This window comes from Capricornis sumatraensis, chromosome 5, assembly GCF_032405125.1.
Source record: "Capricornis sumatraensis isolate serow.1 chromosome 5, serow.2, whole genome shotgun sequence".
Classification (NCBI taxonomy): domain Eukaryota; kingdom Metazoa; phylum Chordata; class Mammalia; order Artiodactyla; family Bovidae; genus Capricornis; species Capricornis sumatraensis.
The window spans coordinates 62,816,984-62,889,072 of record NC_091073.1 but is presented as its reverse complement, the minus strand read 5'-3'; positions in this window follow the sequence as shown (position 1 = coordinate 62,889,072).

The window sequence follows — 72,089 nt, the reverse complement described above, 5'->3', positions numbered from 1 at the left end:
AATGAGAAATTTAATTCTTTTGAATGTCAAGTTGATTTGATGATGAGGAACCATGGATTTACATTTTTTTCACATGGGTTATCTGTGAGAGGGATTTCTCTTTTTAATGAGTTATCTCATGTTTCAGGTCCTTTACTCTGTGAGACTGGGTTTGGATATAACAAAAAGTAGATCCAAGATGGAAAGCAATAAGAGTTAGGCATGTATGGGTATAAATATTTAGAATTAAGGAGGAGTTTTTAAAAATATGATATCATTAAAAAGAATATCATTCTTAATTACAGAATATTCACAAATCTCATTTTATCTTGCATGGATACAGAGAGTACTAACAAGTGGTGTATTACATTTATGTTCTCCATACTCAAAATTGTCATTCAAATATACAAAATGTCTCAAAAAAATTAAGGAGGAAGTAGAGGGGAGAGTGGAAAAATTGGCTTAAAACTCAACATTCAAAGAATGAAGATCATGGCATCCGGTTCCATCACTTCATGGGAAATAGATGGGGAAACAGTGTCAGACTTTATTTTCTTGGGCTCCAAAATCACTGCAGATGGTGACTGCAGCCATGAACTTAAAAGACACTGGCTCCTTGGAGGAAAAGTTTTGACCAACCTAGACAGCATGTTCAAAAGCAAAGACATTACTTTGCTGGCAAAGGTCCATCTAGTCAAAGCTATAGTTTTTCCAGTAGTCATGTACGGATGTGAGAGTTGGACCATAAAGAAAGCTGAGCACTGAATAATTGATGCTTTTGAGCTGTGGTGTTAGAGAAGACTCTTGAGAGTCCCTTGGACTGCAAGGAGATCCAACCAGTCCATCTTAAAGGAAATCAGTCCTGAATATTCATTGGAAGGACTGATATTGAAGCTGAAACTCCAGTCCTTTGGCCACCTGATGCAAAGAACTGACTCATTTGAAAAGACCCTGATGCTGGGAAAGATTGATACAGGAGGAGAAGGGAAGGTCAGAGGACGAGATGGTTGGATGGCATCACCCACACAGTGGAAATGAATTTGAGCAAGCTCCAGGGGTTGGTGATGAACAGGGAGGCCTAGCATGTTGCAGTCCATGGGGTTGCAAAGAGTCGGACATGACTGAGCAGCTGAACTGAACAGAGAAGACTGTTTCTAATTCGAATTCTGAATTGAAAGTGAAAGTGTTAGTTACTCAGTTGTGTCTGACTCTGTGACTCCATGGACGGTAGCCCTCCAGGCTCCTCTGTCCATAGGTTTCTCCAGGTCAGGATAATGGAGTGGCTAACCATTCCCTTCTCCAGGGGATCTCCCCCACCCAGTGATCAAGTCCAGGTCTTCTACATTGCAGGCAGATTCTTTGCCAACTGGGCCACCAGGGAAGCCCGCCACTTGTTATCTTCATGAATTATTATGCCCCAGTGTTCTTTTTTGCAGCACGAGGATAATATGGATAGATGTGGTTTAAGATGTTCACAATTCATTCCACCTTCTATCTAGCGTACCTTTCTCTCTGCAGTGTAGAAAACTAAAAACTGCTGTTTGTGAGATTATTCATTGCTTGCTGTAAAGGATGAATTTTTATAGGAATTGTTCTTGTGCAGTAAGCAATTAGAAAGATGGAGGAAAATTATAAAAACAATTTTTTTTTAAATGGAAGACAAGCACTGTGATCCCAGACAGAAAGGGAACAGATGAAGTGAGTTCTAGTATGTACTGTTTAAAAACATTTCCCAGGCCACAGCCTGGGGAAGGGACACCCAAGGAAATCTGGTAGCCTTGCTAAATAGAAGAGGTAGAGAGTAGAGTCCAAGGAAGCCAAGATTGCTCTAATTTGCAAGATCAAATCTTAGAGAGGAAAAAGTTGTAAAGAGAGAGAGTACCAAGATTTTTTAGGGTGTCTTGTTTATTCATGGAGTACCAATTTGTGTAAATATGAGGTGAAATACCATGAAGCTGGGCGAAATTAAAAGCATTGAAAGTGGCCAAATGATTCCAGAAGCATGCAAGATTTGAAATGCATCACATGTCTTCCAGCCAGAGTGGTTAAGCTTAATAATACCCAAACCACTGGATAGCATACTCAGAAAAGGCAAGCTATAGTAGTGAAGAGAGATTATTCCAGAGGAAAGACAGGAAAAAAGTGTATGCCAGGAAAAAAGTTAAAATCCCAAAAGGATCAGACTGAACTAAAAGTCATTTTATTGCAGGTCGGAACAAAGTTGAGCATTTTAAAGAGAATACAATAAAATCTAGCATTTGTTACCTTTAAATGTACAATATCTGGCATCAATGAAACACTTCCTTGGCATGCAAGGAGATAAGAAAACATTGTCCTTGACCAAGAGAAAAATCAATAGAAACAGATATAAGCTGATAGATGACATAACTGACAGAGACTCTAGATAGTGATTATGAATCTTATAAATTTGTTTAAGAATGTAAAAGAAAGAAAGTAAATGTTAAGGTGAGAAAAATGAAAAAGACTCAGGTAGAATTTAAAGCAATGAAAGCTCAATATATGAAATGAAAAATGCTCCAGAGAGGGTTAATGATAAATTAGGGCCAAAGAAATGATCAGTGAACTTGAAAACATTGCACCAAAGATGTAAAAATGAAGCATGGGGATAAAACTAGGTTGAAAAAAATTTGAAAGAGCATCAGCTACCTGTGGGACAATATCAGTATGACTCAGAGACCTTTGAGCCCTCAAAAGTGAAAGTGAAAGTCACTCAGTCATGTCCAACTCTTTGTGACCCCATGGACTATACAATCCATGGAATTCTCCAGGCCAGAATAGTAGAGTGGGTAGCCTTCCCCTTCTCTAGAGGATCTTCCCGACCTAGGAATCAAACTGGTGTCTCCTGCATTGGAGGCAGATTCTTTACCAACTGAGCTATCTGGGAAGCCCTTTCAGTCTTAGAAGGAAAGAAAGATGATTGCCTAGGGAGAGTAGTATTTGAAGAAAATGTTGGCCAAAAACTCGAAATGGATGAACATGTAAGGCCTTGGATCTAAGAAGCTCTAAGAACCCCAAGCCAAATGAAAGTGCAGAAAGCTTCATCAGGACACAATATTATCCAACTGTTTCCCAAAATGTGATAAAAGAAAAATCCTAAAAGTTGCCAAAGAGAAGACAAAAAATTTCATTCAAACATGAAGACAAAAGGAAAACATTTTTCAAACAGTCAGAAATGAAGATAATTCTTTTTTAGGAAACCCACCCTACAGTGAATGTTGAGGTTTTTTGTCAAGCAGAAGAAAATTAGTACCAGAAAAAATACTATAAAAATAAGCAAAAATTGCGAGAAATAGTAAATATATGAGTAGGTACAAAATACATTTTTATCTCAATTAAAATCTCTTAAAAGATAAAAAGATAATTGTTAAAAGCAAAATAATGTGAGGCTTATAACATATAAAAGTGAACTGTATGAAAGCAACAGCTCAGAGGATGAGAGAAGAAATGGATGTACACTGCTGTAATGGTATATACAGCATGGAAATTGTTATGAAAGGCAGGTTGCAGGATCATAGAAGTCTGTTTTAGAGCAATCCCCCAAAAAACAAACGTTAATGTATATAGAAAATAAGCCATTAGTGGAGATAAATAGAATCATAACCAAATACTCAATTCAAAAGAAGTGGGGAAAGAAGAAAAAGGAATGGTTAAAAATTGAGGCAATTAATTAGGAGGACAAGTAGTGAAATAATTCATTGAAAATACTCATTTAAAATCACAGCAGTGTTTTTGTCTGTGTGTGTTAGTTGCTCAGTCGTGTCTGACTCTTTGCAACCCACCAGGCTCCTCTGTCCATGGAATTCTCCAGGCAAAAATACTGGAGTGAGTTGTCATTTCCTTCTCCAGGGAATCTTTCCAACCCAAGGATTGATGTGACCCAATCTGCACTGCAGGTGGATGCTTTTACCATCTGAGCTACTAGGAAGCCCATGGTGTTGTCTAAGAATTCTGAAAGTAGACAAAGGCTGCTTAAGTTTTTCAACCTTAGTGAAAAAGCAAGGCACAACCATATTGTGTTTAAAGGAACCTATTGGAAATTTAAACAGAAAGATAGGTAAAAACAAAAGGATAGAGAAAGATATACTATGTAAACCATAATAAATGGAATAATATTGGTATGAGGATAATCTACAGATCAGTGATTCTCACCTCTTGGTGTGAGGACACCATTCCACTCTTAAAAAGCATTGAGAATCTGGAAGGGCTTTTTTCTTATATGAGTTATATGAATTATACCTATGGATATCTACCATATATTCTAATTAACACAAAAATTAAAATGAAAATTTTAGAATATATATTTGAACAATTTTAAATATTCTCTTTATAATTGCATTATCAGAAAACATGCTTTTGATGAAAAATGGTATAAGTTCATAAGCTCTTCAAAAATTGAATGAGTGGCATTTTAAAAATATCTTTTTAGTGTCCAGCTTATTAAGAAACAACTAGATTCATTTCTGTTTCTGCATTCAGTTGGTTGAAATATCATACAGTGTAGCCGCTAGGAAATTCAGTTGAAAATTTGTTAGAGAACAAAAGTGAAAAGGTAAATGACTTAGTATTATTATGAAAACAATTTTGACTTCAGATATCTCTGAAAAGATCTCTAAGACCTAGACTGTACTTTGAGAACCAGATATAGATCAATGAAATAGAATAAAATACCTAGAAATTGACTTTTAATATATATTCAATTGATTTTGAGCAGAAGTATAAAGGGAATCCAGTGGAAAAAAAATAATCTTTTCAACAAATGGTAGGAAATTGGGAGGCATATTTAGAAAAATGAACCCCAGCCCTTCCCTCATACCACATACCAAAAGCTAACACAAAATGGATCACAGACTTAAACACAGGAGTTAAAATTCTAAGCCTTCTGGATAAAAATAAAAATCAGTTTCTTTTTGATCTTGAGTTAATCGAAGATCTTTTAGAAAAAAAAGCATAAACCAAAAAACAAAGATATGTAAGACATCATGAAAACGTGCGTTCTTTGAGAGAAAATAACAAGACACAAAAAACTATTTGTCAAAAAAGACTTTTATCTAAAATATGTACTCAACTCTTTAAATGTTAAGACAAAAAGACATGACTAAAAAATAAAACTTGAATAGATACTAAACATAAAGTGATAAGTGAATGAAATATAGAAAATATCACAAAAATATTCATTATTAGTTATTAAGGCAAAGCAAGTAAAACAACAGCATAGCATAATACACACCACTAGAATGCATAGGAAAAGAATTATACTATCAAATGCTGATGAAGGTGTAGAATATTTGTACCCCTCAAGTCATAATTGGTGGGAATGCAAAACACTCTGAGCACTTAGGAAAATGGCTTGGAAATCTTATAAAGTTAAGCATGCATATAAATATATACCATGCTGTTGTTCAGTCGATCAGTCATCATGTCCTACTCTGTGACCCCATGGAACGCAGCACAACAGGCTTCCCTGTCCTTCACTATCTCCCGGAGTTTGCTCAAACTCGTGTCCATTGAGTCAATGATGCCTTCTAACCACCGCATCTTCTGTTGCCCCCTTCTCCTCGTGCCTTCAATCTTTCTCAGCTGGGAAAGACTCACTGGGTCTTTTCCAGTGAGTCAGCTCTTCGGATCAGGTGGCCAAACTATTGGAGCTTCAGCTTCAGCATCAATAATTCCAATGAATAGGACTGATTTCCTTTAGGATTGACTGATTTGAGCTCTCTGTTGTCCAAGAGAATCTCAAGAGTCTTCTCCAGCACCACAATTCAAAAACATCAATTCTTCAGTGCTCAGCCTTCTTTATGGTTCAACTCTCACATCGTAAATGACTACTGGAAAAACCATAGCTTTGGCTAGACAGACCTTTTTCAGCAAAGTAATGTCTCTGCCTTTTAATATGCTGTCTAGATTTGCAATAAATTTTCTTTCAAGGAACAAGCATTTTTTAAATTTCATGTTTGCAGTCACCATCTGCAAAGATTTTGGAGTCCAAGAAAAGTCTGTCACTGTTTCCATTGTTTCCTCACCTATTTGCCATGAAGTAATGGAACTGGATGCTATGATCTTCATTTTATGAATGTTGAGTTTTAAGCCAAGTTTTTCACTCTTCTCTTTCACTTTCAAGAGGCTCTTATAGTTCCTCTTTGTTTTCTACTATTAGGATGGGGTCTTATGCCTATCTGAGGTTATTGATATTTCTCCCTGCAATCTTGATTCCAGCTTGAGCTTCAACTAGCCTGGCATTTTGCGTGATATACTCTGTTTATAAGTTAAATTAAAAAAAAAAAAGTTAAATAAGCAGGGTGACAATATACAGCCTTCACGTACTCCTTTCCCAGTTTTGAACCAGTTTGTTGTTCAATGTCTGGCGCTAACTGTTGCTTCTTAACTTGTTTACCAATTTCTTAGGAGGCAGGTAAGATGGCCTGGTATCATCTCTTTAAGAATTTTCCACAGTTTGTTGTGATCCACACAGTCAACGGGTTTAGCATAGTCAGTGAAGGAGAAATAGATGTTTTCTGGAATTCCCTTGCTTTTCCTATGATCCAGTAGATGTTGGGAAGTTAATCTCTTTTTCCTCTGCCTTTTCTAAATCCAGCTTGTATATCTGGAAGTTCTTGGTTCACATACAGTTGAAGTCTAGCTTGAGGGATTTTGAGCATTACATTGCTAGCATGTGAAATGAGTGCACTTGTGCAGTAGTTTGAACATTCTTTGGCGTTGCCTTTTTTGGGGATTGGAATAAAAACTAACCTTTTCCAGTCCTGTGGCCACTGCTCAGTTTTCCAAATTCACTGGCATATTGAGTGAAACACTAACACCATCATCTTCTAGAATTCAAAATAGCTCCTGTTTGATCATGTCCAATTTACCTTGATTCATGTGCCTAACATTCCAAGTTCCTATACAATATTGTTCTTTACAGCATTGGACTTTGCTTTCACCACCAGACTCATCCACAACTGGGTGTTGTTTCTGCTTTGGCTCAGCCTGTTTGTTCCTTCTGAAGCATTTTCTCTGCTTTTCTCCAGTAGCATTTGGACACGTACCAACCTAGGTGGTTCATCTTTCAGTGTCATATCTTTCAGTGTCAGATATGATATGACCCAACAGTTCATCTTTCAATATCATATATCATATAACTCAACAATCTCATTTCTAGGAATTTACTCATGAGAAATGAAAACACATATTCACAAAGGCTTGTAAGTGAATTTTTGTAGCACTTTACTCCTAGTAGCTTATGCAATAACAGGCAAATGCAAAAGCTTTATACTAAGTGAAGAAATCAGTAGAAGACAATGTAATATATGATTTCATCTATATGAAATTCTCTAAGGCAAAACTACAAAGATGGAAAACAGATTCATGTTTCCCTGGGGCAGTGGTGGTAGGTGACGACTGACTGGGGAGGAACACCAGGAAACATTTTAGGGTGGCGGGAAGTTGTATATCTTGGTTGTGGTGGTAGTTAAATAACCATATACTTTCTCAAAAGTCATTGAACTCTATACTTTCAGTGGGAGAATTTTATTTTATATAAACTGTGACCCAATAAAGCCACATCAAAAGTGGCTTATTCCAGTCTCATATCTCATAAAGCTGCATATTCCAGTCTCACTTGCAGCTAGGGCTCTGGGTATGATAGTAGATACATTTCTTGAAATTTAAAAGGCTGAAGTGAAGCAGATGATGTACTTCTGTTTTTTCCTGCTGGCAAAGAGTAATCGGAGGCATTTCATTTGTTCTGTGGCAGCATTAAGCAGAGATCATCACATCCAGTCATTTGCTTTGTAGGCGCCAAGAGGCAGGCATGGGACATCCATTCTGCTAGTGCAGATTGTTGCTAGCATGGAATGATTCCTAGGCTGGCAGCTAGAGAGGCTTCTGATTCATGGCAGTTCTTTGATTGTGGCAGCCACCTGGCTGTTGTGGCTTCCTGACCAGCGTCAGTTTGGGGACCAAGGATTTTCTGATCTTAGAAGAGGAGCGTTGATTTTGTGGTGTGGCTTTTGGAACTGTTCTCTTCTGCTTCTTTAAGCTATGTAATACCTTATGTTAAAAAGTCATGTAATGTAGCTAGAATGGAGGTTGTTCTTTAGCTAAATGCTAATATAGTGCCTTGTAGGCATATTGTGAGAAATAAATGAAATGAGGAATGTAAAAAGAGCTTAATAGTGTCTGTTACTTAGTAAAGAACTCAAAGACTTCTGTTATTGTTACCTGATACTAGGTAAACACATGGTGGGCAAACCAGCTTGGGAGTATAGTTGACTTTTTGCTCATTGTCTTAGTTCCAGCTGCTATAAAAATTTACCATAGACCAATTGACTTAAATAACAGATATCTCTGACAGTTTTGAAAGCTACAAATCCAAGATCAAGTTGCCAGTAGACCCAGTGTTTGATGAGGACCCCTTTCCTAGCTTATAAGCTGTTACCTTTTTTCATAGTATCCTCCAGTCACACAGAACAGCAAGTTTCTCCAAACTCTTGCAAGGACACTAATCCCATTCAGGTGTGTTCTGACCTCCTGGTCTCATCTAAATCTAATAACTTCCCAAAGGTTATTAATATACCTCTTAATACAATCAATTTGAGGGTTAGGTTTCAACATATGAACCTTGGGATGATGCAAACATTGTCCTTAAGACTCATCTATTCAGAAAGTACTGAAATCATGTTATGATACTATGGTTAACCAAGATATGCCTGATTTTCCAGTCTATGCTAATTTGCCTTCTATGATATGACCCTTTCCTACCCCATTAATCCCATCATCTACTGCTCTCCAGCTTGTTTATTGCACTCCAAACAAATGGGTCTAATGTTCTGTCTCAAATTTATATCTGCCTGAGAGAATGAATGCAGAATACTAAGTTAATAGTCCTAGCTGTCTTTTTTCTTTTTCATCTTGAGTTCAAGATGCAGATGATTTATATCCAGTAGTCAAAAAAAAAAAAAAAACATGGAAATATGATGGTTGGTGTTTGATTACAAACCATAGAAAATAAGAGATGTTCCAGAATATGGAAGGTTGGTAAATGCTGTTCTGATTTCTTTCAAAAATCAGGGGAAATTAGATTTGAAAAACTATGGAGTGACAGTTCCAATGTAAATATCTAGCAAAACTATTTAATGGACATTTTAAATGGGTTTGAGTGGTTGGGAAAAAATGTATTAGCCAGATATTAGTTTATAGAGAACAAAGTCAGCCAAGTGAAATGTACTATTTCTTTTTAAGGAAGGGTTGTATGACTGGCAGGTTAAGGGGATGCTATAGACATACTTCAGCAGGAATTTAAGCAAGTTATAGTATCCTTAGCAAAGGCATGGAGAAATGTAAGAGGGCTCTTAACACAGTGCAATGACTTATCTGACCCAGTATATCTAATATGGGACCAGTTAGTGAGTACCCACTAGCAGGCTCAACCCCATGTAAAGGCTCTGAGACCATTCTTGGCCCAGCTCAAGACTTAAGTTAAAGATTTAGTGACTTAACATGCAAGTCAGCATGATACCTGGTTCTCCCAAGCATCTTGCTTGAAATCTTGATTTGGAGTCATTTTTGACATCCCTCTCACTTATGTTCATTGTCTGTTAAATACTGATTACTTTTATCTTATCCCAATTATCCCATGGTCATTTTTCTCAGTGGCTATCTCATCTTATATCTATCTTCTAACTATTGCAATGGGCTTCTAACCATGAATCTTTTTGCCACAGGGGCTTTGCTTCTCCCAACTGATACTCCGTCTTGTCTTCTTCCTAAAAGTCAAATCCAATCTTGTTACTCTCCTGATTAAATATCCCAAACAAAATAAGATGAAAATGCCTTCGTAACTGACCCAGACCTGTATTTTTAGATTCCTGTGTTTATCGGTGTACTCAAACTTTCCAGTTGTAAAACTTACTAAAAAAAACTACAGTAATCAAGACAGTATGGTCATGGCATAAGGAGACACATATAGAGAATGGAATATAATTGAAAATCCAGATATGAACCATACTTTTATGGTCAACTGATTCGACACTGTGCCAAGACAGTTCAGTGGGCAAAGGATAGTATTTTCAAGAAAAATTTTCAAACACAGTTACCAATATCCCTGAGTCAATTTTTACCCTTACCATATGTGCAAAATGACTCAAAATGAATCAAAGACCCAAAGGCAAGAGTTAAGGTATAAAAGAATGTGAAGAACACAGAGGTGTCAATTTTTATGAGCTTATGTCAGAAAATGTTTTTTCAGATATGACAACAAAATCACAAATGATAAAAAATTGTTGACCTTACTAAGAGTTAAACCAAAGAGAAGACATTGTCAAAGTGACAATACAACCCATAGTATGGGAGAAAACACTATATATCGTGTATTTGAAAAGAGACTACTATCTATCCAGAATATACAGAAGTTCTTATAACTCAATAATAAAAAGCAAACTGGACCCATTAAAAACTGGCAAAGAATTAAATAGACCTTTATCTGGAAAAGATATTGATATAGCCAATAAGCATGTGAAGAGATGTTCAGATGCACAACATTACTAGCCAGGAGGAAAATCTAAATCATATCCTCTAGAATAGATACACCCAAGAAGGCAGACAATAACAAGTGTTGGTGAAACTGTATAAAAAACAGAACCCTTGTGCATGCATTTCAGTTTGCTGGCAGGAATGTAAGTGTTGCAGCTGTTTTTGGGAAACAGTTTGGCAGCTAAATGCATAGAATTTCCATATGACTCAGTAATTCCACTCCTCGGTACATATCCAAGAAAAATTAAAAGATCTGTCCAAAAATGTTTACAAAATATTCACAGTAGCATTATTCAAAATAGTCAAAAAGTGGAAAAAATTCCAAAATATCCATGAAATGATGAATCAATAAACAAAACATGGTATATCAATGCATGGAATGGAATGTTTTTTGGCAATAAAAAATCAACAACATATTTATTAGTCCTAAAACATGGACCAATCTCAAAAGCATTAGGCTAAGCAAAAGAAGTTGGCTCCAAAATAAAAAACAACCCATATATTGTTTGATTTTGGGCCAAGGAAAGTTTTCAGGATAGGCAACTTTATAGCAAGTAGATTAATATGTACCTAGTCAGGAGGGTGGGCACCGCTAATGGGTCTGGAGTTTCTTACTGGGATTATGAACATGTTCTAAAGTTAGATTGTGGTTATGGTTCCACAGTTCTGCATATGATAAAGTACACTGAAATATAGACTTTAAATAAGTGGTGAATTTTATGCTGTTAGTTATAGCTTAATAAAAATGTAATTAGAATTTTTTTTAACTTAAGTGTTTAAAATTTAGAGAAAGGTGAGAGAAAAAAGAAAAAAAAAACTTAAAATCTTTCTTTACAATGTGTGTGAGAATGAGGAGATGCAATAATGGGCCACAAAAAATATTTTATGTCAGCTTTCTACTAAGGAACTTTCCTGGCATCTCATTGAGGCGGAAAGACGTGAGTTATCTTCAGTAGCAAGAGTAAAAGGGCAAAAAACTTTAGCAAACCATCGAATTTCCTAAAGAGGCAGACTGTGTCCTATGCTGTCACAACAACATAAGAAGTCAAGAGTAGGCCTGTCATATAGGCAATAATCTAGTATTTCGTAAAGTACTTTAATTCCTAGACTTTACAGGATATCTTTAATTTTCACTTAGGTTAGAAATTATCTTAGAGATCCAACCTAAGACCCTCTTACTGTATTCACAAGACTATTCATGAAGCACTATTTGGCCAAGCAGAAATAATGAAAATATCCATCAATGGCACCGGTTGAATAAACCATGCTGCTACATACACACAATTGAGTATTAAGCAACTAGAAAATAGATTAAGGAATATACATACCATTGCATATTCTTAAGCAAAACAACTCAATGGAAAATAGTATGTATAGTGTGTTACCACATATCTAAGAAAAGGGGAATGGTCAGAGGTAGTTTGATGTTTTTAAATACATCTTTACTGGACTTGAATTGTCTAAATATTTTATCTGATGCTAACATAAAATTTAGAGATTAATCTTAGAGATTAAAAGTACAATGAAATTGATGGGAAAATCCTTTAATTGTACTGAATTTATATTTTCTCAATTAAAAACGAAACCCATTTTTACTTCAGAGGATACTAGTCAGGTATTTCTGGCATACGTTGTCTGAATCTTCATGGTATATTCAATGACCTAAAAATATTTAATGCTTTTGTTAGCATATTTTTATCTTATGGAACATTTATTATGTGGCTGCAAAGTACTAAACCTTTTCTTCTCATCTTATTTAATCCTGACAATGACACAGAGAGTTTTTATGAGCTACTTTTTATGGCTGTGAATACTAAGACTTGAGACATGGAATGACCTGGCCAGGATCAGTTTGACTCACCCAAGGTAGATGTCATCTAATGGTCTTAACCAAGACCATACTGCTTGTTATTAAATTGATACTAATCTAAAGGACATATAAGCATCATAATAGGAGTTAATAGTTAGAAAATGCATGGTCCACTTTTATTATCTTTTCCATTAATGAAAATCTTTTGCATTTTACACATCAGTTCAAGTAAGAGTTGATTAGGTCAATTCTTCTACCATAAAACAGGGGCGTGAGAAATTTGAACATGTTTGTAATATTCAAAACCTTTTTCATTTTTATTAGTATGCCACTGCTGCTGCTGCTGCTAAGTCGCTTCAGTAGTGTCTGACTCTGTGAGACCCCATAGACAGCAGCCTCCCAGTCTCCTCTGTCCCTGGGATTCTCCAGGCAAGAACATTGGAGTGGGTTGCCATTTCCTTCTCCAATGCATGAAAGTAAAAAGTGAAAGTGAAGTCGCTCAGTCATGATCAACTCCTAGCGACCTCATGGACTGCAGCCCACCAGGCTCCTCCGTCCATGGGATTTTTCAAGCAAAAGTACTGGAGTGGGGTGCCATTGCCTTCTCTGATCAGTATGCTACCTTTTTGAAAAGGGCTTCCTTGGTACCTCAAACAGTAAAGAATCTGCCTGTACTGCAGGAGATCTGGCTTCTTTCCCTGGGTCAGGAAGATCTCCTTGAGAAGAGAATGACTACCCATTCCAAGATTCTTGCCTGGAGAAGTCCTTGGATAGAGGAGTCTGGCAGGCTATAGTCATGGGGTCACAAAGAGCCAGACAGGACTGAGCAACTAACACACAGCATTACCTTTTTAAAAAAGGAAATACATTATTAAACAAATGATTAGTCAATGAAAGTAGTATAAATAGGACTCCATTGTTTTTAAATTACTATTTACTGCAAAGTTCAAAGGGGATAATTTTGGCCATTTTATAGATACATTTTGATTAAACTTCTTGGAAACAGTGATGCCTAATTATATTCTCATAACACTTAACATAGTGCTTTATATAAGTAACAAATGTTGTTCAATTAAATGTGAAAACTTGCTACAAATAAGAACAGAATCCAGATTCCGTAAGAAACAATAATCAGCTTTTAAATGAGTAAAGTTGACAACCAAACTCATCAATTGTCCTCCATCTTTATTTATCCTTTTTTTTTTTTTTTTTTTTTGCTTCATGTATTGTCTCTTTCACAAACGTTTGTTGAGCAGAGTGCAGCAGGGTTTGTGTATTGGCTGTCTGCCTGTGGAGCCCTCTGAATGCCTCTCCCACCAGGTCAGCATTCTATCTCACCTGGAGTCTTTTAAGGACATATTCAAGAGACTGAGCCCTATAACACGTGGGACTTGCTTTAGCTGACTATTTTTGTGCAGCAATTACCGACTCACATACATACAGAGACCTGTCAGAAAATCAAATAAGTGAAATTGGCCACCATAGTGTGTGGTGGGTTCCCAGCAAACTGGGGATAGCAATATCGAAGATCCCTCTGTTGTCACCGTTATAGATTGTGGAACCCAGGTTATAAAAACTTCCAAAAAAGACAGGAAACTAGAGTTTTATGTGAAAGCTGGTAATCCAGAAATTTTGACTGTGAAAAAAGCAAGTAGAAAAATAGCAAGAAATTTAAAATAACCTGTGACCTCCTATGTAGTTCTGGCTGAATAGAACCTGTTTGCTGATTGAATTTGGCCTGTAGACCAACACCACATGACCTCTGCTTTACAATATGTTCCAAGTTCCATATTCTTGTCTAGCATTCCATCTCTTCCCTTCCCTAGGAGATGGATATTGGGATAGTTGATACTGTTTAGAAAAGCCTTCAGCTTGTAATCAGTATCTTGACCTTGTTCTATGACCTCACCAAGAAAGTGGCTCAAAATATATTAAAATCCAGCATCTGCACAAAATCTCTATATTTTTATAGATTTTCTCTTCAAGACCCAGGGCATAATTTTATGCCTCTTCATGCATATGTGTAAATGTCATTTTTTCCTTTTGTATCCCTCAGTATTTCAGATTTGTTTCAGTGATTTGTACTTTTTGGACTTTGTTCTTGGGAACTCAGCACAATCAAACTAGAATTTGTTGAAAAAGAAATGGTTTGGGAACACACTAACACTTTTAGACCTGTCACTTGATTTCTGTTTCTTACTTGTTTCTAGCCAATCCAACCTCATTGTCTTTTTAAGCTGAGACTTCGTCTTAGTGTTTTTTGTTCAAAAAGACTGTCTTTTTAAACTTAAAACTGTCAGTCTTTAGACATTAGGAATGTTATAGTTGGTCCTTTATGCTAAAAACTCAACTGTAGAGTCAGAGGTAAAGGATGAATTTCCTTCTCGTGCTGCCTTTTTGCATTAAATGAAAACTACCTAGCTGGAGTAAGAAATTTGAAGTTCCTTCTTCCTCATTTTAATTTCAGAGGCATCTTGGCACTCAAGCAATAACCCATTCAGAATGAGGAGTGGTGTCTAATCTCTGACAGCCACTGGTCAAGGAAATAGTATCTCTGGTGGAAGGAACCACCAACCTTATTGCAAGAGTATAGGTAGAACATTGTGGTAGATGTTGGCCCATTCAGTACACAACTTAATCTATTTCTAGTCTGTCCTCTGTACTTCAGAGGGTGGAAAGTAGGAATCCCTTCAAACCTAGGATTCAGGATGTAATGTGGAGTCTCTCAATTAGATATATTTTCATGAGACTTGAATTTGGAACTATGGAGAGGCTGGGAGCATCTAGCAGAAAAAAAAAAGGTTCTGGGGGCAGTTGGTTGTCATAACAGCACTCTAATTCCACAGGCAGCCTCTACCTGAAGCAGGGGCAGAAGTCCCTTCGGTGGTCCTGTTGTGCACTATGGTTTGGGACTCCCTCCTAGAAATTCAAACTCGAGTCTCTTCAACCTTCTTAATAATTCTTGCAATCACTTAAAATTAACTTTATTCTGTTGAAACAGATGTATTGTGTGTGTGCTAACGACCGAAGCAACTTAGCACACTCACACACAAGATACATCCATCCCTAAAGTTAGAGTGAAGTGTTAGTCACCTGCTAAATTATCCTATAGCCAGGCTAAGCACTGAGCCTCAAAGGAAATACCATGGTGACTGTATTTCCGGGTAAGGAACCGGGTAGGAAGAGAAGGTTAATTTGAGAATGAAAGAAAAGCTTCAAAGGCAAGGACTCCTTGACCAGACACCTTACTGCTTCTTTAGCGATATCATCTCTAAACGTCCAGTCATGTCGAAGGGACTTCTAATCTCCCACTTCTTACCCTTGGGGGTGGGGAGAATGGTATAATTTTGATTCACTGGTGACTGGCCAGTCATGAACCACACCACTTCCCCTTGTACTATAAATTTCATGGGCTCCAGAGCTTTAGAACACTCTTGAGATAGCTCTGACAGTCTGAGCAGAGACTCACAAGTACCCATTTGATAAGGACTCAGGTATTACCTGAAGCCTTAGCTTATATCATCTTCCCTGGTGGCTCAGAGGTTAAAGCATCTGCCTCCAATGCGGGAGACCTGGGTTCGATCCCTGGGTCGGGAAGATACCCTGGAGAAGGAAAATGCAACCCACTCCAGTATTCTTGCCTGGGGAATCCCATGGACTGAGGAGCCTGGTGGGCTGCAGTCCACGGGGTCACAAAGAGTCAGACACGACTGAGTGACTTGACTTTACTTAGCTTATATCGCTGCTGAGAAATTGAGTGGGCCAAAACATTTGTTCAGGTTTTTTCTATAAGAGCTTACAGAAAAACCTGAATGAACTTTTTGGCCAACCCAATGTTATGCCCAAATCATGCATCAAAGTTCGAGACCAGGGGATCTCTGTTCTCTGTGCTTGCCAATCTGTCACCACGGCTGCTGATAAGTCGCTTCAGTCATGTCCAACTCTGTGCGAGCCCAGAGACGGCAGCCCACCACTGAGCACTATGCAAAAGGCAGGCCCTGTCTCCGCAGGAACCTGTTTCAACAACTCTGTTCTCTTTCTCTGTATCACCACTCTCTCCCACCCTATGAGCTCTTCCTCCTCAGTTTGTAAATGTGCTTGGTTCTTTCCCAGATTAAAAAGACTCAACCCATCCTCAATCCACACTGTTTGCATACCTTACCTTTCTCCCACTGTCTAAAATTTTCACAAATATTGTGGGGGGTGCCCTGGCTGAAATGCCTGGCTTTAAATATTTCAAAAAACCTAAACAACAGAGACTGGAAACTCAGTCATTTGAAAATAGCAAGTAGATTTCTAAGGGCAGATAAAATGCTTTTTTGTTGTTCTGGAAAAATATTTAATTAATCATCTTTGTTAGACAAATATAAAGAAGCATTCTCCTATTGTTCTTGTGGAGAACAGAACATTATTAACCCAAAGATCATATTTTTCTAGACCTAGCATTCTATCAGCAATATAAACCGTTTTGTTTTTCTGGAGTATATTAACATCTCTGAGATGTTCTTTGTCTTTGTTTATGTAATAGGAGGACATAAGAGAACTCGTTTTGGTCCTGAATAAATTTAGAAGGACCAGTGTTGTAAAATGCTGCTTGCTATTGGGGGAGCTATGGGTATTCTTATTCAGGAGGCTAAGGAAGGAGATAAGTAATCAAGTCAATTGGACGCCTGCAGAAAGAACATAGAATAATTAACAGGGGGATTATCTGCACCTGACATTGAAGAGCAGCTGAAAAAAGAAACCAGACTGGTTCCAATATTCAATGCTATATGTCTAATTGATGCAGAAAGTGCTGCTGCTGCTGCTGCTAAGTCGCTTCAGTCGTGTCCGACTCTGTGCGACCCATAGATGGCAGCCAACCAGGCTTCCCCATCCCTGGGATTCTCCAGGCAAGAGAACTGGAGTGGGGTGCCATTTCCTTCTCCAATGCATGAAAGTGAAAAGTGAAAGGGAAGTGGCTCAGTCGTGTCTGACTCTTCACGACCCCATGGACTGCAGCCTACCAGGCTCCTCTGTCTGTGGGATTTTCCAGGCAAGAGTACTGGAGTGGGGTGCCATTGCCTTCTCTGGCAGAAAGTGCTAATATTGTATAAACTGTCCATATGGAAAGGCTGTGATTCTATGAATGAGAATATTTTCACTAAAGTTGGAACATATTCTTCTATCAATTACTCAACATTCTTGAACGTACTTCATTCAAGTACAACCTGGCACAGGAAATGGGGATTTAAGGTCCTGAGTGGTAACACTCCAATAAAAGTGGTGTCATGATATGGCTTCTATGCACCATTCAGTAAAATGAACCACCCCTTCTTGAAGGGAAAAATTTGCTTCCAGGACCAAGACAGAGAAAGTACAAGATGAGGCTGGGAATTTTATTTTGCTAAAAAGTAAGAATGTGTTAATAGAAGTGTGGGGACATGCCAATGCACATTGAATCTGGCTTCAAGTGGCTCCTGATAGTCAAATATGACATAACTTGAGCATCAAAATTAAACAACAACAACAAAAAACTTTGACAGTATTGATCATAACCAATTGAATAAAGTAGTAATCTATGAGTTCATACTGATATAAATGAGTGCATAAGTCAAACACTGGATCATGAATAGGATATTCACATAACCTCAAAATAATTCCCAATAAAAACCTGACTGATTACAAAGAAATGAAGAATAACTTCACAGCTACTATCCAGGCAGACACTACCTTAATCAAGAGATCAAAGCTAACACCTCCAGTAATGGGAAAACTGGAAATCATGTACCACGTAATAGATGCAGTAAGTACACTGTATTACCTCTGGATATTACTACTCAAGAGGCATAACCTGAGCCTGATCACGAGGAAGTAGCAAATAAACCCGAACTGAGGAATAGTCTACACAATAACCAGCCTATAGTCTCCAAAAGTATAAAGTCCTTAAAACCAAGGAAAGACAATTTCAAATGGAAAGAAACTAAAGAGAAATGACAAATATGTGTGGTCCTGGGCTGGATGTTTTTTGCTGTAAAAGATATTAAAACTTGAGTGGGGTTTGATCATTACATGGGAGAACTTTATCAATGTCTTTCCTTATTTTGATGATTGTCTTGAGGTTATGTAAGAATCAACAAATGAAACAAAAATGGTTGTTGTCATCCCCTTTTATCCTCAGTGGCCAGTAAGGCCTGAATATTGTGTGAGAAAACAGTAATGTGCACTCTTTTTTTCTACTTCTTTACCTCTTATTCATGCTTTAACATACAGTAATTTTCCTTTTCTTTCATCTACTCTACTTTAACTGCTCACCAAGGATTTCAGTATAATCCTGGTTAACCAACCTTGTGCCACTTAGATCTGTGTGATCTTAGAAACTTTATTTCCCCTGTGCCTCAGTTCACTGTAGTCTATCACATGGGAAAATAATTGTGGTTGAGATTTAAATACATATAAAATGCCTAAAATCACTCTTGGCACAGGTTAAGTGTTCAAAAATGTTAGCTACTCATAACTATTTCCATTGCAGAATTCTTGCCTGTAATTCAGACCTATGTATTCAAATGCTCACTGGACATTTTCAGCTGGATGTAGCATAGACACCTGGAACAGAATGCCAACACCTGAACTCTGCACATCAGGACTTGTTCCCATTTTCCTCACGTTCGTATTCCTTATCCTCATGAAAGCCTACACCAGAACCTGACAACCACCCTTTATCCTTTCTTTGAAATTTTTCCCACTCAATGGATGACCGAACAGTGTTAGTTAATTTTCTTAATATCCATTTATTTATCCCCCTCCTCCTTCTTCCTCCTTGTCACTCCATTAGTTCATCATCTCATTATCTCTCCTATGTTTTTGTCAGTTTGTTGAGTATTTGGGGAGGGAGGTGCTGTTTCTTTGTTTTCTGAATGAGATGGAAGAACCCTTAAAGTGGAAGTATTTATGCAAGAGGTCTGGCAGGATAGGAGATTGCCGGTCTGTCCATGTACCAAGAAATATAGATTCTGAAGTAGATTCTGAGATTTAGTTTCAGACCTTTTTCAAAAATAGGCAGTGAGGAGTTCAGCTTTGATCAGTCACCATGGTAATTTCCTAGAGTGAACTGAGTTGAAGGAGGCAGTGTGCCAGGAGCCTTAAGGCCTCAGACTTCAGCCCCCAGGTAGGCAATTATCTGGTATGGTCCTGGTCTCATTCCCACCCCTGACCCGAAAGTTCCCCTGCCCTCTTCTCAGCCTGAGAATTATCTGGAAGGGTGGGCCCAGGACAAGTTTACTGTCATCGACAAACATCTCGCCACTTTGACCACTTTGCCTGAGATGTCAACTCAAGTGTTGGGGCTAGCTAGGTCACCACTCAGGATGAAACCCCCCATTGTCTCTCCTTTTAATGACTGCAGTTTACCTAGATTTCCTGCTTATCCTTGACTCTTTCCCATCACTTTTCTATTCTATCTCAAAAATAATCTTTCTAAAATGAGAATATGGGTAAGTCTACCTTCCTCCCTTTAGTGAATCCATGCTATCTTTAACATAGAATAAAACACTTTAGTATAGCTCCCAGGGCCCTTCTCTCTTGCTTTTTGCTTGCTCCTCTCCTTCTCCCTTCTACTGACTTAATCACAGAGTTCTGAACTAATCAGATACCCATAAAGTGAAAGTAAAAGTGGCTCAGTCGTGTCCGACTCTGACCCCGTGGACTGTAGCCCACTAGGCTCCTCCGTCCATGGGGTTCTCCAGGCAAGAATACTGGAGTGGGTTGCCATTTCCTTCTCCAGAGGATCTTCCCAACCCAGGGATCAAACCAAGGTCTCCCGCATTGCAGGCAGATGCTTTAACCTCTGAGCCACCAGGGAAGCCCACTACTTCACTAATAAGCGCCACTAATTCACTCTGAGAACTCTGTGCAGACGCTATTCTCTCCAGGCTGCTGTTGCACTTATTTCTTGCTTAGCTAACTTTTGCACTTTTTTAAGACTGAGCTCACGCATAATCACCTACAGGAAGCTTTGTGTGCACCCTGCAGTGGGTTACATGCTCTCCCATCTTGTGCTTCTTTCATCACAAGGTTTTATAGCTACCTGAGGTCTTAAATGTCCTCTATTGTCCTAGTCACCCAGGACTAGGTAACTGGGTGTATTCTCTATGTATTCTCTATTGCTGCATTACTCTGAAAACAACCTGAATGCAGGCACTCTGGATGTGTGTGGTTGCGTGAGTCTCTTTAGCTCTTACATTGCATTCCTAGGGCCTAGTACATTGATAGAAATGTAGAAAAGATTTTTAAAAGATTTTTGAGGAAGTAAATAGCGCCAGCTGGATTAGTGACTTTCTTCTTAACTCTACCTCATTTAACAAATTGACAAATCATCATGCACTTAAAATATATTGACAAGTTAGTCAATACTTACTTTCTATTCTCAGTATGGCTTTCAATAAGCACTCAATACACATTTTAAAATATACAAGTTTTTAATTAAGACATTGAACCGGATATTAAAGCCTTCTTTAAATTATTTCTTTAAAAATGTATGCTTTTCTATGCTTATAAGATATGGACTTTCTTGAGCCTTTAAGATAACAGCTACTTTTTAGTAGCTGACTTATTAAAGATAAGAATAATTGTGTTTTTGTGATTTTCCAAGGATTCTTTTTCTACCATGTGAGGCATTGGCATTGGAGCAATTCCCCACTCTCATTAGACCAATGAGTTGTTTTTTGTATTTTTCCTGTAGCTTTATAATCATCCAAACTTCACATGGTACCAAAAAGTAACTAGGACACTTTATACCACAAGAGTTCATAAAACAGAAAACATAAAAACAATCGATAAATCCTAAAAATGGGTCTCTTAAAAGTATTTTATAAAAGCTCGGAGGAATATCTCCAGGAAAATACAGACCTAGCTTTTATAAAGTTCTAGGTTTCTAGCTTGGGTGTAAATTAAGCCTCAGTGGCTTTATTTATGTGACTGAAACAGATATGGCTCAAAAATATTTGTTGTTTGTTTTATATATTTTCAGTGACTCTGGATTGGTATTATATCTAGCTTATAGGCCACACTAAAGTAAAGTACTAAGTGTGGAATCACCAAGGATTTCAACAATGGACCTATATTTGGCATATCTCCTGGGTGATGGACAAACATTTGACAAAAGATTTGGACACGACTGAGCAACTGAACAACCCTTATATCTAGGATTCTGTCATCATGCTTAGGAAGGATCAACTCCATGGGTTAACTCTGTTGCCACTATAACAAAATCAGTCAGTTCTTCGTCCTCAGTTGAATGAATTCCACTAAGAAATGCCTGGGATGTAGCAGTAGAGCCCTAACATTTAGCTAAGGCCCCGGGCGACTAGGACAGTAGAGGACATTGAAGACCTCAGTAGGTTATTGTGAAAGTGGAGCTTACAGAAGAAAAACAATAGATGCTATTTTATCTAATGATCTCTGTCAGTTCTACAAGGTCACCTGAAGGTGAGAATCTGACCATGCTCCAAAAAGGACACGCCCTAGGGAAGGCAGAAGTCCACTGACTCTGGAGGGATTCTACAGGCAGAGGTCACCATGTCAGACCTGTTTACATGGTCACTAGCCTGAAAATAGGCCTATAAGTCATGGATGTTACCTCTAGAGATATTTAATCTATTGGAACCATCAGAAGGTTATAAAAAAGCCCATTATTCTGTCCCACAATTTAGGGGAAAAAATTCCATAAATATCATCAATGGATAAGTTAGCTCATCTCTAAAGCTCCTTCCTAACTTACAGAGTTACTGCAGCCCAAAGTGCTCATGGTACCTTCCTAAGAATTTCCACATTTGGGTAGAAAGCCTTAGATAGATTTAATTCTTGTGACTTTCAGTAATTTACTTTGAGACTCAAAGTAGGATTTATCAGTAAGGTAGAGCTCTTAATATAAATCGCATGGTTTCTGATTATAGAAACACCCAGTGGGTGGTAGCCTTCATTATTACTATATAATTAAATTTGTATTTCTTGAAATACTTTCGTAGTTCTCAAAGCCTCTTGAACAATGGGGAGTACTTATTGTCTACTTATTAAATACATCATCGAGTAATCATTTCCACTAAGTTTCTTAAGAAGTTTTGCCATTTATTTCAGATGTGAACCTGTTGACAAAAAGATAAATGAATAACCAGAGGAACTACAGAAAGGAACACCATATTCCACCAACCCAGAGTAAAACATCCATATCAACCCAGAGTAAAACAGGCATGAAAATATAAAAAGATGCAAATAAAAACCCATGCATTTATTTTTAAACTATTTATTGGAATCTGTCTATATACAAAGTGCTGTCGTTAATGTCCAGAGAGCAGAGACGGTGCTCCTTTAGGAGTATGAAGCCCAGTGAGAAAGGTTACACATTGCTGAGATAAGTGGTCAAATATAAGACCTTATAATACTATTTCTTCATGTTTGTTTTATGTCTCTTCTGCAATATGGATAAAATCAATTATGGAACAAGCTATGGTTTGTGCATTTTGCTGCTTAGAATAATTTCTAGCAGAGGTGAAGACTATATTTTTTAAAGAATTATTGTGGCAAATTTGATTAAAAAGTAACCACAGTAGAAGTCTGAATTGTACTATAATCAGAATGCATGAGTTTTTGATCACAGGGCCTCGGACAACTCACACTTATGAACTTTCAGTTTTCTCTTTTGTAAAATATAAAAGATAGAACTGTGTCACTGTTTATCTTTTTTATGTGCAGATATATGGGACTGAAGAGATATATAAGGTAAAAGAGGAAAAACAGTACCCTGGTGACATAGATATTATTAACATGGGAGGAAGTGAGGATTTAGGAAGATTAAGTATCTTGTGAAAGGTTATACAAGGGAGTGGCTGAGTTGTGCCAAGGTTCATAAACTCTTCTTACCATTTTCATCTTGGAAATATATATGAAAAGATAATTCCTGAGTTTGTCACTTTGCTCTCTTTACAGATTTTGTATAGCAGTTACTGTTTAATCCCTGGCTGTAGTATGTGTACAATGGTTTTGACTTTATGTGCATAAGAATTATCTAGTAAGCTTGTTTAAAATGTGGGTTTTGGAATACCCTTTACCTCCCACACTGATTCACTGTGTCTGGTGTGGAACCCAGGAATCCTTATTTTTAACAACTACTCCCCAGGTGATTCCATCACAGGTGATCCACAGATTACCTTTTGAGAAAAGCCTATCTCCATCACATAGAGGATTTTAGCAGAAAAGCAGGTATCTTTCTGTTTTTTTAGAATCCAGCATATTGGCAGTGTCTAGGTCCTATCAAAATACCTAATTAAATATGTTTCATAAAGCTGAAATGACCTCAGGTTCAGTATGACCCAATTTATCTTTAATTGCATGGATTTGAACTGAGCCCCCCAAATGATTTAATACATATAATTATATGCATATACACAAGGTAGATGCTTTCTGTGTTGGAAGAACAAAGAGTATTATTAATTGCTGATTTTTCAGCTAGATTTGATATTAAAATTCTTAAGGGAAATTTATTGTATCAATTTAGTAGATCAAAAAGAAACAGTGATATCTCTGGATTAGATTTTTAAGAAGTATGTAAATTTAATTCTGCGAAACGAAGCAAAACAGAACTGTGAGGCCTTGAGGTAATGTTTCCACAAATCTTTGCCTAGTCCATTCTTTAGAAATCATAGAGGAAGGTGCTCTACCGACGCTTTTATAAATCTTCTCTTCTGTCTCCTCATTAAATTGACTTTAGCCTAAATCGATCTGCTTAGCATACAGTGGTTGACTTTATACCTGAAGGTATCTAATCACCCTTTGTCTAATCCAGAACTGGTAATAGATCAATGGACAAACAAATTCAAGATTATTTTCAGGTTACTGAAATTCCTTGCAATTCTTTGTCAGGATAAACATCAAAGGGCTAGCAATTTTTCTGTTTGCTTGTTTTTACTGTCATATGACAAACTATTTATGGTATTCTAGGAAGGTGTAAGAAGAATATTAATTTCAAAGTCAAAAGAAGAGGCCAGTCTAGGAGTTATTCTACCCAGACCAAAGGTTTTGAATATTTGAGATGTAGTGTCTGTGTGGTCAGAAAACTAACCATTTTCCCAGAAAGCCTACTTAGTGTTATTTGCATTGTGTGGACTGTTGCGTGATTGATGAATGATGGGACCATTAAGATGCCACACTCCAAAATGTAGTAGGTGGACATTTTTTTGGAGAGAAAAAAAGAAAACTACTAATGTGTATCAGTGTCTATCTAGAATCTTAAAAGACTCCAGGTTAATAAGGACCTTCAAGGCTACCTAGTTTAATCATTCACCTAATTATGGGCCTCTACTGTATTCTGTTTGACTGTTGTTTTTAAAAATGTGACCACTTTGGAGTCTTTGGCTTATAGTTAAAAAAGCAGATGGCTGGACTTCAATTTTGTTTAAAAAAGAATTGTGTTTATTGTAGGAAAATTCTGGAGAAGATGATGTTTCCCTATACCAATATGTCAGCGAATTACCACCTCACCTTTAATGCTGCTTACAAGAAACACATTTCTTCTATAAATGTAAAGAATTTATTAAAAATCATAGCAATTTGATTTAAATAAAATTAACCATAAAGAAAAGGAGAAAGAATTCACCATTAATGAACACCTGATAGTACTAGTCTCTGTGTTAGGGCTTTATATGTAATCCTTTCAAAGATGTTATGAGAGCAGTATCATTACCATGTCTTACAAATGACATGGGTTTAAAAAGTACTAAACTAAAGGGTTTAGAAAGTACTAAACAATTTACCCAATTTCATATAACTAGTAAGTGGCAAAACAAGCTTCTAACTTGTCTGCTTGACTTGGAAGCCCATGATTTTTCTCACAGAGTCATTTGCTCTTCTCATTTATAATTTCCAGAAAAATCATCTGTGGAAAATCATAGCAATTATAGTTCTCACTTTTCCTCTATCCCACCTCTGACATCTACCCCAGCATTGTGGAGAATCATAATATGCAATAGAAAAACATGGGCCTGGTAATCAGATCACATCTTCTACCTTCTGTGTAACTTTGAAAGGTATCTTCTTTTTGAAATTCAGTTTATTCATCTGTAACGTGGGTATAAAATAATCAGCCTCAATAGCACTTTCTAAGTGTTGTCTTCCTCTTCCTTCAATCAAGAAGGAAAGAAGAGTGGGAGTAGGGTAAATATACTGAGGCAGGAGAAAATTTTATCTTCTCTCCACCTACTGTATCATATGTACCACCACCAATCCTAAATAGATGCCTTAGGACAATCTGCTGAAATAGTTGGACTGGAGACATTACAAACTATTGAAAGACAGATTAATGATAGCCATGAAGGAAACAGCTCTGTAGTTCTGGTCCATTCAGTCCGTTCAGGTGAGTCGCTCAGTTGTGTCCGACTCTTTGCAACTCCACAGACTGCAGCATGCCAAGCCTGCCTGTCCATCGGACTCTAGAAAGAGTTTACGCAAACTCACGTCCATTGAGTTGGTGATGCCATCCAACCTTCTTATCCTCTGTCATGCCCTTCTTTCGCCTTCAACCTTTCCCAGCTTCAGGGTCTTTTCCAATAAGTCAGCTCTTCACATCAGGTATCCAAAGTATTGGGGTTTCAGCTTCAACATCAGTGATTCCAATGAACATTCAGCCTGATTAACTTTAGGACGGACTGGTTGGATCTGCTTGCAGTCCAAGGGACTCTCAAGAGACTTCAACACCACAGTTCAAAAGCATCAATTCTTTAGCACTCAGCTTTCTTTATAGTCCAACACTCACATCCATACATGACTACAGGAAAAACCATAGCGTTGACTAGATGAACTTTGTTGGCAAAGTAATGTCTCTGACTTTTAATATGCTGTCTAAGTTGTTCATAACTTTTCTCCCAAGGAGTAAGCGTCTTTTAGTTTCATGGCTGCAGTAACCATCTGCAGTGATTTTGGAACCCCAAAAAATAAAGTCTGCCACTGTTTCCACTGTTTCTCCATCTATTTTCCATGAAGTGATGGAATGGGATGATATGATCTTTGTTTTCTGAATGTTGACTTTCAGCCAACTTTTTTACTCTCCTTCTTCATTTTCATCAAGAGGCTCTTTAGTTCTTCACTTTCTACCATAACGGTGGTGTCATCTCCATATCTGAGGTTATTGTATTTTTCCTGGCAATCTTGATTGCAACTTGTGCTTCATCCAGCCCAGCATTTCTCATGATTTACTCTGCATATAAGTTAAATAAGCAGGGTGATAATATACAGCCTTGAGGTACTCCTTTTCCTATTTGGAACCAGTCTGTTGTTCCACGTCCAGTTCTAACTGTTGCTTCCTGACCTACATACAGATTTCTTAAGAGGTAGATCAAGTGGTCTGGTATTCCCATCTGTTTCAGAATTTTCCACAGTTGATTGTGATCCACAAAGTCAAAGGCTTTGGCATAGTCAATAAAGAAGAAATAGATGTTTTTCTGGAACTCTCTTGCTTTTTCCATGATCCAGCGGATGTTGGCAATTTGATCTCTGTTCCTCTGCCTTTTCTAAAACCAGCTTGAACATCTGGAAGTTCACAGTTCACATATTGATAAAGCCTGGCTTGGAGAATTTTGAGCATTACTTTGCTAGCATGTGAGATAAGTGCAATTGTGCAATAGTTTGAGCATTCTTTGGCATTGCTTTTCTGAGGGATTAGAATGAAAACTGACCTTTTCCAGTCCTGTGGCCACTGCTGAGTTTTCCAAATTTGTTGACATATTGAGTGCAGCACTTTCATAGCATCTTTCAGGATTTGAAATAGTTCAACTGAAATTCCATCACCTCCACTAGCTTTGTTCGTAGTGATGCTTCCTAAGGCCCACTTGACTTCACATTCCAGGATGTCTGGCTCTAGGTTACTGATCATACCATCTTGATTATCTGGGTCATGAAGAACTTTTTTGTACAGTTCTGTGTATTCTTGCCACTTCTTCTTAATATCTTCTGCTTCTGTTAGGTCCATACAATTTCTGTCCTTATTGAGCCCATCTTTGCATGAAATGTTCCTTAGTATCTCTAATTTTCTTGAAGAGGTCTCTAGTCTTTCCCATTCTATTGTTTTCCTCTATTTCTTTGCACTGATCACTGAGGAAGGCTTTCTTATCTCTCCTTGCTATTCTTTGGGACTCTGCATTCAGATGGGTATATCTTTCCTTTCCTCCTTTGCTTTTTGCTTCTCTACTTTTCACAGCTATTTGTAAGGCCTCCTCAGAGAGCCATTTTGCTTTTTTTGCATTTCTTTTTCTTGGGGATGGTCTTGCTCCCTGTATCCTGTACAATGTCATGAACCTCTGTCCATAGTTCACCAGGCACTCTGTCTATCAGATCTAATCCCTTAAATCCATTTCTCACTTCCACTGTATGCTGCTGCTGCTGGTGCCGCTAAGTCACTTCGGTCGTGTCCCACTCTGTGAGACCCCATAGACAGCAGCCCACCAGGATCCCCCATCCCTGGGATTCTCCAGGCATGAACACTGGAGTAGGTTGCCATTTCCTTCTTCAGTGCATGAAAGTGAAAAGTGAAAGTGAAGACAGTCAGTTATATCAGACTCTTAGTGACCCCACGGACTGCAGCCTACCAGGCTCCTCTATCCATGGGATTTTCCAGTCAAGAGTATTGGAGTGGGTTGCCATTGCTTTCTCCTTCCACTGTATAATTGTAAGGAATTTGATCTAGGTCATACCTGAATGGTCTAGTGGTTTTCCCCACTTTCTTCAATTTCAGTCTGAATTTGGCAATAAGGAGTTCATGATCTGAGCCACAGTCAGCTCCCGGTCTTGTTTTTGCAGACTGTAAAGAGCTTCTCCATCTTTGGCTGCAAAGACTATAATCAATCTGATTTTGGTGTTGACCATTTGGTGATGTCCATGTGTAGAGTCTTCTCTTGTTTGTTGGAAGAGGGTGTTTGCTATGCCCAGTGCCTTCTCTTGGCAGAACTCTATTAGCCTTTGCTCTTCTTCCTTCTGTACTCCAAGGCCAAATTTGCCTGTTACTCCAGGTGTTTTTTTGACTTCCTGCTTTTGCATTCCAGTTCCCTGTAATAAAAAGGACATCTTTTTGGTAGTTCTGATTATGCAGCTGTTAATTTAAATCACTTCTAATATTCTTGGACATTAATTTTGCAGAAATGCATTCTCTCATAATTCAACCAGTATCCTATGTTGCTAATCTTCAGGGGAATATTCTAGACTTGAACATACTTTAATAAGCAGATTCTTGGCTTAAGAACAACTTGATTGAATATTAACAATGCATCTTTATTGCATCTTTAATTCCAAGGACATAAGCATATTTTTGCTATAATCATACCATTAAGCATATATTTACTCAATTACTTTGAATAGGTTAAGTGAGGTTGTTCCCTCCACCCTTTTATTGCATAATCTTATACTGTATTAACACACTTATATATGTTTCTACCACTGTTCTATACCTCTATTTTAGAGTATTTCACCTTTAGAAAAATTTTTTAAAATTATGTGCTCCATCGTTTGTTTCTGCTTAGCTGAGTATTAAACTGAGTTTTATCGAATTTTTCTTGAAGACAGAAATAATCTTTTTGTACTATTAGTTTTATTTTCATCTAGACTTTTAAAGATCAACACATTTGTCATATTTACAGTTGAATGTCAAGACCAGCTGCGAATTAAGCAGAGACAGTGGATTATGTGGCTCAGATGGCATTCCCATTTTGGAGAGTGATCCTGATTTGAGGAAAGTCAGGGGTGTTTCGGGGAAGGTGATGGCACCCCACTCCAGTACTCTCGCCTGGAAAATCCTATGGATAGAGGAGCCTGGTAGGCTACAGTCCATGGGGTCGCGAAGAGTCAGACATGACTGAGCAACTTCACTTTCACTTTTCACTTTCATACATTGGAGAAGGAAATGGCAACCCACTCCAGTATTCTTGCCTGGAGAATCCCAGGGGCAGAGAAGTCTAGTGGGCTACCGTCTATGGGGTCGCACAGAGTTGGGCACGACTGAAGCGACTTAGCAGCAGCAGCAGCAGCAGGGGTATTTAGCTCTGGATTAGAGGTGATCTCTATCGCAGTTGTGGTTCCGCCTCTAGGTCTGTGCCCCTTTCCTTTGCAGGGACACACAATTACTGTAAAACTGAAAGTTTGGGTTAGAACTGCTCTTAGTTCCTTTCTACCTGGAAAGTCTTAAGAGTGTATGTTTGTTTGTTTGTTTGTTAACGAACTCATGCAACTCTTTAACATCGGTAAGTCCCCATGGCCACTATACATTTCTTACTATACACTATGTGCAGCCTCTGTCAGGCACTCTTAGACATAGATGGATCTGGCATAATTTTTAAGTATTCTGCCTCACCAGCACCTCGTTGTATTTGGGTAAGGCTGATTCCCCCTAGATAAGAAGCAGATCTTACGTGGGTAGGTCAGAATGATGTGTAAAAGTCCTCACCAGTTTCTTTCGAATCCCTTATCAGTTGCTTTCTGTCCCTTGTTATTCTTATTCTTCCTTAAGAGATGTGAGCGCACACTTAGTGCCTAGTTCAGGGCGATGATTCCATCCATGGACAATTGTAGGGAATAAGTCAAGGTGCTCTCTCTTTTCTACATGCAGGGAGCAATAGACTGAGGCGAACCTGTAAAGAAATCTCTCAGAGAACGGACAACCATTCCTTACACATTTATAGTAATAATACTTCTAGGTCCCTGTCACAGATTATTTATGGTTGCTCTTACATTTCCAATATGCATTATTCTACATTGAAAAGGCACTAGCACATCCAGAATAATAGGCCCTTTGTTATTTTTTTTCATTAACTTCCTTACTCCCCCTCAATCAGTTATAAAAAGCTGTTTCTACTGATGTTTTTTAACACTTCCTACTTTAGTATTAACAGTAAATTTAATTACCATGTTGTTTACCTATTCTGTTTTCCTTAATAAGCATCTAAATTACTGGACTCAAACCACACTTGCAACACCTGATCATAACAATCCCCCAACGATGAGTCTTCATTTATCATTGTCTTTGACTTTTAATCCCTGAGGCCTTTAAAAAGTCCTGCAGAGCTGTGTTCTTAGTTAACATTTCTTGACTGCATGCTTGAAGTTAAATATTTTATGAGACTAATTTTTTGCATCCAGTTGCATTTATGTAAAAATTAAAAGGCAGATTGGCTAAGAGTAAACTCAGCCTGCTTATTCCCCATTAATTTGTGATATTCTTAGTTCATACATCTTTTTTTAAATTTCTTTTTTTTTTTTTTTTCAGTTTCTTTGCTCAAATTCTGGGATATTATTTTAGGACCCCTCTCTCAGGAAACTTGATTATTTACAGATTGATAAGTAAATATTCAGGAAAATCATGCATCTTCTTTATATTCCTTTCTAGGTTGTTGTTAGTCATACCTGACTCATTTTTACTGATGATACAGAGTGGGAGATAAAAGAAGGTTGTCAGTTCTTTGAGGACTAAAACTGTCATTCATTCATATTCCTTATGAATAGGAATATGAGGAATAGGAATAATAGGAATAAGGTTTAAATAGCAGATATTTAGTTAGTATTTCCTATAACTCTCAGTAGGCTACGAGCTCTGTTGGCCAGATCGCTTGTACACGTTGGACCCAGCAAGGACTACCCTATGTTGGTTGGCTTTCCCTCTCTCTTTTGTTCTTAATTTGTTTATTTTTCACATAAACATACATTTGTTTAATTTTTTTCACTGACATATAGTTTATTTTCTGTGAAATACACTGATCTTAGATATACAGTTTGATAATTTCTGACCAATGTGTACACACATAACCCACATCCTACCAAACTACAGAACATTGTCTTTATCTTAAATTTCCTTATGTTTCCTCCCAGTCAAAACCTCCCTCTTTTTTTTTTTTTTTAAAGCATATACTAGTTCTGTCTGTTATAGAACTTCAAACAGTAGGAACTCTTGTGTTCAACAGATTTTACCAGTTTTTGTGGTTTGTCCTTGTAGCTCATCCAGCATATTTTGTTTCATATTGTTAATGGGCATTGAATATATCACAATTTCAAATCCATTCTCCTGTTGTTGAATTAGTATAAATTTGAAACAATTAGCATTCTCTACAGTCTTTAGCTATTGTGAATTAAGCTGCTATGAACATTCCTATACAAGTCATCTGTGTATGCATGTGTATGTGTATCTATTTTTGTTTCTCTTAAGCAGATACCTAGAAATGGTGTTGCTAAGAGGTAAGCATATGTTTATGAAAACTTCCAGTTGATTCCTCAAATGATTACTATTCTATGCTCTCACTAGCAATGTGTGAGAGTTCCAGTTCTTCCAAATCCTTGCCCACAGTAGGCATTCTCAGTCTCAGTTGTATCCTGCTGGGGATGGACAATAGGACAGCCACTTTGTAAAACAATCTGATGATTCATCAAAATGTTAAACATAGTGTTGATGTATGACCCAACAATTCTCCTCCTTGGTACACACCTGAGAAAAATAAAAACATATGTTCTCACAGAAGTTTGTACAGGTTCAATCGTGGCAGCAATATTTATTTTATTTTTATTGAAGAATCATTGATTTACAATGTGTCAGGTATACAGCAAAGTGATACATATATATATATATATGCGTTTTCCATTATAGCTTATTACAAGATACTGAATATAGTTCCCTGTGCTAGACAGTTGGTCCTTGTTATTTATTTAATGTATATAACTTATATTTTATGTATATAACTGTGTATCTGTTCATCTCAAATTCCTAATTTATCCCCCCCTCCTTCCCCTTTTGGTAACCATAAGTTTGTTTTCTGTGTCTGTGAACCTATTTGTCTTTTGTAAATAGTTTATTTGTTTTTTTTTTATTGTGGAGTATATATATATATATTAGATTGTGTACCTTAGACTATATATATATTTGGATTGTGGCATATATATATATACATGTCACACCTTCTTTATTTTTCATCTGTCGATGGACATTTACGTTGCTTCCATGTCTTTCCTGTTGCGTATAGTGCTGCTGTGAATATTGAGGTGTGTGTTTGTTTTTTTTTTTTTTTACTTTGAATTTTTATCTTTTCTGGATATATGCCCAGGAGTTGGATTGCTCGATCATAATGGTGGTTCCATTTTTAGTTTTTTAAGGAATCTCCATGCTGTTATCCACAGTGGCTGCACCAATTTACATCTGCACCAACAGTGTAGAAGGGTTCTCTTTTCTCCACACCTTCTCCAGCATGTATTATCTGTAGACATTTTGATGATGGACATTCTGATCAGTGTGAGGTGATACCTCATTGTAGTTTTGATAACATCACTACTCATAATAACCAGAATAGAAAATGGTTCAATGTTTATCAACTAATAAGTTGAAAAAAATGAAGCATATTCATACAATGGAATATTAGCAACAAAAAATAATGAAGCAGTAATATATGTTACAATATGCATGAATCTTTAAATCAATGTGCAAAGTAAAAGAAACCAATCACATGGCTACACAGTGCATGATTCCATTTATATAAAATGTCCAAAACAGAAAAATGTAGATAGAAAGTAGATTTATGGTTTTCTATGGCTTGGGGGATTGGAGAAGGAAATGACAACCCACTCCAGTGTTCTTGTCTGGAGAATCACAGGGATGGGGGAGCCTGGTGGGCTGCTGTCTATGGGGTCGCATAGAGTTGGACACGACTGAAGCGACTTAGCAGCAGCAGCAGCAAGGCTTGGGGGGCAGGAAGGGGAAAAAGGAGAAACAAGGAGAAAGACATGCTATGGGATTTTTATCAGAGGGGACAAAATGTTCTAAAATTGAAAGTGGTGATAGATGTATAGACCTGTGACTATACTAAAAAACCATTGAATTGTACACTTATGGGTGAATTGTGTGCTGTGTGAATTATATCTCAACAACACTATTTTTTTCCCAAAAGAACTTAATGAAGAGGGCATATAAGTACAAAGGCCCTGAGGCAGAGAATGGTTGGTGTGAATGAGGAGCAACTGGAAGCCCTGTGTTACTTGAATGGAGTGAACACAGCAGAGAAAGTAGCAAGAGATGAGGTTGGAGAGGTAGGTAGGGGCCAGGATATGTAGGGCTGTGTAGCCCACGAGGCGTGTAGAGTATTATGAATGTTGTAGGTGGTCCCTGGAGGGTTCTAGACAGAGAATTAGGGTGATCTGATGGGTATAATAAAAGCACTCTGCTTCCCTCGTGGCTCAGATGATAAAGAATCCTCCTGCAGTTCAGGAGACCTGGGTTTCATTCCTGGGTAGGGAAGATCCCCTGGAGAAGACAATCGTGATCCACTCCAGTATTCTTGCTTGGCAAATGCCATGGAGGGGAGGATCTTGGCAGGCTATAATCCATGGGGTCACAAAGAGCTGGACATGACTGAGCAACTTTCACTCTCTGCTGTCTGTATGGGGTGGAAACTACAGAATGGGAACAGGGAGAACAATTAGGAAACTCTGGCAGGAGTCTGAATGAGAAACAGTTGTGGGTGGGACCAGAATGAAAGCTGCAGTGGTCATGAAAAGTGGATGTATTAATATTTTGAAGTCACAACTTCTTGGCACAGGAGATATTTGATGTAAGGGAAAGAAAACTATTAAGGAAAAAAAAAAAGTGTGTATTTGGATGTGTGGTCCACTCCATAATAAAGCAAAAGCTGACTTCATTATTTTAGTTTGTTCTAAAGACACAATAACAGTTTCCCAGGTGGTGCAATGGTAAAGAATCTACGTGCAATGCAGGAGACGTGGCAGAAGCCATGGGTTCAAACCTTGGGTGGGGAAGATCCCTTGGAATAGGAAGTGGCAACCCACTCTACTCTAGTATTCTTGCCTGAAAAATCCCATGGACAGAGGAACCTGGTGGGCTACAATCCATGGGATTGCAAAGAGTAGGACACATCTGAGCACGCAAACACAGAACATTTTATTTGGAAGCGATAACAAAATGGTCACATTTTTGTCTCTGCAAGCTCATATTTTATTCATATCCAAATAAACTCAGAGAATGTTCTTAATATTGTTGATATAAGAAGCAAATTATCTATAAAGTTCAAACACATATTTTACATACATGGTAATGACCTAAGAGAGAGAGACAGAATGTTCTCTGGAAACATATTTCCCTGTGAAAATTTCATGTTGTAGTCCTGAACTGAATGTTTGCAATTGATCATTATATTTTCTCTTTTCTTAGCTTTGAGGTAATTGTTTAAACATTGGGACATCTTGCTGCTGGACGATTTTTGTGCAGCCATTTTTACCTTCTCACATGGCTTCTTCTTATGTCTTCCATTGTTTATATATTAAACCTGATTCTGCAAATCTAAGTACTATTTAAATTAAATGCTCATTTTCTTTATGTAATCATTTCATAGTTGGTGTCTTTGCAGCAATGGATTTATTTTCTAAGTAGCATTTTGAAGTACAATGTACATGTGGAAAAGTGTCAGCAACATTTAAATTTTGTATTTTAAGTGATCATTTATATGCACACTGCACCTTGGGTGTATAGTTGTGAGACCAAGAGAAGATAAATAGTTCACTAGCCACAAAATGCATCAAGTGCATTGTTGACTGCAAAGATTACAGTGAGCTATAAGCTGGTTCATTTGTATTTCCATTAGGATCCACTGAATTGCATAATTATGCTATTGTGGTTGAGTGGTGACCTACAGTAAAGGTGCCTGTGGTTATTGCCTAAGATTCTTATCAAGATAAATAAAGGCCTTAAATATTCCAAATAAATTAGTCATCCTGAGACTCTTAGTGTTGCAGGTTTGTAGGCATTTCAGAAAATTCTTTTTAGGTTAACCCTAGCTTCATCTTTCTCATTTCCTATGTCCCTCGTGGGTAGATGAGGAATCCTTCCAGTAGGGTCTCTTTTTTGGTTTTAATGATAGCAAAGGGTGCTCTAATTCCCAGAAGCAGGTGATATAATTGACTACTATTCTCATTCATAAGACACTTTGGGAAGCCAATGATCTGGCCCTTAGTCATTCATGGTGGGTACTGCAATCAATCAGTATGGCTGACATTAATGCTGCCTGCCATCAAGTCTCCTGGGCTCCTTTCTCTATCTCTATTTTTATTTCCATGGTGGGAACACTCTCCAAGGATGAGGTGAGTATGGTGGTGGATTGTGACTCCCAGAGTGTTGAAGAAAGCATTGCAAGTGCCTCAGCTCTTGATTCATGGATAACAAGGTTGAAGACAGTTCTTACTGCCCACAAAGAATTTTAACTGGAGCTAGATGTTAGCAGGCTGAATCAGTAGAGAAGGCAAGTGCCAGGCATTTGGAGGTACATACTAAATAAAGGGAAGAGAAACCCCAGGGAAGGGAGAAGGTTTAAAGACAGAGGGGGCAATCGCTCTTTCCTGTACCAAGGAAACATGCCATGCTTCCTGCACATGGCAGGGGGCTGCAGATCAACCATCAAAGACATAAATAAAATTCTGGCAAGCTTCCTGATGCAAGCAGTACTCCATAAATTTTCACAACATGAATAACATTTATTGTTGTTGTATTATTCAATCTGATTTTTCCTCATAATGGAGATAGCTTGTATTTTTAAATTGCATTCATAGTGACCAGTGTTTTACAATTGAAATCAGCAACCTAGGGTGCAAGCTGATCAGTTTACCTCACTGAAAAGCAGTTAGAAATAACCCATGCAAGCATCTAGCCCTGCCTCAATCTAGACCCTGCTCATTTCCTGCTCATACAGCTTATAATCATTAAGTTACAAGCATATATGTCAGAACTACTGTGAAAGTAAGTCCTTAAGTAGGTACTATAGATGCCTATCAATCAAATGTGAGTGTAAAGAATAGTTGCATATTTTCTCATCAGCTCTATTAATAACAAACTGAGAGTGGGAGAGACAGTCTTGTTAATGCTTCTGTTTTTTTTTGCATGCATGATTTAATATGTCCAGTCATATGTACTTTTATAGATGTAGGAGTAACAGTGGTAATAGATCTCAAAATATCTATTATTATTGCAATTCTCATTTTTGACCTGCGACTGGGCTTTGGACATTTTTAAACAGAAAAGTTAGTAATATAATTGAAAGCTGACTGTCTTCTTGGCCAGTAACTCTAGAATGCCAGCTTCATTGTTTATAATGGATAAAACTGGAAAAATGGAATAGTAATGGTTAGCTCAGCAGGTAGAATAAGCAGGTGATGAAAACATTGGCTCCTCTGCTCTACCGTTCTGAAGGAGACATTTTTGAAACAATAAACATATTCTAGCTGGCCAGCTTTCACTCATGGTATACCTTAAATCAAACACACAAAAATAATACAACAATGAAAAGCGTGCACCCTGGAGTCAAGCTCTCTGTAATAATTCCAAATAAGTTACTTAAAACTAAATTTTCTCATGTACAAAATAGGATATTATTTATACCTAATGTGTATGGTTTCAATGAGGAAGAAGTAGTATATGCATCTGATACTAGTCTAACACATATCTTTATCATTTGACCACTCCACATATTTCAGTTTCCTAAGGGGGAAAAACAACAGTATTCATTATAGAAGGAAACTCATAAATTAAAACTTCTTTCATTCCCAATTCCCAATTTGATTACCAAAAAACTTTCTAAGAAATAATCTGATTATCAAGATCAGCTCTATCACAGCCAAAGATGTAGAACAGGTGGAGCTAGCAGGACATAGGCAGTCATGAACTTTTTATTGACATGTTAGTCACATAACATAAAATGCACTACCTCAAGTGTGCAATGCAGTGACTTTTAGTATGTTCACTGTGTTTTGCAACCATTACCACTATCTAATTTCAGAATATTTCCATCGCCCCAATTGGAAAACCCATAACCCCAAACCTATTAGCAGTTCCAATTTTCCTCTTTCCCCTATCACTCACTAATTTACTTTCTATCCCTATGGATATACTAATCCTGAGCACTTCATATATATGGAATCTTAAAATATGTTGCCTCTTGTATCTGCCGTCTCTCAGAATAAGTTTTTCAAGGTTCATCCATGTTGTAGCATGTAACAGTACTTCACTTCTTTTTGTGATTAAATAATATTCAATAGTATGGACACCCAGGTGGTGCTAGTGGTAAAGAATCTACCTGCCAGTGCAAAAGATGCGGGGACTCAGATTATATCCTTGAGTCAGGAAGACCCGCAGAAGGAGGAAACAGCATCCCACTCCGGTGTTCTTGCCTGGTAAATTGTATGGACAGAGGAGCCTGGAAGGCTACAGTCCATGGGGTCACAGAGAGTGACACGTGACTGAGTAGTTGAGCAAACAAACAAAAATTTTGTTTATTTATTCACCAGTTAATGAACATTTGAATCCTTCCCATTTGGGATTATTATGAATAATGCTGCTATAAACGTTCGTGTTTAAGTTTTTGTGTCAACATGTTTTAAATTCTCTCAGTATATACCTAAGATTGAAACTGCTGATTCAATTTTATTGCACTTCTGTTCTATTTTTAAGAAACTGCAAAAATGTTTTCCAAGGTGGCTACACCATTTTACATTCTCATTAGCAATATATGAGAATATCAATTTCTCTTCATACTTACTAATACTTTTCCCTTTTCTTTTGAGCATAACCATCTTAATAGGTAGAGTGTGATCTCACTGTGGTTTTGATTTGCATTTCTCTAATAACCAATCATGTTGAGTTTTTCATGTGCTTATTGGCAATTTGTATATCTTCTTTGGAGAAATATCTCTCCATCAATTGATGGACCCTTTAAAATTGGATTGTATGCCTTTTTACTTTTGTATGGGAGTCTTTTGTATATTCTGAATCCCAGACCCTATATAATTTGCAAAATGAAATACTAAAATTTATAATTTGCAGATATTTTATTTCTTTCAGTGGGTTGTTTCTTCACTTTATCAGTAGTGTTTTTAGAGACATAGTTTTTTTTTTAATTAACAAAGTCCATTTATTTCTTTGATTGCTTATGTTGTAGGTATTTAAGAAACTGTTACCTAGTCCAAATCTGTGCACATTTACACCACTGTTTTCTCCTAAGAGTTGTGTGGTTTGAGTTCTTGCATTTAAGTCTTTGTTTCATTTTGAGTTAATTTTTACATACTGTGTGACATAGGAGTCCAACTTAATTCTTTTGCATATGGACGTATAATCATCTTGGTCATGAATTTTTGAGAGATCCAGTCCTAGATAGTTCCTAAAACCCAAATGACATCTGGGCTAATTCTGCTTCTTATCGGTTGAGCTTAATAGTTTGAATCTTTGAAAACTATAGGTAGTTTTAAAAACATTTCCAATTAAACAGAAAATTTGAAGGACAGAAGAAATACTAAGAAAAAATGAAAATCACTCATACACCTAAAACTTAAGGCTAACCAGTTTAAATATTTTGCTGTATATATTTCTGTCTTCTATTTTTGTATTCATATCATAATATGCCTAATCTTTTATAAATATATTTTAATTGAGAATTTTACTGTGGCAAATTTTAAAAATTTTATTCATAGTATTCGATCATGTGACTGTACTATCAATTTCATTTTTCAATGTTACAGTTTTTTTAAATTAAGTGTTACTATGAGTATTCTTATACCTTAATGTATATATATGACTCTGATTATTTCCCTAGGTAAATTAATAGGATTTGAATTTCAGTATCAGAGGCTTTTGGTTGATATTGCCTGCTCTCTAGATATACTTCAAGTGATGATTGATTTTTGTCTCTGGAGTTCTTTTTAATTCTTTCTTAGGATTTTTATCTCTCTGATTACATTTTTCATCTGTTGCCTGTTACCCACTTTCTCCATTAGAGCCTTTAGCCTATTAATCATAGCTGTTTTAAATTCTCTGTCTGATAATCCCACATCTCTGCCATATCTGCTTCTGACACTTGTTCTGTCTCTTCTAATTGTGTTTTTTAGTTTTAGGTAAGCCAAGAAAATTTTCTTTTTTGTGGTAGCTGAACATGCATGCTAAGTCGCTCAGTCTTATCCAACTCTTTGTGACTCTATGACCTGTAGACAACCAGGCTCTTCTCTCCATGGGATTCTCTAGGCAAGAGTACTGGAATGGGTTGCCATGCCCTCCTCCAGGGGATCTTCCCGACCCAGGGATCAAACCTGTGTCTCTTATGTCTCCTGCATTGGCAGGTAGGTTCTTTGCTGAACATGGTACTGGGTAAAAGGAACTGTAATGAACAGGCCTTTAGTAATATGGTAATGAGATGAAGAAGGAGGGGAAGTTTTTATAGTCTGTGATTAGGTCTCAATCTCTCAGTGACCCTATGCTTCTGGACTATGAACTTCCTGTGTTTCTGTTTTTCTTTCTGCTCAGGTGGGACCAGAAGGTAGGAGGGCTAGAGGTAGGTGTTTTCCTTCCTCTGGGTCAGCTACACTCTGATAATACCCCAGGGCTTATGTGTGCTAAGTTACTTCAGTCCTATCCGATTCTTTGCAACCCTATGGACTATAGTCCTCCAGGCTCCTCTGTCCATAGGATTCTCCAGGCAAGAATACTGGAGTGGGTTGCCATTTCCTTCTCCAGGGGATCTTTCCAACCCAGGGATCAATCCTGGGTCTCCTGCATTGCAGGTGGACTCTTTACTATCTGAGCCACCAGGAAAGCCCACCCCAGAGTTTAGGCCCCTATTAACTAGCTTACCCTCAAGGCAGGCCTTATTAAGAGGAACAGAGTGCTCTGGTATATTTCAAAGTGATTTCTTTTCCCTATTCCCTATTGGAAGCACAAGGAAATTTTCCCCTGATATTTAATATGTGTACTTGGTGAGGTTCCTGCAGGTAAATCTCACAATGTTGTAGGGGTCCCCTTATGAATAAGTCCCCCTGGATATTTTAAAAGCTCAGCTTTACTGCACTGAGTCTCCAGCAATTCCTCATTACAGATCAGATTTCCTTACTTCATCCTCGTTTTCAATGTTGTTTCACCTCCAGAATCTCTTCTCTGGTAAGCTATTCCTCCTTGTAAATATCTGCCTACCTCCCTCTCTAATCTTGAGATCAGTGGTTTGCCCTGTGTCCTTCTCTCTTCCATGGTTTCAAAAAGAGTTGTCATTTTTCAGTGTTCAGCTTTTTATTATACTTGTTATTAGGACATAGTCACAACTTCCCAAATCCTCATATGTGGAAATGGAAATCAGAAATGAATGATCAACTTTGAATTATTTTAGTAGAAATGTAGGATTTACAAAAACTAGGTAGGGAGGAAGCTTAACTATCCCTCACTTGAATGGAAAGAAGATTTGAGGAAGAAGTGTCAATTGAATTTTTACTTAAAAGAAATAAGAAAAGTGTAGACTTTAAGGGACATATTTAGAAGCATAATATCCTCTAAATTGAGGCTGAATGAGGCATAATTTTAAATTTTTTGTGAACGGGATCTAGATAGCATTTCTTTTGTGAACTCATAACATAATTAGTCAATAAATATTGATTGGCAACCTGGAAGAAATGTAATTTCTGAGACCCATGGGCTATGTATGTTAGTTGCTCAGTGGTGTCCGACTCTTTGTGACAATATGGACTGTAGCCCGCCAGGCTTCTCTGTCCATGTAATTCTCTACACAGCTATACTGGAGTGGGTTGCCATTCCCTTCTCCAGGGGATCTTCACAACCCACTGATTGAACCCATGTCTCTTGCATTGCAGACAGATTCTTTACCATCTGAGCTGCCAGGGAAGCATTGACCCATGGGCTAGTTACTTGAAAATATCTACAAATCATAGAGCCTCTTCTAAGGAGTAATTCAACCACAGATTGCGGGAATGGGCAGTATTATGGGACTATATTTTCTACAGTAGGGGTTTTTCCTTAATAAGACAAGTGGAGAGCATTGAGTAGAAGGCTGATCAGGATCCCATGGTATGGCTGCATACAAATACATGACTGGATTCTACCTCTTAGAAAACTGACCTGGGACATTTTGTGAGACTAATGTCATGGAGAGCAAGGAAATGAAGCTGGGTGAGTTTACTGCTGAGGAGATAAGATGGAATGAAAACAGAAGCCGTGATGACAAGCCAACAACATGAGAGAGAAGAGGCCATTAATTGAGCAAAACTATGAGAAGACTGTGAGGTTGCCATTATCTTCAATATCTCCACCATAGATTCAGTTCAGTTCAGTTGCTCAGTCATGCCTCTTTGTGACCCCATGGACTACAGCACCTCCTTGTCTATCACCAACTGCCAGAGTTTACTCAAACGCATATCAATTGATTCAGTGATGCCATTCAATCATCTCATCCTCTGTCCACCACAGTTTGCTGCTGCTGCTGCTGCTAAGTCACTTCAGTCGTGTTTGACTCTGTGAGACCCCATAGATGGCAGCCCACCAGGCTCCCCCGTCCTTGGATTCTCCAGGCAAGAACACTGGAGTGGGTTGCCATTTCCTTCTCCAATGCATGAAAGTGAAAAGAGAAAGTGAAGTCGCTCAGTCGTGTCCAACTCCTAGCGACCCCATGGACTGCAGCCTACCAGGCTCCTCCACCCATGGGGTTTTCCAGGCAAGAGTAATGGAATGGGTTGCCATTGCCTTCTCCACCACCATAGTTTGGCCCCAGATAAATAACAGGGAGAGAACACAGCTCCACCCATCAACAAAAACAGAACTCTCCACCATGACCCGTCCATCTTGGATGGCCCTACAGGGCATGGCTTATAGTTTCATTGAGTTAGACAAGGCTGTGGTCCATGTGATCAGACTGGTTAGTTTTCTGTGATTGTGATTTTCAGCCTGCCTGCCCTCTGATGGAAAAGGATAAGATGCTTATGGACTGACTGAGGAGGAAACTGGGTCTTGTTCTGATGGGCAGGCCCATGCTCAATAAGTCTTTAATCCATGAATTAAGGCAAATTGGAAGTGATCAAACAGGAGATGGCAAGAATGACAGTTGACATTTTAGGAATCAGCAAACTAAAATGGACTGGAATGGGTGAATTTAGCTCAGATGACCATTATATCTACTACTGTGGACAAGAATCCCTTAGAAGAAATTGAGTAGCCGTCATGGTCAACAAAAGAGTCCAAAATGCAGTACTTGGATGCAATGTCAAGAATGACAGAATGATCTCTGTTCGTTTCCAAGGCAAACCAATCAATATCACAGTAGTCCAACTCTATGCCCCAACCAGTATTGCTGAAGAAGCTGAGGTTGAACTGTTCTATGAAGACTTACAAGACCTTCTAGAACTAACACCCAAAAAAGATGTCCTTTTCATTATAGGGGACTGGAATGCAAAAGAAGGAAATTAACAGATACTTGGAGTAACAGGCAAATTTGACCTTGGAGTACAAAATGAAGCAGAGCAAAGGCTAACACAGTTTTGCACTGGTTATAGCAAGCACCCTCTTCCAACAACACAAAAGAAGACTTTACGCATGGACATTACCATGGCCAAAACCAAAATCAGATTGATTATTATCTTTGCAGCCAAAAATGGAGAAGCTCTATACTGCGAGCGAAAACAAGACCGGAAGTTGACTATGGCTCAGATCATGAACTGCTTATTGCCAAATTCAGACTTAAATTGGAAAAAGTGAGGAAAAGCACTAGACCATTCAGGGATGACCTAAATCAAATCCTTACAACTATACAATGGAAGTGACAAATAGATTCAAGGGATTAGATCTGATTGACAGAGTGCCTGAAGAACTATGGATGGAGGTTCACGAGACATTATACAGGAGACAGAAATCAAGACCCTCCCCAAGAAAAATAAATGCAAAATGGCTCTCTGAGGAGGCCTTACAAATAGCTGTGGAAAGAGAAACAAAAGGCAAAGGAGTAAAGGAAAGATATAGCCATTTGAATGAGATTTCCAAAGAATAGCAAGGAGAGATAAGAAAGCCTTCCTCAGTGATCAGTGCAAAGAAATAGAGGAGGAAAATGGAATGGGAAAAACTAGAAACCTCTTCAAGAAAATTAGACACCAAGGGAACATTTCATGCAAAGATGGGAACAATAAAGGACAGAAATGCTATGGACCTAACAGAAGCAGAAAATATTAAGAAGAGGTGGCAAGAATATACAGACCTATACAAAAAAGATCTTCATGACCCAGATTATCACAATAGTGTGATCACCCATCTAAAGCCAGACATCCTGGAATGTGAAGTCAAGTTGGCCATAGAAAGTATCACTACCAACAAAGTTAGTGGAGGTGATGGAATTCCAGTTGAGCTATATCAAATCCTAAAAGATGATGCTGTGAAAGTGCTGCACTCAGTATGCCACCAAATTTGGAAAACTCAGCAGTGGCCACAGAACTGGAAAAGATGAGTTTTCATTGCAGTCCCAAAGAAAGGCAATGCCAAAGAATGCTCAGACTACCGCACAATTGCACTCATCTCACGTGCTAGCAAAGTAATGCTCAAAATTCTCCAAGCCAGGCTTCAATAGTATGTGAACAGTGAACCTCCAGATGTTCAAGCTGGTTTTAGAAAAGGCAGAGGAACCAGAGATCTAATTGCCAACATCCGCTGGATCATGGAAAAAGCAAGAGAGTTCCAGAAAAACATCTATTTCTGCTTTATTGACTATGCCAAAGCCCTTGACTGTGTGGATCACAATAAACTGTGGAAGATTCTGAAAGAGATGGGAATACCAGACCATCTGATCTGCCTCTTGAGAAATCTGTATGCAGGTCAGCAACCAACAGTTAGAAGTGGACATGGAACAGACTGGTTCCAAATCAGGAAAGGAGTACATCAAGGCTATATATTGTCACCCTGCTTATTTAACTTCTATGCAGAGTAAATCATGAGAAACGCTGGACTGGAAGAAACACAAGCTGGAATCAAGATTGCCAGGAGAAATATCAATAACCTCAGATATGCACATGACACCACCCTTATGGAAGAAAGTGAAGAGGAACTAAAGAGCCTTTTGATTAAAGTGAGAGAGGAGAGTGAAAATGTTGGCTAAAACTCAACATTCAGAAAACTAAGACCATGGCATCTGGTCCCATCACTTCATGCGAAATAGATGGGGAAACAGTGGCTGACTTTATTTTCTTGGGCTCCAAAATCACTGAAGATGGTGACTACAGCCATGAAATTAAAAGATGCTTGCTCCTTGGAAGAAAAGCTATGACCAACCTAGACAGCATATTAGAAAGCAGGGACATTACTTTGCCAACAGAAGTCCATCTCGTCAAATCTATGGTTTTTCATGTATGGATGTGAGCATTGGACTATAAACAGAGTGGCACACCAAAAAATTGATGCTTTTGAACTGTCATTTTGGAGAAGACTCTTGGGAATCCCTTGGACTGCAAGGAGATCCAACCAGTCCTTCCTAAAGGAAATCAGTCCTGAATATTCATTAGAAGGACTGATGCTACAGCTGAAACTCCAAACTTTGGCCACCTCATGTGAAGAACCTACTCATTTGAAAAGACCCTGATGCTGGGAAAGATTGAAGACAGGAGGAAAAGGGGATGATAGAGGATGAGATGGTTGAATGGCACCACCTACTCAATGGACATAAGTTGTATAAACTCCGGGAGTTGGTGATAGACAGGGAGGCCTGGCGTGCTGCAGTCCATGGGGTTGCAAAGTGTCCGACACGACTGAAAAACTGAACTGATGAAAAGGTGAAAAGATAAACTACAGGGTGAGGATTTTCAGTTATTAAGAAAAGATTGAAACAGATGTTAAAATAAGAGATTATTATCCAAATCTTCCTTCTGGTAGATTCCCAGATTGTTCAGTGGTAAGAATCCACCTGCTAATGCAGGAGCCACAGGAGGCATCATTTGATCTCTGGGTTGGGAAGATCATCTGAAGGAGGAAATGACAATCCTCTCCAGTATTCTTCCTGGGATAATTCCATAGACAAAGAGGTTTAGTACCTGCAGTCCATGGGGTCAAAAAGAGTTGGACATGACTGAGTTGTACACATTCCTACTGGTAGGATTTCCTGATTTGCTTTGGATCCAGAATGGCTATTCTCTAGTAAGTCCAAATCTGCTTTATCTCCTGTTTCGTGAAATTTCATCTCACTTATGGTTCCATATGCATCCTTTAATAACCTACTCATCCAGGCCTTACTTAGCTACCTTTTTGCAACACAACAGTCTAAATAAAATAACATATATGGATTTTATCTACTTTTATGTAGATAAAGCTTGAAATATTTCAATATCTAAGACAAAAAATACCAAATATTTTTCCACAAACTCATTTAAAGAGAAATCTCCTTTAATTCAGAATAGTTGAATAATATTGGCCCTTCTTTGAACGGATTTTGATATCTAGCTGTCCACCTAATTTATATTGCTTATGCTTAAATTAAAACTTGTTATATGTTTTAGCAGAGTGTGCCTAATAAGGAAAAAATAAAATAGCCTCTCTATTTAAGTACTTCAGACTGTAAGCAGCTCACCAGTTGGGATTTAAGTTTTTTCCCAAAAGCATTTATTATAGTTGGCTTCTGAATTCCTTAGGCTTTCTTCAGGGACATCAATATCAGTCTCTCTTATACAGTAAAGAACCTTCTTGCAATGCAGGAGACCTGGGTTCTATCCCTGGGTTGGGAAGATCCCCTGGAGAGGGAAATGGCAACCCACTCCAGTATTCTTGCCCAGAAAATCCCATGGACAGAAGAGCCTGGCGAGCTACAGTCCATGGGGTTGCAAAGAGTCAGACATGACTGAGCAAGTAACACAACAGTGGTTTGAAAGTGATATTTTAGTTTAATAACATAACTATTGAATTCTTACAGAAGCTAGTCTAAATTATGCATAGTAAAGATATAAAAATCGAAGAAAAGTTAATTTTTGTTTTTACAAAAGGCTTCCCTTTACAATTAAAACAACTCAAGCCCCACAAATAGTTCTCATAAACAGTAAATATCTATTCTTGACTAGAGGCCTTTAGTGATATTACACAAAATTAATACTACAAGAAGAGCAACAGAAATAAAGTTCACAGGTGTTTTGACCTATCTCATATGCTCACTGCCAAAAACCCTTGAGAGCAAAGGAGATGCTCAGGTAGGTTGGTGACATGACATAGTAAATAGAAGAAAAGGCATTTTATTCATTCTTAACACAAATTATTTAGATGAGAGAAGAGGAGGTAAACAGTAAAAAGGGAAGAAGAAAGATTTGGAAACATTTGGGGAAAATGGAAAGAATCTTAGACAAAATCAATGCATTTAAGAAAAATTATATACTGTGTCCATAAGCCTGCTCCACAAACAAAGGAGGGAATGGTATGATTCATAAAGCAGTATTCTGTCTCATACCCTATAATTTTCTAAGCACTTATGAATGCAAATTTGTGGAGAGGTAGAAATGTTCTTCTAACTCTAAAAGAGAATATAGACATCTGTTTATGTACAATTAAGCAATGATAATAAGAAATTTTTCTTGTAACACTATAATAGTTCTTTTGTTAACCTTGCATAAAGAAAAAAAATTCAGTTCTTTCTTCCAATACTATGGAAAAATAGATTCTCTAAGAACTGTTTGCAATATAGAACATCATGCCTCGGCAAAGTTAATCATCTGCTTTAAAGTACGACAGATTAGAATAGTCCAGAGTCCCTATCATAAACAAAAGCAAATTATTTTCATGAAATATAAATTCAACATTGTCTTTCAAGATTACTAGAGATTTAACCAGCCAAATAAATGGGTCTTAATAAAATATAGGAAAAAGCCACTTGTTGTGAGAGAAAATCAGAAGAAAATTTCAATTTCAGAAATGGAGCTCAAAGAACATTACATACTGAAATGACCATAATATATACTTTTAAAAATATGAATACAATATTCAAGAAATAAAAAGCAAAGTTAAAAAGGGATGGCGAGTCAATTGCAAGTAACCTAGCAAATTTGAAAACCCCTATAGCATTTAAAATAAAAACACAAATATTGACATTTAACACTAAAATAAAAGTTAAATAATAGATTAATTACATTTGAAGGGAAAATTCATGAACTGGAAGCTAGGTCTGAAAAATTAGACTTGAAGAGATCAAATTTATGTAAGTCAGGGTAAGAATCAAAAAGAATTTTAAAAAAATTATTGCATTTTTCCCATTGTATTTCTAGGTACAGTATTTAGAATGAGTCAGTCAATATTTAAAGGATAATAGCTGAGACCTTTTCAGAATAGATGAGAGATAGGAGTATTCACAGTAAATTCCAAATAGAATTAAGTAAAAACAGTCATGTTTTTACTTGTAGTGAATGCAGAAGACAAAGGCAAAAAGAAAAAAGGAGTAGAAAGACCCCTACAAAGTAATGACAGTAACCCAGTAGGAAACTTCTCAACAGAAATAATAGGAGCAAGAAAATAATAAAAGATTTTCTTCAAAACATTGAGAGGAAAAATAAGTATTAAAATAATATTGAGTACCTATAAAAATTATTTCAGAAGAGAGCAAGATTAAGACACTTAAAAATATAAAAATAAAGGACTATATTAGTAACAGTGTAGAGTAAAAAGAATATGATCCCAAAAGGAAGATGTGAACGCAAAAAAGAATGAAATTCATGAAGATGGGGTATGAAATTAGTAAGCAGAAAAAATCCTGTTTGTGATAAAATAGTGTTATTAAATTATGTATATGTTTGTATATACATATAAACATTGATTATTTCAAATAACAATTTTGGAGTTTTAATAAGAACAAGAAAGGGTTAGCATATTATCGACTGGGGGATTTTCACAGAAACTAATGCCTATGATTGTAATATCTCTCTAGTCAATACTGAGTTAATTAAGTTTGGAGTTTACTTTAAGTATATAAATTAAAGTTTTAAGGATGCCCACAAAAAATAATAGATTAGAGCAGAGGTCAGCAAACTTTCTCTGTAAAAACAGTTAACTATTTCAAACCTTACAGCATAAATGATCTTTATAGTAACTAACTCTGCCACTGTGGTATGAAAGCAGCCAAAGAAAATAGGTAAGGAAATGAGCGTGAACATTGTACCCTGGTTCGTAAAGCTTCCATCTGGAAGTGACATGTCACGTTGTTCACAACTTGATAACTACAAAAAGTCACATGGTCCCATCTAGCTCAAAGTAAGTGCACAGAAGTAGAATTAGAAATATTTGGTGGACAACTCTGGTGTTTATCACAAAATAGATTATCTTTGTATTTTCCATATTGATGAAAAAAATCTTCAATTTTTACATTGTCCAAGAATAAAAAGACTTGCTTTTCACCATTTTAAAGAAAAAGAAATGAGCATGACTGTATTTCAGTAAATCATTATTTATGGCAATAAGCAGGGCAGAGTTGGCCAGTGGGCTGTAGTTTGCTTATCCCTAGGTTAGAAGGTATAACTATCAAACAAGTTGAAAATTATAGGTTTACCAAACTTTATCAATCTAAATGTGTAAAAGAAAATTTAAAAAAAAAAACCAAGATTAGAAAAAGCAAACATCCATAATGATGTAGATAAGTAGAATCAATAAATATAAATAAATTACAGTACTTAAATAAGAGAGATTGCTAAAAAGGTACAAAAAAAAATCTGGTTTTAGGATCTTTACTAAAAAAAAAAAAAAAAGAAGAAGAATTAAAATCTTAGGCCACAGGGAGATGGAAGTATAGAGATATACCAAGATATACCAGAAAAAATCTAATCAGTAGAATGCTATTATATCTGCATAAATTTTTAGGAAATACATTTCAAGACAAGTTTTTTAAAGAGCATTATTATTTATAAAGAGAGCAGAATAATAATAAGTTCATCAAGAATATATGAAACTAGTCATATATATATGATGAGCAAAAAGTGACAGGATTACAAAGAAAAAACAGATGCATCAAGATAATGAGAACTTTTAATGTATTTCACTCAGGAATTGTTAGAACAATCAGAAAAACATTAGCAAAATATAGAAAATTTAAATTTAAATAGCATAGGAACAAGATGTATCTAATGAATAGTTATAGAACTCATTTCCTACAATGAGGAAAGACCAGTCCATAAAAACAAGTCTTCATAAATTGTAAAGATTGTCTATTATTTTACCCACATTCACCCACTTCAGGGCTGTTAAGAACCAATTTAATTGCATAGCTTTGATAACAAAATGACACTATTGTTAATCCCCCCCACAATAATTTATATATTCAGTGTGTTGACAATAAAAGTACTGCTAGTGGTTTTCTTGAAACATATAACGTCTGATTTTAAAAATGTATATGGAAGAGTATGACCAAAAATGACAATTCTGAGAGAAAAAGCTTGTTTTACCAGAAATTAAGACTTTTTATGAAGCTTTGTAAATTAAGACACATTGACTAGATAGAATAAAACAAAGAATATCAAAATAAATCTATACATATATAGAAATGCAATATATGATGTAATCATTGCGGATCACTGGGGAGAAATGAATTGTTAAGAAATGTTGAGAAAAGTAGCTCAACATATGAAAAAATAATATCGCATTCCTACCTCACAGAAAATGCATATGCACATGCAAACTTATACTCACATAATAATTTCAAGCACATAAATTATCTAAATGTTAGTCATATCTTTAGATGTTTTAGAAAAAACTTAGAAAAATAATTTTATGTTTGCAAGTCATAGAAATATTTTTTGAACTTATATCTCTGTTCTCTAAGTACTCAACGATACTTATAAATGCCTGAACTAAACAAATAAAGTTGCTTTACTACTATCTTTGATACTAAATATAATCAGGCACAAGCCCTGGATTATATTTATATGAATGCTTCATAGTCTAACACTTCATAGTGCAACAATTGGACAACTCCCTGTTATGGCGTAAAGCCAAATGAAGCGACAGATGGATTTTGAAAGCAACTATTGACTGCACAGTGACAATTCTGAGTGGCAGAAATGGAATTTGAAAATTACACAGTACTCTTGGGATATATATAATGAACAAGTTCAGTGAATAACTCAGAATTGTGATTATTAAAAATACTTCTCCCCCATGTTATTGGGTTGGTCAAGAAGTTCATTCAGAATTTCCCATAACATATTACAGAAAACACTGAATGAACATTTTGGCCAATCCAGTATTTTACAGTGATGATGGCATGGCTTTTTGTAGGTGAAAACATCTGTCTTGTGTCAGTTAAGTTGCTCAGTCATGTCTGACTCTTTGCAACCCCATGGACTGTAGCCCACCAGCCTCCTCCGTCCATGGGATTCTCCAGGCAAGAATCCTGGAGTGGGTTGCCATTTCCTTTAATTAGGGCCCAGAGTTTAGCTGTAAAGAGTAACGTTTCACCATTTTTACCTATGCTAATTTTTCATAATATTATAATAATATAATTTTAGAGTAGACAGGGAACAACTTTCTACTTCAACTTGTTGTTGTCCCACTTTTTTTTTTTTTGACTTTTGAACATAAAGGGAAGAAACAGCACAGATGGCAGAGCAACTTTTATTTGTAGATAGCTGAAAGATGAAAGATATACTAGTCCCAACTTCAAAGTAACAGAAGCTAAGCAATAGAATTGGATGCTGAATAGGACTTCTTCTGGCCTCCAGATGTAAACAATAGTTTACTTACAAAAAGAATCAAACTTCTGATTTGTACACTAGAAGTTAGAAGACTATGGAATAGCAACTACTAAGAGTTGCATGAGAAGGTCTGAACATGAGAATCCATTGTTTTAGTTAAGGTAGCAGACACTTGTTAAGGAGAAAGAAAGATACTTGCTAACATACAATATTCAAAAATTACATTACGTACTTTAAGTGACGAAAATACAGGGGTAAAGATTCTGACCTATTTGAATCACTTTGCTGTACTCCTGAAACTAAGGCAACATTGTAAATCAACTGCATTTCAACAACAACAAAAGAAACAAATGAAAGGAAAATTTAACCCAGTAACAAATCTCAAAGGAGGACTCAAGAGAGGGGATGACCAAGAAGAAGCAGTAATGAGCAATGGACCTTCTCCCCCACTGTAAACAAATAATTATATTAACATATGGATAGTGTTAAATAATGATGAGGCAAATGAAAAATCTACAAATAATCTAGAATAAAAGGACTAGAAAATTTTGGTAAAATCTATAAACTGAGGTGAGAGAGATAATGATGAAGTAAAAAGCCTTTTTTGAGGGCAATTTTAGAATGGTAAAAGAAAAGATATCTTAGAAGTTTTATCTTTTGGGCACAGGAAAATGAACATTGTAGGGGAGAAATGATGAGTGCCTTAGTTTTATATGATACTTGAAAGTAAGTACCAAATTGTTATTTTATTTTAGGAATCAATTGCTTTGTTTTTGCTTGAGTTTTTTTCTGCTAATTTTTTAAAAATTGAAGTATAGTTGATCTATTTATATCAGTTTCAGGTACAGCATAGTAATTCAACACTTTTATAGATTGCATTCCATTTAAAAACTCACATATACTGTTGGTGGGAATGTCAATTGGTACAGCAACTATGGAAAACATTATGGAGTTTCCTCAAAAAAAAAAACCTAAAAATATAATTACCATATAATCCAGCAATTCCACTCCAGGGTATATATCCAAAGGAAATGAAAACACTAATTCCAAAAGATACATGCACCCTAATGTTAATGGAAGTATTATTTACAGTAACTAAGGCTATGTAAACAACCTAAGTGTTCATGGATGGATGAATGGATAAAGAAGATGTGGTATGTACATGCAAAGGGACTATTATTCAGCCATTAACAGAATGTAAATCTGCCATTTGCAACAGTGTGCATGGACTTAGGAATCTATTTTCTTTGTAGAAAAAGTGAAGAAGAATTTTTAAATTATCAAAGATTTATAAATGGGATGAATCAAACCATCTTGATGATACCAGGTAAAATATAGATCAATAAAACAGAAAGCCATGAAGGATGATAGTCAACATAAATTACAATGGAGGAAATACAACCAAGAATATAAGATATATTAAATGTGAATGGCTTTAAATCCCCATAAGCCAGAGATTCAATTTGGATTAGAAGGCAAAACCCAGAAATACACACATCACAAGAAATGATAAACGCACACTGCGAAAAAGAAAATGAGCAAAAAGACTCCCAGGCAACTGCAAATGCAAGTAGTCATAGCAATATTAATACTAGACATTGTGGCATTTAAATTAAGAACACTAAACAATATGAAGAGGACAGAGGTACATATGTACTTAGTCGCTACGTCATGTCTGACTCTTTGTGACCCCATGTAACACTGTAGCCCACCAGGCTCGTCTGTCTATGAGATTTCTCAAGCAAGAAAATGAGGGGGTAGCCAGTTTCTTCTCCAGGGGATCTTCCCAACAGAGGGGTTGAACCCGTATCTCCTGCATTGCAGGCTGATTCTTTACCACTAAGCCCCTGGGAAACCCAAGATTGCCTAATCTGGAGCAGTAAAACTATATTTCATGAAGATGATGTAGCAAATACAATCCTGTATGTCTAAATATTAGAGCTGATATAGAAAATAAAATTAATTTGAATGAAAGTCCATGTTGCCATATTATGATGAGTTTAATATATTCCTTTTATATTTGGAAATACTTAACATAAAAATGAGTTAAAGCGTGGAATAATTAAATGAAATAACATATCTGTATATGATACAGATTCCAGGTGACTCAGATGGTAAAGAGTCTGCCTGCAATTTAGGAGACCCAGGTTTGACCCTGAGTCAGGAAGATCCCCTGGAGGAGGAAACAGCAATTTCATTCCAGTATTCTTGCCTGAGAAGTCCCATGGACACAGGAGGCTGGCAGGTTACAGCTCATGGGGTTGCAAAGAGTTAGACACAACTGAGCAACTAACAGTTTCAGTTCATATAATACATAATACATCATTAAGATGCAAAGTTTATATACTTATACATGAGGTGATACATATTTGCATATATCCATAAATAATTAAAACACTAAATTATACCTCAGAAACAAAAATAATGTTACAAATTCTTTTTAAAACATAGTTTAAATAATGAAATTAAGTAATGAAAATGGTACTGCTGCTGCTGGTAAGTCATCTCAGTCGTGTTCGACTCTGTGTGACGCCGTAGATGGCAGCCAACCACACTCTCCCGTCCCTGTGATTCTCCAGGCAAGAACACTGGAATGGGTTGCCATTTCCTTCTCCAACGCATGAAAGAGAAAAGTGAACATGAAGTCGCTCAGTCGTGTCCGACTCTTCGCGACCCCATGGACTGTAGCCTTCCAGGCTCCTCCATCCATGGGATTTTCCAGGCAAGATTACTGGAGTGGGGTGCCATTGCCTTCTCCGGAAAATGGTACTAAAAATATTAATATCCTAGAAATTAAAAAACACATTTCTAGATAACCTTTGGATTCGAAAATATAAAGAAGTAAAAACTACTTTGAGTGAAAAGGGAATATAGAGGAAAAAATTTCACCACAAACTATAGGACACAAGGAAAAATCTATAATCAAAAGAAAACTAATAAGTTTACATCCCTTCATTAGACTAAAAATATTATTTCTCTCAAGCAATTAGAAATTGCATAGTAAAATAAGTATAAACAGGAAGAAGGATTAATTTTAAAACTAAAGTTAGTAAAATATAAACAAATAACAAAAAATGATAGTACAATAAAAAACTAAATAAAACTAAATCCCAAATTAGATTTTTAAGAAGAAAATTCAAAGTGTTAAATGCCAAACTAAAGGAAGAATCTTTAAAAAGCAAGAGAGTAAAAATATACTTGATAAATAATGAGAATTCATAAATATTGATGATTAATAGATTGTAAAAAGAAAACTGTTCAATTCTATGGTGAAAAATTTTAAAAACTAAAGATGATTAAACATAACCCCCTAGAGAAAGAATGATGAACATAAAAGAGACTATAGTGATTAAAGATTACCATTACAATGAAGTAACAGGACAGGCAGAGTCACATCCAATTTGTATTTAAATTTTAAATATAAATTACATGTTACTTAAACTGTGTCAAACAGATGATAAATAATTCTCAATTGCTTTATGAAGGCTATATAATTTTAATATAAAAGATAATATATGCAATACCCCAGTGAAAATAATAGGTAAAACATCTGATTAATAAGTTGTAGAAAATATTATCAAAGAAAACTCAGTGATGCAAGAGTGGTTCAATAACAGGAAATCTGTCAACAAAATTCAAAATGTCACTCTTATTGTTGGATACACATAACATGTTTATACCAATAAATTCCAGATATTTCTCTGCTTACATTACTTATTTGCTTTTGCAAATAAGATTCCTTATCCCATTAGAACCCTTAAAATATTAATAATGTTTTAAAATTTTCTAATAATTCTAACATCTGTATTACATCTGAGTCTGGTTATGACGCTTACTTTGTCTCTTCAGAATATATTTCTTCTTGGCTTTTGGCATGCCTTGTAATTTGTTATTGAAAGCTGGGCCTGTTGTAGAGGGTAACAGGAAATGAGATAAATAGACCTTTAGTACAAGAACCCATGGGTTAACATACTAATTATTATAAATATTATTATTAATCAATTATTGATATATTTTAATAGCTAGAAGTTGGTATAAAATAGGAGTTACAGGTTTCAGAGGCTTTAGATTTCACTAGCATCCTTTTTATCTTTCCTTTTGGCTTAAGATTTTCCTAAGTGCTACTTCTTAGAGAGTCTGTGTGTTGTAGCTCTTTCAGATATAATCCAGTGTTATTACACCAGAACCCTAATGGCATAGTGCTAAGGTATGAGGGAAGATGAGTGTTCTGCAATCTTCCAATTAAATGTCAGTCCTTCAGTGGACTTGTATTTCAGGACTGTGATATTCATAAGTGTTTCTCCAGTAATACAGGTTTTAATTTTTTATTTTTTCTCCCTGCCCCCTTATTCCTGACTCTGTGGCCCCTGATTGATATATATCCCTGGTTGCCTAATTAGGTAAGACTGGAAGGCTGGAGGGAGCTGGGTGGGAGGAATTCCCTTTCACTAGCAGGGCTTTTTACATTCTTTGCTCAAGAGTGTAGGCATTTGTTACAAAGAAGGCTCTGGGCTGGTTTTGCAATGGCTACTCTTTATCTCTGCCAGAGCCAGTAGGGATGTCCTGGAATCCTTAGCATAAGGACTTGATGGGATTCTGGGAGAAGCAGCCCCAAAAGCATGATTGCCCCTGGAGTTTTGCATTCTCCACTTGTTCATAATCAGCCTCTGGTAAGTCATCAAAATTACATTTAAATGTTCCTACCACTTTATTGCTCTAGCAACTTCTGCTCCAAGAAAGCAGGTTTCAGTTTTCTTTCTTCCTTGAGGCACCTGTCTCTCCACATTTGAGGGATGATGGTTTATCTGCAACTGCAGTTCTCTGATGGATTCAAGAAAACTGTCGATCTTCAGTGTGTATAGCTTTTCCTTGTTACAAGGATGGGACTGATGCCTTTCAAGCTGTTTGTGTGTGGGAGCTAAAACTGGAAGCTATATGAAAAAAGAAACTTTTGTTCCAGGGAAGGAACAGAGAGATGCAGACATAGAGATGGGACGTGTGGACACAGAGGGGGAAAGAGAGGGTGGGACGAACTGGGAAATTCGATTTGACATAAATATGCTACCATGTGTAGAATAGATAGCTAGCAGGAAGGACCCTGGGGTATGGCATAGGCAGCTCAGCTCGGTGCTCTGTGATGACCTATATAGATGGAGTAGGGGGATGGAGTGGGGAGGAAGTGCAAGAGGGAGGGGATATATGTGTGCATGTAGCTGATCCACTTTATTGTACCACAGAAACTAACACAACATTCTAGAGCAATTACACTCCAACAAAGTAAAGGAAAAATAAAAAGCTTTAATATAGCAAAAAGCACAGATAAAATCATTTTGAAGAAGACACAGATTTTGGAAATACCTATTTGCAAACTGCATTACAACCAAAGTGGACACTTCTATACAATACAAAGAAGGCTTATCAATAGACAAGATAAAGATAGACAAGCAAATAAGAACACACCCAGTTCACAAAAAGCTAACCAAATGGCCAGTAAACTTATAAAAAATTGCTAAATTAATAGTTGTGGCAATGCAAACAATAGCAACAAAACTTAAAAATTAATATAAAAAACTCAGGCACTCATACATTTTGGTTTAATAGAAGTATGAATTGCTGCACACTTTTTAACAACCTGGCAGCAATCATTAAGGTTCACAAACCTTAAACCCTAGACAATTCAATATTTCACCTCTATCTTATACAAATAAAAGCAAATTAAAGTATATTCACATGGATGTTGATGGCATATGACTGTTAACAATGTGAATGCTTGGTGCTAGAAAAATACTTAAATAATAATGAAACAGCCAAACTATGGGATATTTTGCACTAATTTAAATGCATGACAGCTATGCTTGTTAAATTGGAAGGATTGCCATAAAGTATTTATGAATAAGAAAAGCAGAATGTAGAAAATTGTTTACTATAATTCTAATTTTAGAAAACAACAAAAAGCCAGACATCCTTAGATCTACATAAAGATTTTGCCAAAGTTGCAGATTCTTTTTATAGTGTGATTTTATTATGACAAAATGAGCAACTGAGCAAAGGGAATTTTTAAAATATCTGTTTATATGCATGAAGATGTTTGATAAGTTTAAATAAGCAAGTTGAGATATATGGAAAAATAGATAAGACATAGGTTGGTTCATGGTAGGAAGATGGAATGAGAGAGGGAACATGAAGCTGATGGTGAATTTTTTCTTTATCTTTGTACTTCTTCACTACTTTCAAGTATATATTAAAGTAATAAACCGAAAAAAATCAAATACACAAGTTCTAAACTTTAAAAACACGTTTATACTACTGTTCAGGTTTAACTGAGTGTATCAGTCTCAATTTGCTGAGAATAACAGTCACAAATATTAAAGGAACAAGGATTTAATATAGGAATTAACTGTTTCCTAGCTTTGTGAGTAGCTGAGGGAACGATGGTCCATGAGGCTGTGTGTGGAAGATCAGATAAATTTACTAGCCATTTTCAGTGATGCTGTCAGTTCCCTCATGATCTCCATAGAAAAATGTTTATTTCACTTTTGCTTTATCTTAACACAAGTTCTTTCACTTACAAACTTGATTTGTCATTGTTCCAAGCTAACCAAAATGGCATGGTACAATCCAGCACAATCTACTCTTTTGTCAACTTGGCACTCATACAATCCACATCATGGCTCTGACTAATAATTATATCATGGTGTTGTTTAATCACTAAGTTGTGGCTGACTCTTTGTGACCCCATAGACTGTAGCCCACCAGGCTCCTCTGTCCATGGGACTTCCCAAGAAAGAATACTGGAATGGGTTGCCATTCATTTCCTCCTCCAGGGGATCTTCCTAACCCAGGGGCAGAAACCACATCTCCTGCATAGGCAGGTGGATTCTTTACCACTGAAGCACCTGGGAAGCCCAATTATATCATACTCTATGTTATATTACAACTATGTTATATATAATGTTTTCTACATATATATAATGCAAATATGCATGCATGCGAATGTCTATAGATACAAGAAAATATGTATCACTGTAATACTCCTTGTTTCTGCATTGTGGTCACATAGGCATAAATTGGTATTATATCTCCCTGATTTGCTCCTCATGTCATATCCCTTTGTTCTCAGCAAGTACCTCAGTTGTTTATGGTTCTTTGCCTGTTTGGTGACCCAGACGTTTTACTCCAGAGGCATTTTATGCTATTAGCCATCATGCTTATGTTGTAGTTTTCCATTGAGTTTCGTCACAAGATTATGAAGAGGTGCCCTAGGAAATCTCCTGAATCATGGAAGTATAGGTTATCTATTCCTGCACAACAGATTACCACAAAGTCTAGCAATTTTAAACAACACATCTTTAATATAAATTACGTTGATTAGGAATCTGGGAGTGGCTTAGCTGAATGCTTTGCTTCAGGATCCGTCACAGGTTGTAACAAAACTGTTGACTGGAATATAGTTATCTCAAGGCCTGACTGGCAAAGGATCCATTTCCAGACTCCTCTGGTTATTGTCAAGATTGAATTCCTCATGGGCTATTGGACTTGGTGGGTGGGGATGGGGTGGGGAGCTCAGTTCCTTACTGACTATTGCCCAGAGACTTCTGTCACTTCCTTACCAAGCAAACATGGAAACTTGCTTCCTCAAACTATGCAAGCTGGAAAGACGGTAGAGTCTAAGACAGAAGTTGTAATATCTTGTAACCTAATAATGAAATAGCCACACATTCTGTAAGAAACTAAAAGGCATTGCCGTATCCTATTTGTTAGAAGCATGTCACTATGTTCATTCCACACTCAAAAGGAGTGGATTGCACAAGGGCATAAATATCAAATGCTGGGGATCATTGGGACCATCTTGGAAGTTAGCCTATCTCATTGAGCATACTTCTTTCTGCCACCATTGTGTACTAGCGATCCAACTGAACCCAGTCCCTCAAGTTGCCACGTTTTGGACTGTTCATTCCATAGTGTAAGGAACTTAAAGTGACTAGGTGGCATTCTCAGCTTTTAGTTTAATGAAGCCATTATTCTATCTCCTTGCAGAGTCATTATTTTATTGGAAACTTAAATCTAAGCCAGCAGAAAACTTTTGAGCAAGGAAGACAAATTCAAATCCAGCTTTGGTGTTTAATCCAGCAAGAACAGATCACTGCCCCTTTCATGAAAGAATATAATTAACCTTTTGTCAGATAGCCATCTGCCCTAGAATCCCTACTATGCAATGCTATGATACCAAGGGCTCATGGTTTATCTCTACTGTTGGCAGGTTGGACACTCAGCATTGATATAGTCATATCAGCATTAAGTGGGCACCCATGTTGATGAGTGTATCTATTTCAGCTCTACACTTTAGTACGAGAAACATGACCATACAGTGTCTTGAGAGCCCCTCTGCAGGTGATTAAACAGAGTTAATCACCTCGCTCTCTCAAGTCCTCTTTCTGAAAAGTAGAAACTGTGCTGTTTTGTCTCCCCAAGAATTTGCATTAGCTCAAACCTAGTGTCCAGTAATCTCTTAAGATATTTGATTACTTCTTACCTAAAGCACAAATACCCTACAGGTTCTTTTGGGAAAATCTACATGAATAATTTATAATATACATTTTTGGCAGTGTGGCTATATTCTTCCTCAAGATAATCAAGCCTCTTTATCATGTAATGAGGTCTGAATCTGCAAACCACTGAAGTTTGGGAAGTAAAGTCCATGACTATTGCAGTAATGCAATTCAGGCCTCTACTCACTGGTCCCAAAGGTTTGTACCTATGCATATCAAGTAGATTTGGTGCAGTAGGCTGTTCATCTCTGTTAGTCCTAGGACACGTCTACATGTCCTTGCTACCCCATATAGTAACTTTGTCTACCTTGACCCTGTTAATTAAGTTCCAGTAGCAGCTAAATGTATCCTGTGGCTCCTTGCCATGTCATAATCCCACCATCTTCATTGTTTTCTGGGAGTGCCTTCCACTAATAGCCTCTCTGTATTCCTGATTTGCAAAGGATAGCCATTAAAGACTCTTTCAGAGTTGCTTGTTCCCCCTAAATACTGTATTTCTGAAAAACTTGGAGAAAGGGGTGAGTGTGAGCAGTGGAACCCAGCAATTCCATCTTTATCTCCATAAGCCTTTGGATACTACCTTCAGTTCACTTTGGCCACCACAGGAACATAGTTGTAGTCAACCAAACAAGCTGCTGTAGTTATTCCTAACTGTTCAAGGTAGCACAGTTCAGTTAGTTCAGTCGCTCAGTCGTGTCTGACTCTTTGTGACCCCATGAATCGCAGCACGCCAGGCCTCCCTGTCCATCACCAACTCCCAGAGTTCACTTAGACTCAAGTCCATTGAGTCAGTGATGCCATCCAGCCATCTCATCCTGTCGTCCCCTTCTCCTCCTGCCCCCAATCCCTCCCAGCATCAGAGTCTTTTCCAATGAGTCAACTCTTCGCATGAGGTTGCCAAAGTACTGGAGCTTCAGCTTTAGCATCAGTCCTTCCAATGAACACGCAGGACTGATCTGCTTAAGAATGGACTGATTGGATCTCCTTGCAGTCCAAGGGACTCTCAAGAGTCTTCTCCAACACCACAGTTCAAAAGCATTAATTCTTCAGCGCTCAGCTTACTTCACAGTCCAACTCTCACATCCACACATGACCACTGGAAAAATCGTAGCCACTTGTCAGTGATTCATATAAATAAACTCAGCTGAATCAAACAGTGTGTTTCTTCCTCCCTGTTCTAACATCCTTACATCCTCTGTGATGTTTCCCCAGGGCCCACTGATGTAAGTAGTCAAACTTGTAATGTTCTTGGTGTGTGTACTATTGCCTCCAGAGTAAGACTTTAGTTTTTTCCCCAAGCCTTGAATCCTTGTTAAAGGTTTAGTATCAGTGAGAGGTGATGGAATGAGTTGTGAAAATCAGCATTTCTCCCACAAGGCTACAGGATTTTTAGCAAAGAGAAAGTGAATTTATTTAGGCAAAGGAGGTTCCTACTAGGTGGAATTTGGGGGTTCAAGGTTCTTTGGTTCATTGGAATCTATCCAGATATCTCTGTGTCAATCTTCAGGGTTCCAGTCCTTCCCAATCAATGTCATAGACATACTGTAAGAAATCCCCAAAAGTTATGAATTTGACCAGCATTTTAATTCAGTCACTGGCAGTATTAGATTTTGGATTTGGTTTTCAAAATTTCCAAGCCTTCAATTAAAAGCAATAGGCAATCATTCACGGTAGCCATTGATGTTTCTGGTTCCTTCCTCATGACTTGAGATGGAAATTTAATGCCTTGACATCATTTACTTTTTTTCCCAAGTTTTCCAGTGCTGTTAAAATAGCCAGCCTTCTCCTCTGCCCCTACCCTGTCCTTAGAGTCCATGTTATCACGATATTTTTTGTAGGCTCCCCGGTGGTTCAGATGGTAAAGAATCTGCCTGCAGTCCAGGAGACCCAAATTCAACCCCAACCCCTGAAGAAAGAAAAGGCAACCTACTCCAGTATTCTTGTCTGGGAAATCCCATGGACAGAGGAACCTGGTAGACTATAGTCCCTGGGGTTGCAAAGAGTTAGACACAACTGAGTGACTCACACTTTCACTTTCATTTTCACATGGTCACTCAAAGTTATTATCTCCTGACTCCAGTTGACCCCAGGGGATAATTTAAAAAACTATTTTACAACCATATGTTGTGGTCTGTATCATATTTACCGAGCTTCCCTGTCGGCTCAGACAGTAAAGAATCTCTCTGCAGGAGACGCAAGTTCAATCCCTGGTTCAGAAAGATTCCCTGGAGAAAGGAACGGCAATCCACTGTGGTATTCTTGCTTGGAGAATTCCATGGACAGAGGAGCCTGGCAGCCTACAATCTGTGGGGTCACAAAGAGTCGTATTTACCACTGACAATGAGGTTATTAGTGCTTTTAAGTCTAATCATGTTATACAGTCTCATCTTTAAGATTCTATTCCCCTGGATCCACTCTTAGTACCAAAAGCTGTATAAGTCGGTGTTTGCTCAGAGCCACTACAAGTTCAATGGTTTAATATGAGAATTGAAATGTATATGAACCTGTGGGTAGCTGCTAGAGAATTGTCTGCAGAGCTGCAGCTAGAGGATCGAGGAACGCTCATTAATCCCTTTATTCTGAAGCACTAGTGTGAGTGAAAAATCTTGAACAATATTTGAGTTCTGTCCATGAAACCTCAAACTGAGAACTCATGAAAATATTTGAAGAAGCACTACAGTGAAGGAGGTCATCATGTTTGACTCCCGTGGCCTCCAGGAATAATGGCTTCTACCTCAATTTCACCTTCCAAATCATTTGTGAGATCCTCTCATTACCAAACATCAGCATGAAATCACACAGAGAAGGGGATTCTGTAAAATAAATTTCTCACACTTGAATGAAGAAAGTAGCAGTGGTATCAGATTGTCAAGAGACAATCCAGAACAGCGTAATTCTTTTTTTGTCTCTGATACTGTTTTCTAAATGCCCAAACTCTAAAAATATCCAGTCATTCTGAAAAACACTCTGTATTAGAGTGTTGAATTCAATCAACATTTTTTGAGTGCTCTCTCAGACATTACACTAAAATATGGGAATAACAAGATGAACACATCAGATTTCCTCCAAATCTCATATGTTAGCAGGGAAGGAAAACAGAGCGATAATAAAGTGGTGTTTATTTGAAGGATACTGCTAATAATGACATTATTCAAGCTACAGTGAAGAAAAATGGATTTTTGGCAGATGAACAAAGTGAAGGCTATTCTAACCAAAGAGATATGAAAAGGCATATGTTCTGAAAGATGAAATATTTAGAAGATATTCAAGTAGTTTTGTTTGGCTGGAAATTAAGAGTTCAAAGTGACAATAGGGGAGATTCAATTGAAAAAAGCAGGCAGAAGTAAAGTCAGGAGAAATGCATACACAAGGTTTAACCATTTTCTCTAGGAAATTCAAACCAATAAAGGGATTTAAGCCCTGGAGATTTTTGTATAAAATCACTTTTATAGCAATATTGTGGAGGAACAGGAATGAGTCAAGGCCAGAGGCAAAAAGGTATTTTTGGAGGCAATTGCCATAGTCTAAGTGAAAATTATATAAATCCTGTGGCACTTGAAGAGGAGGGAGTAGTTTCAAAAGAGGTTCCACTTAATTTAGTGATTAACTGATGGCTCCTGGCAGAGAAGGCAATGGCACCCAACTCCAGTACTCCTGCCTGAAAAATCCCATGGACAGAGGAGCCTGGTAGGCTGCAGTGCATGGGGTCGCTAGGAGTCAGACACGACTGGGCGACTTCACTTTCACTTTTCACTTTCATGCATTGGAGAAGGAAATGGCAACCCATTCCAGTGTTCTTGCCTGGAGAATCCCAGGGACAGAGGAGCCTGGTGGGCTGTCATCTATGGGGTCACACAGAGTCAGACACGACTGAAGCGACTTAGCAGCAGTGGGTCCTGGAGATGCCAAGAAAAGATGATCAGGTATAACCTTGCTAGTCCTGGCTTGATTGACCAGATAAACAGATAAAGGCCATTAGCTAAAGTGGGAACTCAAGTTAACATATTTTTCTGTAAGAATTAAATTATGGAGAAATATCTTGATCCATTTGATTAGTTTGAAAGGGATTTACTTTTAAAATTATAAACTGTACAAAGTGTTCCTATGTCTCCATGGTACATAAGAAGAACACACTTTAACAATGTCAAAATAAGAAGTATAATATATGTGCAAATTTAGCTGCTCAACATGAACTTTCATATCTGTCAATTAGAAACCCTTGTAAATAGTGAATGTTGGAAAATGTAGGTAAAGGTATAGGAAATTCATGGAATTTAATCTAAACTATTCATTTTATACTAGTCAAGATACATTTTTTCCTTCAGTTCCTATATTTTTCTCTCTCTCTCTCTCTCACTTTGCCTTTTTGTTTAATTTGTAAATTGAGTTCACAGTCTACATCTTCATCTTATGGTTTTCTTGCCACAGTGACTAAAAATAGTTCTGTTCATAAACATCTTTTCTGAAATAATAAATGAATCATTTAATTTATAAATTAATCAAGTGTAGAGTGCCACTATTGCAGGCTCAAGTTGGGAGAACCTGAATCCTCAGTTCTGTCACTTTAGCAGATGACCTAATTCTCTTTGAATCTCCAATACATAATCTAAAAGACTAGTTACTTTGTTTTTTGCCTTTATAAGACTGTTTTCGTGTATTTAACTTCAGGAATACCCTGCTTGACAGGATATGTATTTCCAACAATTGTCTGGCTCTTTGCAACCTCATGGACTGTAGCCTGCCAGGCTCCTCTGTCCATGGAATTCTCCAGGCAAGAATACTGGAGTGGGTAGCCATTCCCTTCTTCAAGAGATCTTCCTGACCCAGGGATCAATCAAACCCAGATCTTCTGCATTGCAGGAAGATTCTTTGCTGTGTGAGCCATCAAGGAAGCCCTAACCAAACATATGTTAGATGCTTAATGAATAATAGTTGAAAGATTAGATAGTTAATTACCAGGAGTGTGAAGGAAGGTTAAGGTATGGAAGGTGTTGTCAAAACAGTATCTTGAGTATCTGTAGTAACCAAGGTCAATAAAAGACCCCAAATTGAGGTTTGAAAAGCAACAATAGATCAGTGGTAAAGCCATGGGGTAAGTTTGGAATACCTGAACTCCAGTGGAGCAAGTCTGCCCTAGGGATTAAAAGGAAAACACAGACTTAGTCTTGAGCAAGAGTGATTTGCATCTGGCCTATTTTAGATTTTTAACCAATTGTGAGAATTGCTAGGTTTTGAGAATGTAATGTAATAAATAATTGGTTGAAAATTGTCTGCTTCTGGGTTGACCCCATTTGTTTGGTGTTGGGGGCTGGGGTGGGGCGGAGTAGTGGTGGTAGTAGAGAATAGTTAATGTGTTGCAAAAGGATGTTTTCCTTTCAGATTTTATCTTAAACATATTTTTTCAGAGTCGGAAATATCCCGTGGTTAAAAATTGACTCAGACTTCCACCAACACCTGTTCAGATCATGCCCTCATAAGGGTGATGGGCTGAGGCATAAGAATCTACCTCAGGCTCTTTCTGCCAAGTCATGACCCTGGGAGGAAGAAAGAGGGAAGAATTATGTTTTCAGTTGGTCGGCCCCACAGGAAACTTTTTTCTCTAATTTGTGTAAGGGTGCATATGTCCTGGCTCTAATGGTACTGAAAGCACATCCAAAAAGCAATAACAAATTACTGCTATAGATTGTGATGTCATAAAGCACTTCAGATTTCTCTATATAATATTCTTAATATTTATTACATGGCAAGTTCTACAAAGCTAATGCTGAGGAGGGTAATGAATCATTTCCAGTAACTTTATGCATAGCAGCTACATTTGAACTTGGTACTTAATGAATTCTTCCCGGGCATCAGTAGAGAAATAGGAAACTCATATGTAAGCACTGACCTGCTATTGTGAGATATCACCCCTTGGTCTTTGTAAGAAGCTTTCTAATTTCCATGCCTTGGAGACATATTAATGAATAAATTACTGATTAAAAACATTTCTTATTGAATTCGTACACTTCCTGAAAAATTAGCTAGGATAAAGTGTTAGATGCTCTTGAATATGTGATGTTTTGTTTTGGAGACTTTAGAGGCGTGGTTGATTGGCAAACATTTTTCTCTTGGGTTTTTGTCTTGGTCTAGGTTTTCAATCTTCATTTTGATTTTAAAAAAGTGTCAAAACAGGTACATATAACCAAATATCCTCATCTATTTAATCCAACCTGTGACTTAGACACAAAGATACTTTAAAATGTATTCATTGAGTTCCCATTTCTCAGTTAAAAGAGACGATGAGTTTGCATTTGTTTGAAACAAGTAAGAAACAGAAATCAAGTGACAGGTCTAAAAGTGTTAATGTGTTCCCAAACCATTTCTTTTTCAACAAATTCTAGTTTGAGTGTGCTTAGTTTTCAAGAACGAGAGAAGACGATAGCACACCACTCCAGTACTCTTGCCTGGAAACTCCCATGGATGGAGGAGCCTGGTGGGCTGCAGTTCATGGGGTCGCTAGGAGTCAGACACGACTGAGCGACTTCACTTTCACTTTTCACTTTCATGCATTGGAGAAGGAAATGGCAACCCACTCCAGTGTTCTTGCCTGGAGAATCCCAGGGACGGGGGAGCCTGGTGGGCTTCCGTCTATGGGGTCGCACAGAGTCGGACATGACTGAGGTGACTTAGCAGCAGCAGTTTCCAAGAACAAGGAATATTTGAATTGGGAAAATCCCAATGTCTGTAATCTTAACTTACCTCTTCATGAAGCCTCTACTTGAGTACTCACCATGGATGAAGCAGGAAGAAGTGGGTCACTTGTTTCCTGTATGTCCTACGTGCATTGCTGAACTGAAATTCTGCCTTCTTGAGGATCTGTCATTTCAGATTTCCTCTTACCTCTCTGCTAACCTGAGGTACTCAGGAGTATTTTCAAAGTAGCTCAAATTTTACTAGGTCAAAGCAGTTCTAACTGAGTTTTGTCTCTTCCACATGGTGTGGTTCCAGGTCTGCCGCTCATTCTGTATACCATCTAATTTCCTGAACATTCACTCTTGTTTCTCTTCCCCTTGCCAGTCTTTGGTTTTGTGAACAACCCCTTTAAAAGACTACTCATGTGTGAATTCCAGGTCTACTCCGTATAGGCTCCAGGATGTTGAATAATTATTTAACCTCTCTGTGTCTCAGTTTACTTATTACCTCTAAAACATTCATTTATTTCACAAATATCTGTTGAGCGCCTACTGTGTATAACACAGTGTATAGGGTATAACACGATCTTCTAAGTGGTTGAAAAACATCAGCAGCATAAAATAAAGTACCTAGCTCTTATTCTTATGATGGCTCCCAGCACTTGGTAAATGATATTAGTTATGTATGTGCATTTCTCTGTATTTGTACAAGAAGATAATATCCAAAGTTGTCAAAATGCATCACACATACTCTCACTAATGCTGAATATATCAGGATTAGTACCTTTTTAAAGTTGACTGAATAGTACTTCTTATAAAGTGGCATACAATTGTTTTAGTGGCTGGGTTAACTACTGCTCTTGTTAGGGCTGAGGTCAACTGAAACTTTTTAGTTATTACTGTTTTTAAAATAACACTGAGTACTATTACTTTAAGTATAAAACTCATCCATGTATGGAGTGCAAAGCGATGGAGAAGCCCAGAGCCTATCCTATGTGTGTTTTTGTGTGGGGCAAAATCCCCTTGACCTTGCCTCTGTCTTACTGACAGCTCTGCTTCTGTTTGCTTGCCTTTGACCCTTCTGCCCACTCCCCACCAGCCCAGTGGTGTGCTCAAGCCAACTTGTACCTGATGCTCAGATGATTATTAAAAATTCAAGGATTTTATAAGCTGGTTGAAAGCTACTGATAATAGAGAATATTTATACCACCAAAATCAGCAAATCTTGTACATCAAAACTTTTTTTTTGAGCCAGCTCACCCGTACACAGCTCCAATCTAACAGTATTTAACCAGTGTTTCATTTTTGTGTTTTCAGTTGCCAACTGAACTCTGATTAAATGTTTACTAAATTAGGTTTTTGGCTGATATAATTTAACTGTACTTTCCATCTAAGACATTTTTATTTCAAGACAAAGTTTTTTTAAGATGAAAAGACTTTCAAAGTAAATAGGAAGAAAAGCTATGATGGTGGAAGGGAGTTCCTAAGAACATTTATGAGGACAGGACTTTTTTTGGTCACTGATGTATCTCAGCCATCTAGGTTATATTGTATGGGTGCTAAGTTTTATCAGACTCTTTGTGACCCTATGGACTCTAACCACCAGGTCCTCTGTCCATGGGATTCTCCAGGCAAGAATACTGGAGTGGGTTGCCATTTCCTTCTCCAGGGGATCTTCCCAACCCAGGGATCGAACCCACATCTCTTAAGTCTCCTGTATTGGCAGGTAGTTCCTTACCCCTAGTGCCACCTGGGAAGTCTAGAAGGTTATATAGTACATGGCAGTTGTTCAATAAATACTTGTAAAATGAACTAATGCTTTACATGTAATAATTAAACTGAAGCACACAGTTGCTAAATAGCTATGTGAGGTCACGCAACCAGTACAGAGTGGAGACAGAATTCAAATACAGGCATTTTTTTTTTTTTTAAGTTTCTTCTTTTCAAAATGAAAAGAGTTAAAATAGCTTATCAGTGATTTATTCACATTCTAAGCAAGGGTGATACCCTGAGGCAAAGAATAGAAGTGAGATCACCCTATCAAATCTTTTTGTCATCTGGAAGTTAGGATACACAGAGCATTAATATTACTCAAGAAACTGTAGCTATTTTGCTGTTGTTGTTAAGTAATGTCCAATGTACTGTAGCATGCCAGGCTCCTCTGTCCTCCACTATCTCCCAGACTTTGCTCAAATTCATGTCCATTCAGTCAGTGATGCCATCCAACCATCTCATCCTCTGCTGCCCCCTTCCCTTTTTGCCTTCAATCTTTCCCAACATCAGGCTTTTTCCAGTGAGTCAACTCTTTGCATTAGGTAGCCAAAGTATTGAAGCTTCAGCATAAACATCAATCCTTCCAATGAAAATTCAAATTGATTTCTTTTAGGATTGACTGGTTTGATCTCCTTGCAGTCTGAGGGACTCTCGAGTCTTCTCTAGCACAACAATTTGAAAGCATCAATTGTGCTTAGCCTTCTTTATGGGCAAACTCTCACATCCCATGTGTACATGACTACTGGAAAAGCCACAGCTTTGACAGTATGGACCTTTGTCAGCAAACTGATGCCTTTGCTTTTTAATACACTGTCTAGGTTTGTAATAGTTTTCCTTCCAAGGAGCAAGTGTATTTTAATTTCATGGCTGCAGTCACCATCTACAGTGGTTTTGAAGCCCAAGAAAATACAGTCTGTCACTGTTTCCATTACTTCCCATTCTATTTGCCCTGAAGTGATAGGACCAGATGCCATGATCTTAGTTTTTTGAACGTTGAGTTTCAAGCCAGCTTTTTAACTCTCTTTCACCCTTATCAAGAGGCTCTTTGGTTCCTCTTTGCTTTCTGCCATTATAGTGATATCATCTGCATATCTATGGTTGTTGATATTCTCCCAGGAGTCTTGATTCCAGCTTGTGATTCATTCAGCCTGGTATTTCATATGATATATTCAGCATATAAGTTAAATAAACAGGGTTACAATATACAGCCTTGTCCTACTCTTTCCCAGTTTTGGACCAGTCTGTTGTTCCATGTCCAGTTCTAACTGTTGCTTCTTAACCTGCATACAGGTTTCTCAGGAGACAGATAAGATGATCTGGTATTCCCGTCTCTTTAAGAATTTTGCAGTTTGTTGTGATCAACACAGGCAAAGGCTTTAGGGTAGTCAATGAAGCAGAAGTAGATGTTTTTCTAGAATTCCCTTGCTTTCTCTATGATCCAGTGAATGTTGGCAATTTGATCTCTGGTTTCTCTGCCTTTTCTAAATCCTGCTTGTACATATGGAAATTCTCAGTTCACATACTGGTGAAGTCTGGTTTGAATGATTTTGAGCATAATCCAGTTAGCATGTGAAATGAGTGCAATTGTATGATAGTTTGAACATTCTTTGTAGGTATTTAGTATTCCTAAATGGATGCTCCATACAGGGCTACCTCTAGGGCAGGTAAAACCTGGGGCAAATATTTTCTAGGGATATGGGGTGTGGGAGCCCTGTCTATATAATTTGATTAGATAACAGAAAATGAATTCTCGTAGGGTCTGTGAAGTGCAAGTCACTCAGTTGTGTACAACTCTTTGTGATCCCATGGACTAGAGAGTCCATGGAAGTCTCCAGGCCAGAATATTGGAGTGGGTAGCCTTTCCCCTCTCCAGGGAATTTTCCCAACCCAGGGATCGAACCCATGTCTCCCTCATTGTAGGCAGATTCTTTACCAGCTTAGTCACTTAAATATTAATTTTCTTATCAGAGCACATGATAATTCTTCATGGTGTCCAGGCAGCATCAGATCCAGGAACAATGTTCTTCATGCTCTTGTCAAAATGCCCTTCCTGAGAAATTTTTTATTTCCTACTTAATCAAAAAGTATTGATACTGTTGTTATTCAGAATGTCATGGATCTTCCTTATTTCTATTGAAACAACAGGAATATTCTTGGCTGTACAGCTCCCTGAAATCATATATTTATTACTCTGTTTGCATCATTATTACAGGGTGCTATATTATCCATTGTGTACTTATGAATATGGACCTCAAGGGCTCCAAGGTTGTGATTGTGCTTTGTTGTTGATAACCACAAGTGCAAGACTTTCATAGAGCATGCAGGTACATGTGAATGACAATTAACTTTATGGTCCTGTTAGATTTACTGTTTAGAATTTTATAGCATAAATTTATTGTATATTCCAATCATGTGTTCCTTTGAATACCTCATGCCATAATCACTGCATTCCTATGATGTGACCTCATTCGCTGTTGACCATATCTCTCTTTTCTACTCACCAGTACCAGGAACTGCTAGGCAGGAGGTCATAGAATAAAAAGAGAGATCCTACTTGGGAAAGGAATGTTTGTCATCTGCCTGGTCCACCTTAAGACTGACCTCAGAGAGCATGATATCACCACTCCAATCAGACACTGGGCATCCCTAGTGATGCGTTTGATCCCTGGGTTGGGAAGATCCCCTAGAGAAGGAAATGGCCACCCATTGCAGTATTCTTGCCTGGAAAATTCCATGGACAGAGGAGCCTGGCAGGCTAGACTCCATGGGGCCACAAATAGTCGGACACAACTGAGCATGCACAACAATCAGAGATTAATTGGAATGTCCCACTTGTGTTGCAAAACAATGAGTGAAAAATCCTTGGAAGAGATGGATGTGGCTACTTGAGGACACTGCCTGATATGTCATATAGAACCGTTAGAAGCTGTAGGGTGCCAGCACTGGGGAACACAGAGTAAAGGATGCCTACCACCATCTCCACCACTCTCATGTATGAAGCCCATAGGGAGCACCACAGCCAGGGTATAGACAGGTTAGAGCTGACACATGGACCTAAACAAGCAGCTCAAGCCCAGGGGTCAGAAGTGGGCTGACCTCTCAGAAATTTGTACTTGTCCTGTGTCTGATATGAGTGCGAGTCACACAGAATCAATGTGTAAGCACAATTCTGGTCACCAAATTTCATGAGCTGTAATGAAAGAAATACACTGTCCAGAGGAAGCAGTCGGTTTGTAAGGCTGCCCTCTTGGAACTGGGGCCCAGTCCTTGGACTGTGGAGCTAAATCAAAACCAACCAGACCTTCTCAAGGCATTTGGTTAACTCCAAGTATAATATAAAGGATTAGAGACAGCTCCAAAGAAACCATGGAAACCATGGCACATGTGGCTCTGTACCAGCAGGGAATTACTGATTCTAGGCAGCCCCGGTCATCGGAAGGGACTTAGAAACTTTTGTGGATGGCATTTCTAGCAAAGGGGCCCAAACAGAATCTGGTCCTGGTTAAGGATGTTGTGATGAGACAGTATTGCTGGTCTCAACCAGTCCCAACCATCAGAATGAGACAGAAAATTTTGAGTTAAGTCTTTCTGGTGACCATGTAGGACCAGGTTTGAGCTTAGGATACTCTGCCTGAATTGACTACTTCATATAATCCCAGACACTGAAACAGAACTTAGAAAATTTCAATGAAGGGACTCTCTGAGGGAACTGTCCTGGGGCAGAGGCCCTACTTACTAGGTCTGAGGGTGAAACTATTCCCTGGCCAATGTATTATTTAATAAAGTTAGAATTTATGAGGCATGACTTCCTGGAGAATACAGTATAACTGTTATAACTCTCTAGGGTATTAAATGGAGATATTTCACAGTTAAAGCCTTTCTGCTATATGAGGGGCTTTGCTGGTGGCTCAGATGGTAAAGAATCTGCCTTCAATGTGGGAGACCCAGGTTAGATCCTTGAGTTGGGAACCTCCCTTGGAGATGAGAATTGGTACCCACTCCAGTATTCTTGCCTCGAGAATTCCATGAACAGAGGAGCCTTTGGGCTATAGTCCATGGGGTTGCAAAGAGCTGGACATTACTGAGTGACTAACACTTTCTGCTATATCAAGTAATGCCACAGACTTCACTTTTAGAGATTTATTTTTTATTTCTTGTTATGTGCCAAAGGTTAATGTTTTACCTGGCAGAATAAGACTGAGGAACTGCCCTTGATGTCCTAGGCATCTTTCTACTCTGTTGAGTCTCTTGATTGTCTGTATT